This window comes from Peromyscus eremicus, chromosome 1, assembly GCF_949786415.1.
Source record: "Peromyscus eremicus chromosome 1, PerEre_H2_v1, whole genome shotgun sequence".
In the NCBI taxonomy this organism is placed as follows: Eukaryota; Metazoa; Chordata; class Mammalia; order Rodentia; family Cricetidae; genus Peromyscus; species Peromyscus eremicus.
The window spans coordinates 173,004,339-173,076,427 of record NC_081416.1 but is presented as its reverse complement, the minus strand read 5'-3'; the positions used below and the strand labels follow the sequence as shown (position 1 = coordinate 173,076,427).

Sequence of the window (72,089 nt, the reverse complement as noted above, 5' to 3'; positions counted from 1 at the left end):
AAAGAAATAACAGTAATAGGAGAGGTGATTGATCAAGATTACCAAGGTGAAATTGGATTGCTGCTCCACAATGGAAATAAGAACGGTTATGGCTGCTGGGCAGGAAATCCTTTAGGACCATTCTAGATTCCACCTTGTTTTATAATTAAAGACAATGGGAGAATGCAACATTTTAATAAGGCAGATAACAAAAGACACAGACCCACCAGAATGAAGATATAGGTCACACGTCCATGAAAAGAGCCAAGGATGGGTCGTTTCATTCTCACTGAATGAGAGTAAAGGCCATGTATTCAAAATTTAGTCAAATTCTGTAATTTTCAATTTCTGCCATAATAGGTTTTTCCCTAAAACCAGGTTTGAGAGAAGACCCAGGAAAAAAGGAGAAATGTGGTTTTTATATCCTCCCAAAATAGGGGAAAGGCTTTCCAGGGCTCGTGAGTTCCAGAGAAACTTTGATGATGTAGGTACTTGGCAGAACAACATCTTAGCTTCTGAGGGTAGCCGTCTGGGTATAGGGCATGGAACATGTTCAGTTCCAGATCTTAAGTTTTATAGTAATTAGAAACAAACTTCTTTTGACTCCATAAAAAGATGATTTCTGATATTAAGATGGAGTCAGGCTGGTCCATCAGTCATAGAAGAAGGTAATTACAAATACTAGCTAAGGCATGTGAACAATTTAGAAAGGAGAATTAGAGTTGACATGAGTTATTGTGTTGTATTTTGTTAAGAATGTGTTCATAGAGATATTTGTGTTTTCTTCTTATTTCTTTATCATATGATGTAACATCAATCAAGAGAATACCAATGATTATTATATTTCAGTTTGAGATACTGAAAGAATATCTCTCAAGGAATCTTGTTCCCTATTCTAAATTAATAATGACTTTGTGGTTGTATGGAGACAGTTATAGCATGTTTGGTAAAATTGTAACCTGGTTAAATATATATTGCATTTGCAATTGTATGTGTGATAAATAAATGAAGTTTAGTTATAAGCAAGTTATTGTTTTCATTTAGAAATTAATCACAGCATAAGGACATATGATTGAGCATCAAGTTGACCAGAGGTAGACTCATAAAGGCTGTTTTTGGTTATCAACTTGACTATATGTGAGATGAACTAAAATCTGAAAATGAAATGCATACTTACTTATTAGGGTTTTTTTTTTATTAATTTGAAGTAGGAAGAACCACTTCTAATCTGGATCTTGAGGCAAGAAGACTCACTCCTTTATTCTGGGTGTTGATGCAGGAAGACACACTTTTAATTGGGCCATACTTTCTGTTGACAACCTATAAAGAGACACTGCAGATAAAGTCTTTGTGCTTTGCCTTCTTGCTCTTGCCTTCCTAGCATGTTTGCCTGCTTGTTTCCCTTCACTGGCATTAGAGCCTACTCCATTTGGATTCCAGAATCTACTGAAGACCAGCTGAGACATCCAGCCTCATGGACTGAGCATCTTTGGGATTTATTGAACTTCTGTTCATAGCCATCCATTGTTGGATTAGCAGGACTACAGCCTGTACGACATTCTGATAATTACACACACACACACACACACACACACACACACACACACACACACACACATTCAGAGAGAGTCTCATTCCCTTTGTCTATTCTGGTGTGGGAATGTGTGGTAAACACCTCTGGTTGTCTTTATAGTGTCTCCCTCTCTATGTCTCTCAGTGTTGCTCAGTCTTTGTCTCTCATTCTCATTCTTCCTGAGTCTCACTCTCTCTCTATCTCTATGTCTCTCCCTATGTGTCTTTGTAGATGAATTTCAAAATGATCTTATTATATAAAATCACAGAGCCGAATATAGGGGTGAAAGCCTTAGATCAGGAAAATAGGGAAAGCCACCAGCCAACCTTACCTCACCAACTCTGTAGCTTCCAAATGCAAGTTACTTCCTGTCTGCCCATGCCTTTATTGCTTTGCTTTTTTGCCCTCTCATTGGCTCTCTTAGCCCAGCTCCCTCACTTCCAATTCCTACAGAGCTCAGTCACTCTGTCTGTCTGTAGAGACCTCCAGGCCTCTATGGTTGGTACTGGGAATAATGGCATGTGTCACCATGCTTGGCTCTGTTCCCTACCTTGAACACACAGAGACTCTGCCTGCTAAGTGATAGGATTAAGGATGTCTGCTGTCTGACTTTTGTGTTGACTATAGTGGCTGGCTTTCCTCTGATCTCTAGGCAAACTTTATTAAAGCATAAATAAAATATCACCACATTTCCCCCTTTTTGTCTAATAAAAATTAAAAAATTAAAAAAATTTATAAGTAATATGAGAAAAACTATATATAATAAGTACAATAACTATATACAATATATACAAGCAAAATATACATCAACAATGTCTAGTCCATTTGCATTTGACAAATTCACAGAAATTGCTTCTTTATCTATCTTATTTTGCCGAGTCCAAAATGTACCTAATTCACTTTCTATCCTATCTTGTATTGCCAACAGAAAAGTATCTTATGGTGTCTTTGAAATCTGTACATTTACCCCTCCTTAGTGAAATTATTTTCTCAAATTTCTTAACAAGGAAAACACTAACCATAACTATCTCATCTTTAACTCTCTCAGAGACCCGAGAAGGAAATAATATTAACTAGTAAAACAGAAAGTGGAAACAAGCGACTTCTAAAAAATGAGTTATGACAAAGACAGCCAACTGCCTGGACAGTCACCTGAGGTTTGTCTGCACCTTGGGGCATCATCTTTGGCCTACAGGTTTGGCGTATCTGACAGACTCATTTGTGAAGTAGATATAAACAAGACCAGCAGCACGACCTCACACTCAGTGCGAGTATTCCATGTACCAGATAAACTTGAATTCCAACAGTGTCCTGTCATGATTCAGGATTTTAAATTCTGGAAATTGCTGGTGTATTTGGAATTCAGCTTCCCATTCTTCTTGGCTTGTGGGTGACTTCATCTCCTTTATTAAATGCCAGTCTACCATTGAGAGGTTGGACTCCATCAGCCTAGTTCCTCTTTCAAGAATAAATGTTTCAGCTACTGTTCCACTACACACCAGAAGCCATCGGTCCACTGCATGATCAGATGCCTTCAAAAAAAGGGGCACTGTACCTTTTCGGGATTGCAAAGCCCCTTCAGTGATGGTGCCATATTGTCCTGGCCTCAGGGGACACCGGGTGCCAAAGCTGCAACCACTCTTGTCTTGGCACGGATTGGTCATCCTTTGTTTTGTTTACTTTTTGTCCATTTTGGATAGCATACTGTCAGCAGTCAATGCAAGGACACTTTCTTGCACACTGGCTAACTTTTGCAACAGTGAATGTTAACTCCATATGCATTTTCTTCAATGGCCATATCTTCTCTGAAGTAGAGTAGTGCTGCCAGGAGCAGAAATGTCTATAGTCATTATAAAAGAAATAAAATCTGTGTTACTAAAACATTTTAAATGCCATATTCTGTAGAACTCTAAAGTGTTTGAAGATGATCTATCTATCTAAAATTTATCACTGCTTGACCTTGAAAACATACCTAATATGAATACAAGTTTGACTGTAATGTCTAACTACTAACTTTCATTTCTTTATATCCTGATAGTTGGTAATAATAACATCCAAGGATTAGCAAACTGCATTCCATTGTTAAATGAAGTGTATAGCTATAATATTCTGACAAGATTAGAACTATATGTACAGCATTTTCTAATACTTTATATCTCAATATATATATATATAATTTATATACAATATATAAAATCCAACCTAATGTAAAATATTTAAGGCTAGTAGTCACCTTTTAAAAGTAGATTCAATAATATACCTTTTTATCTATATCATATCTATATCCTCTCTTTTTATCTTTTCAGAGTGTATTCAATAATCTACCCTTTATTCTATCATTTCTATATCTTTTTTTCAGAGTAGATTCAGTAATCTACCTCTTATCTATGTCCTTTTTTCTTTTTTTTTTCAAATAAGAACCTAAAACCTAATCTCCTTTGTTTAACCTCTTTCCTGACCATTAACAATAACAACTTATAACCAACCATCCTAAACATTGACAGCTGTCCCAAACCCAAAACATGTTGAAAAGCCAAAAACCACCCTCCCACCTCTTGGGTATATGGGTGTTGTGTTCTTAAAATTACATTCTGCTGTCTTTGGCGAAGGCATCTTTAGAGGATGATGAAAAGACAAATTTGGGGTTAATTGTCAAGTTCTGGAGTGGTAGCTGTATCATTTGTGGTCCAGTCTCTGCATAATGCAAAAGTGCAGGGCTTATCTCAAGTCCTTGCTCAAATAGTCTGTGAGGCTGGATCATCTCAGTAGCCATCTTGAAACTGTCCTGAGCAGTTTGTAGTCCAAAGCTGATCTTTTGGTGATGTTTGTCAGCTTAGTGGTGTTATTATTGTCCATGTGGAACATTCATAGTAGGGTTCCATCATCTTTTTGGAGACTTCAAATTCGCTGTTAGGCCTGGTCATGATTCCCTACAGAAAACTGATAGAAACTTCAACACAAAAATCATGTATAGGCCTCTAAATGAAGCCTTTTTTTCTAGAATTAGTTAGTACACTATATGACCATTAATATCATAACAACGGTTTAATATATATATTAATCTTATAAATTTTGTTGTAAAATTCATACATTAATAAAAGTTTAAAGAACTGAAATGGAACCAAAGAATTGAGAATAATGGCAATAAAATAGTTCCTTAAGTTTTTGGTTTTCTTCTGTCCCACATCAGATGGCTCTTTTTTCTGACACGATACAGAGATTTTGTATTTTCCTTTTACCAACATGCTTGGGTTTAGAGAAGGAGAGAACCATTCTCCAACTCCAAAATCAGCTTTAATTTTCAGTTGAACTGGGACTACATAAAGAGCATTTGTGTTAAATGTTTGTAGAGAAAAGCAGAAATAATCATTTAGACTTATGAAATTTTATATGTGATATACCAATAGGCCAATTTACTCCTTTTCTTGGAACATTTTTTTCTAGAGCATATGTCTTATTTGTCCAGTGTTCTTCAGAATCCTCAGCCTTCATTCTCCTGAAAGACAAAAACAAAACCCCTGTTGGACACATAGGAGAAGCTTGCCATTGCCAGTTTCTTCACTGTGCAAATTATGTGTGAGATAACACCAGATCCCATGGGGAAGTACTGCTCAGACTACAGAATCCATCACTTCCACAGCACCAGCTGCCGAAATTAAAACAACAACATAAGAAATCAATGTTCATAGTGTTAGGGAAACTGTAAATGTTCTCCCCTTACTGTTTTGCTTGCTTTATTCTGGTTCTGGCTAACTCTTCTTTTTAACAGAATTGTACGAATTCAGAATATGCAATCTGTGCTTGAGAGCTACCCCAGAAAGGCTCCATGGTACAGTGGGTCCCCTAACACCCAGGGAAATTGAAAGCCTGCCAATACAGACTTTCTATTGGATTAAATCCCTGTCTTAGCAGTGTTCTCTGGTGGCTACCCTACATTTAGGAAGGTTCCACTGAGTTCCCAGAGACCAGAAATAGATACAGTGGGGGACTCAGAGACCCTTGATGTAGGGATGGGTATGGAGTACAAGGCTATCTTAGGATGTGTTCCTCCTGGGTTCCAGGCTCTCAAGACTCCCTTTGATCAATTGCTGCATTACACTTCAGAGAAATCTGGCATTCCCCCACACAAAGGAAACAGCTTAGGAGTTGTTTGGCCTCTCAAGTGTGGAGGAAGATGGTAAAGGCTCTTTCTCTGTGGTCAAACAGGAGTTGTGTGCATGGGGCTACTATCCATGGTTAAGAATTTGTGTGAGACTTCACCTGATTCTCCTTGTCTGTTCATGTGTATGAACGTGTGTTGGGTAGTCCTTTGGTCTTCTCTCTGTGTGTGTTTGTGTGTGTGTTTCAGTGTGGTTCTGTCAATTTTGTTTTCCTTTAATGAACAGATTCTCTCTCAGGTAGGAGGACAACCCCACCAGGATTAATATATGAGCCACTTCCTGTTGGGGATATGAATACTGTAGCAGGAATCTTAAATGGTTCTTATTAATAAAAACAAACTTGGAGCTGGGTATTGAGGTGATTGCTGGAAGATCAGAGAAGCAGAACAAGACACAGCCACCTCACCTCGCCAGTTCCTCAGCTGATCCTGTTTCCTCAGACTGGAAGCCTCTGAGTCCTCATCCAGAATGAATCTCAGCTGAACTAAGCTGCTCAAACCTGAAAGCTTAAGCAGCCAAATGCTTCTAGTTTCTGGTCCTTATGCCTTATATATCTTTCTGCTTTCTGCCATCACTCCCTGGGATTAAAGGCATGAGTCACCATACCAGGCTGTTTCCAATGTGGCCTTGAACTCACAGAGATCCAGAGGGATTACTGCCTCTGGAATGCTAGGATTAAAGGTGTATGCTATCACTGTCTATCCTCTATGTTTAATATGTGGCTGTTCCTTCTCTGACCCCAGATAAGTTTATTAGTGTGCACAATATTTTGGGGAACACAATATCACCACAGAATATTCTTGTCAAAATCAGGTCGCCTCATGAAGCCTCCACCAATGGGAACAAAGAAAAGCTCCACCTGTGCCTCTCCATTAATGAGAAACTTTATGAGCCAAGACTAAGCTTAGTGCCCCAAGGGTTCTCAGTTCCTCTGTGACAAGTCCCACTCCCCTGGAGGAGCATGCTCATTGGAGCCTAGGACTCACAGTTTAGAGCACCATTTTTGGAAACAATGGGTGTTGAAGTGATCACATACAAACCCTTCAAATGACAGATTTGAGGGAGGGGTACCTAATACCCTGACCCTGAACTTGCCTGATAAAGACTCACCCCTGCTACAAAGTAGCCATTTGCATGGAGTCTGCCAGATGAATCAAAATCAAGGGACCAAAACAAACAACTGATTGATTTTTTTTCCTGTATTGACAGTTAAGTAGTGTTGGAGCCAGACTACAGAATAGCCGCACTGAGAATGGCTGAGCTGATTGAGTCTGTACTTATTTGTGTCGTCTAGTCTTAGAGAGTCTCTGCAAGACAGGCCTAACTTGAGAGAGACGAGATGTAGGTATTGTGCCCGAATCTCGAGACCCCAGAGCAAGACCACCACAGAGCTGATATCTAATGTGAAACACACAGGGGTTTATGAATTACAAGCAAGCCTGGCCTTGGTCTGTGTCCAACTCTCTGACACAGGGGCTCAAAGGAGGAAACACATGAACTGTGAACCAAGGGCTGAGGAGCCCCCATGGAACTGGACCAGGCCCTCTGGATAAGTGAGAGAGTTAATGAGCCTGAACTGTTTGGGAGACCCCCAGGCAGTGGAGCCAGGACCTGTCCTTGTTACTGTTAGTTTTGTTTTGCTGTGTTGACTGTTGGCTTTCTCTGTTGCACGGACACCTCTGCTGCTGAAGACTTTGACTTCTCCAGTTGGGAATCGGAGTCCCTTTGTCTGTGCCCTGTCCTCCAGAGAACCACCTACCTGAAATATAAGGTACACTTGTTCCATTCCTGGAATGAGAACCTCTATGTAAAGATCTTGTACTTGAGACCCAGGCAGGAGTCAGTTCCCCGTTCAGAGAAGTGCTCTCACTCTGCAGGAGCATGCTCATGGAAGTTCAGGAATTACAGGTGGAGCTCATTTCTTACAAATGAGGGGTCTTGCAGGAATTGTCTACCTTCATTACAAATAGCATATTTGAGAGAAAGGGTACCAGCAACCCTGGCCCTAAACACATACAGAGAATTCACAGAGGCTACTAAATGGGGAACCCAAAATTCAGAGATCAAAACCAATTGATTGATTTATCCTGGATTGAGGGATGAGCAGTATTAGAGCCAGATTTTCAGGAGAGCTAGGCTGGGAATTGCTGAGCTGATTGAATCACTGAAGGTATTTCCCAGTCCTCTAGGCTTAGTGGGTCCCTCTAGACATGATGAACTAGAGAGAGATGATAGATGTGGGGAGCATTTCAAAACTCTTTTTCAGTAACTGTTGAATATATTCTGCAGCCTTTGAAAACCAGAACACTGTCTTGCTTTTAAGGATCATCAGAGTAAGCATGGAAGTTCAAAGTTTAAAGAGGACTGAACTCACCAGTGGAGGATGAAAATTATGAGGTATTGAGAAGCTGAATCATGGCAGTCATCATGATGGAATTGAGAACTTAGGATCATCTCATAGCACACCCTTAGTGGATATAGAAGAGTTTTTCCAAGGAGGATTATCTGAAGGGGAGGGGCAGGATCACCAGTGAAAGTTTGTGGAGCCATCCCAGGGAATGTGAGTCTGGATGAAAGAAGACTGCCACTTTCAGATTTGCTGCCTGGCTCTGCTTCTTGACCACCATATATGAATTCTTCCACCCTGACCTCCATGTTGTGAACACTGTGATCCCTGACAGAGTAAGGACCACTTCTTTCCTGATCATGTTAGTGGCAGGATTTAGTGTAAAACCCTGAGAAGAAGAAATTACAGCTGTGTAGAAATGGACACCATCCCCATTTTATTTAAGATGAACCACAATAAGGAAAATACACTTGTGGTGGTTTTTGTGGGTTCCCAACTTAACAAGACATGGAATTAACTAAAACCCTACAATGGAGGTCACGACAGAGAGAAGTGTTTTGCTTCATTTGATGTAGATAGATCCATTTCAAGGACAGATTTTGGTAGTAAAAAGACACAAACATTTAATCTGGATCTCAGGGCCTGAAGACACACACCTTTAATCCAGATCTTGAGTCTGGAAGACACACCCTAAATTGGGCCACACCCTCTGCTGGAAGCATAGAAAATGACATGGAAGCAGGAAGCTCTTGCTATTTGCCTGCTTGCCCTCACCTTGCAGCAAGTCCATCCCTTCCCTGGTGTTAGAGACTATTTGGAACACCAGCATATACTGAAGACCAGTGGACACTTCCAACGTCCTGGACTGAGTCAGTACTGGAATCTTGGTCTTTCCCTTCATAGGTAATGTGGGATTAGCAGGACTGCAGCCCAAAGTCATTCTAATAAATCTCCTTTGGTCATACATAGAGAGATTCCTTGTATATATTCTGTTCCTCTAGAGAACACTAGTGCACATTTTTTATATGAATTAATAGAATAAATGATCAAAACTATCCAAAAGCTGTGTATAATTGTCAGACCTAGTTACCTATTGACCTACGATTCAATCTAGGAAATAATGGAGTGATGTAAGAGTATCTAGTTGCCTAGACTGTGTTCTCTGAAATTAGTATTGAAATCTGGATAGAAAATTTCAGAGACCCAAGTTTCCAGCCTCATAAAAGAGAAAACAGATGATGAACAAAAACTAAAAATCAAAATCTTGTCTGTTATGGCATCTCACAGGATGAAGAGAAAACAATTGCTAGTTCTTCATTTTGGATCCAGTTGAAACTTCAAACTACCTGCAGGAGAAATGGCAGGAGATGAGATAGCCCAGAGATGGGACCACACACAGATCAGCGTTCAGGATTTCTCCTACAGGTGGACCATCATCAACTTCCCTTTCATTGTTGAGGAAATACTAGAAAGCTTTATCAGCCCATGTTTCTCAAAAGGAGCCAATGACAAATGGTGTTTGAGAGTACACCCTAACGGAGTTGATGAAGAAAGTACAGACTACCTATCAGTTTACCTAGTGTTGCTCAGCTGTCTAAAGAGCCATGTTTGGGCAAAGTTCCAGTTCTGGATCACCAGTGCCGAAGGAGAGAAAATAAAAGTCACGAGGAGCCCAAGAGCCTTTAGGTTCATGCCAGGTGGCAGCTGAGGTTACAAAAAGTTTATTCTTCAAGACTTGCTCTTGTCTCATGCATTTTGGCTACTGCCAGATGACCACCTCACCCTTGTCTGCAAAGTGAGCATGGTCTAGGTCTCTTGCAGCAACTCTGACCAGAACCGGAAGCCAGGAATTCAGGTTCATAACTTCACTTTGGCAGAGCTGTGGGAGAATTCCCAATTCACAGACTGCTGCCTAGTGGTAGCTGGTCAGGAATTCCGGGCTCACAAGGCCATCTTAGCAGCTCGCTCTCCAGTTTTCAGAGCCATGTTTCAACATGACATGGAGGAGAGCAGAAAGAACCGCGTTGAGATCCCTGACCTGGAGCCACAAGTCTTCAAGAAAATGATGGGCTTCATTTACACCGGGAAGGCACCAGACCTGGACAGCATGGCAGATACATTGCTGGCAGCTGCTGACAAGTATGGCCTGGGACGTTTGAAGGTCATGTGTGAGGATGCCCTCTGCAGGGACCTCTCTGTGGAGAATGCTGCCCACACTCTCTTCCTGGCTGACCTCCACAGCTCAGGGCAGCTGAAAACCCAGGCACTGGATTTCATTACAGCTCATGCTTCTGAGGTCTCTGAGACCTCAGGCTGGAAGAAAATGGTGGGCTCCTATCCCCATTTAGTGGCTGAAGCATACCGTTCCTTGGCTTCTGCTCTCTCTTTCTTGGAGCCCCCTTTCAAACGTTTGGAGCTATCCTAGGACCTGGTCAGCCTTGTCCTACACTTGTCTCCCAGAAGCAGCAGCCGGTGTTTTTACCAATGTCACCTGGGTAGATTCTGGGATGTGTTGAACATTTCCAGTGAAACTAGGGAAAAACAGCATGGTGGCTGAGGCTTAATACAGATGTAAAGCAATCAATGTCAGGTGGAGGGAAGGGGAGGCACGAACTCTGGTCCAATCTACCCAGCCTCTTGCCTATTGGTATCCTGGTTTGATTTTTGTCCAAGGAGTTAGAATCTGGAATTCATTTTAGTTTCTGGCCCCAAGCACATTACAACAGGGTTTCTTTGGAAAAACCTATCTGGATTGACTGAGCAGAAGATATGGTCAAGGACTCAGAAACGAGAAAACAAATCATGAATGTTTGCCTACAAGAGAAGGGGTAGAGGAAGAAGACATTTTTTTCTCCTAACCCTGTGTGTGGGACTAAAGAGATGACTCAGTTTCAATACCAATTTTTGCTCTTGCAGAGGAGCCTTTGTTCAGTCCTCCTCTTGTCTCCATGGGCACATCCATCTCTGTAGACAATACCTACCTAAATAAAATATCAAATGAATAAAAATTTTAAAATCAGTTTGTGGATTCCAGTGGTGTTTCTGTTTGAGGAATCCCATTTTTTACCATCCAACTCTGCTCAGCTTTGGAAGTTTGTGCCATCTTCACACACACACACACACACACACACACACACACACACACACACGTCAATGAGACAATGCCTACAAAAATTCTGTTACACTCACAGATGGGTGCCTTGCCCAATTGCCATCAGTTAGGCTTTGTCTAGCAGCTGATGGGAGCAGACACTGAGATCCACAGCCAAACATTAGGCAGAGCTCAGGGAATCTCAAAGACCAGAGGAAGGCAGGATTGTAGGAGGATTCAAAGACACTAGGTGAACAGAGCCCACAGATTCATCTAAACAGAGCTCATTGGGGCTCCCAGAGACCTAAGAGGCAATCACACAGCCTGCATGGGTCTGTACTATGTCCTCTGTATGCTGTGGTTGTTTAGCTCTGTGGTGGTATTGTGTTCCCCAAAATATTGTGTACCGTAATAAACTTATCTGGGGTCAGAGAACAGAAAAGCCAGTAGATACTTAGGATAGGCAGTGGTAGCACATGCTTTTAATCCTAAAATTCCAGAGTCAGAAATCCATGTGTTCAAGGATACAGCCAAGCATGGTGACTCACACTTTTAATCGCAGAAAGTGAGCCTTTAATCCCAGGGAGTGGTGGTAGAGTATAGAAAGGTATATAAGGCATGAGGACCAGAAACTAGAAGCATTTGGCTGGTTAAGCTTTTAGATTTTGAGCATCACAGTTCAGCTGAGAGTCATTTGGATCTGAGGACACGGAGGCTTCCAGTCTGTCGAAACAGGGTCAGCTGAAAATTGGACGAGGTGAGGTAGCTGTGGCCTGTTCTGTCTGTGTGATCTTCCATTTTCACCCCAATAACTGGCCTCAGGTTTGATTTTGTTGATAAGAATTTTTAAGATTCATACTAAGTAGCTCAGTAATTAGTGGGACTCCTAAGAAGGTGAGTATTAGGAGTCTCTTACATATTTGTCTGATCTCAGGAGCATTTCTTCCTTCTTCATATTGCCCCATGGGCCCATGATCACAGTAGCCATTGTAGCTGAGATGGGGGTTGTGCATGAGATCAACAACATAGCTATTCACTCATCAAGACTGAATTGGTTACACCTGCTGCTGACTGCCAGATCTGCCAAAAGCAAAGACCAACACAGAGACCCAGAGATGTCACATTCCCCAGGCTAACCATCCAACAAAGTCATGACAGGATGACTACATTGGACCTCTTTCTCTATGGAATGGACAATGCTTCATCCTTACTGGAGCAGATTGTTATTCTAGATATAGATTTGCATTTCCCACCTGTAATGATTTTACCAAAACTACCACACAGGAACTAACAGAATGTCTTTTCAACCATCATGTTATTCCACATGGTATTGCTTCTGACCAAGATTAAATTCACAGACAGATAGGTGAACCTGTGGCACACCATCATGGAGTCCACTGGTTGGAGCAGGTTCACCAACACCCTGAAAGCAGCTCTCAGGATGTTTTGAAGACACAGTTATGTAGCCAATGAAGTAACAGCAACCAGGAGGGCTGGAGTAGTATTCTCCAGGAGGCAGATTTCTCCAAAACCCAGATCCATGGGTCCAAGCACCAGGTGTTAGAAAAGGGAATAGTACCACTCATTATTACCCCTATTGAACTGTTGGAAAAAATTTGCTTTGTTTCTATGACTTTAATTTTTTGCTTGGAAATTTTGATTCTGGTGTGATTTGTGGGCAGTGCTCCTGACTGGAGCTCCAACAAACAGATCATTGAACTGGAAGCTCAGACTTCTCCCAAGCCACATTGAGCTTCTGATATTGTTAATCCAATAGGCCAAAAAGAAAATAACAGTGTTAGGAGGGTTGAATGACCAAGATAAACATTAGGAAATTGCGAGGCTTCTCCACAATGAAGGTAAGAAAGAAAATGACTTGCAAGCAGGAAATCCTTTAGCACTCCTCATGGTGCCACATTTTCCAATGAATAAAGAGGATTGGAGACTGTAACAGACTGATGCAGGCAGATGAAAAAAAATACAGACACACCAGGACTGACGAAACATATCACAACTCCCGTAAAGTTACTAAGATGGATAGTGATATTCCCACTGAAAGAAAGTAAACCACCAATCAATATATTTTGAGTCAAATTAAATAAGCTTTATATTCTGCCATAACAGGTTTTCTCCCACATCTCAGGCTTGAGAAGATAGTCAGGAATATTGGAGAAGTGAGGTTTTTATAACCCCAAAAGTGAAAGAGTTAGGTTTTCCTATGGTTGGAGGGTTCCAGAGGAATTTTGGTGATGTACGAAATTGGCTGGACTTTCTCACAAGGAGCCAATGACAAATAGAAATGTTGTTTGAGAGTATACCTGACCGAGTCGATGAAGAAAGCAAAGATTACCTGTCAGTTTACTTAGAGTTGCTCAGCTGTCCAAAGATCCAAGTTTGAGCAGAGGCTCTGTTTTTAGTGTGGCCCTGGACCCAAACATAGTCTCAGCATCAGTCAGGGCTCAGATGTCATCATTGACCTGGGTGGCAGCACAGGCCTCTTTCAATGGCTTGGCCCCTCTATGTAGATTTATGTCTGTGTCTTCCATTCAATTCATGCCAATGCCATGCTCTTTTTACCATAGCTTTGAAGCACAATATGAAATCAGGAGTGGTGAGACCTCCAGCAGTTCTGTTATTATTCAGGGATGTTTTTGTTCTCCATTGATTTTTGTATTTCCATATGAGACTGAGAAGGGTCTCTAAAAGGTATGGAAAAAATTATGTTGAAATTTTGATGCAGATTGCTTTGGATCTGTATATTCCTTTTTGTAGAATGTCTGTTTTCAGATGTTAATTCTACTGACCAACAAGCATGGGTGATTTTTCCATTTTCTTATATCTTCTTCACTTTCTTCCTCAAAGACTTGAAGTTTTGATCATACAAGTCTTTCACTTGCTTTGTTAGAGTTACCCACAAGATATTTTATATTATTTGAGGCAACTTTGAAATTTTTTTAGCTGTGTTTCTTTCTCTGATTTCTTTCTGGTTCCTCTTAGGAAGCTTTGGCGAGTGGCTAACTAGTAATATCAGTGACTATTCTCTATGTGGGTTTGCAGTCAGAATTTTAGGTACTCCTTCCCTCAAACTCTTGTTCCTGGACTTTTTTGGTGAGGAGACTTTTATTGATTATGCTCTTTTACTAGGATTTAATGATCTGTTTAAAATACATATCTAATCTTGATTTCATTTTGCTAAATGGGACCTATTTTTTCTGATTTGTTTATCTTAGTGTCCTTGGATGGATGTGGAAAAGTGTTTCCAGGTAGCATTATGTGAGATGCAAGGGAAAGACTACCACTATCATTTGCTGAGTCATCCTGATACTGTGGGTCTGGATGGAATAATCGGCAGAAAGCAGAGTCACATTCAAGAGCTCCGGGCTCTGCTTCCTGCTCATCTTGTATGAGCTCTTTACCTGTGATCTATATTGTAAAAACTAAGACCACTGACAAGTTAAGGAAAACAAGGAAGAGTGACTAGTGAATTCTGCCAAGATAGGGTAAGATGGTCTTCAAAAATTCCTGCTTCTGAAAATGGTCCTACAGGTATTCTAGGTCTGTAGAGAAATTGGTTGCTCCAATGATGCTGAGAAACTTTAGGTGACTGTCCAGGCTGCCAGCTGTCTCTGTCTATTGTCACAAGAATTTCAGAAATGGCTTGCTTGCATTTTTCATTTTCTCCACTATTATTATATCCTTCTCTGGTCTTTGATGGAGTTGTAGACTAGATCGTTACAGTTGCAATCTTCTTGTATTTTAGCTAGAACATATTAGTACTAGAGTTAGAATCTTCAAGACAGGACAGCTATTAGAGTAATCTCATTAATGTACCATTTACCCATGTTTTGGACATCATTACCCTTTGTTTTTCCTGAACATACACTTGATGATCATTCTTGTTGTATATAGTTTGCATTAAGATTAGAACCTTTTTATTTAGAGTAAATGGGAAAATGTAGTGGTATTTGCTCCACCCATGACCTTGGATTATATGGCCCCAAGGAGGCAGTGCTTCTTGCCATTGTATTTGACCTCTTATAAGGAGTTAGAGAAAGGTCAAAAGCCCCTTCTCCCTGGTTCTGCTTGTAAGTTAGATTTGCTCTTGGTTAGATCACAGGACGACTTTCTCTGTCAATTTCATTCTGTAATCTGAGTGTATTTCCTCAATTTATATCTTAATAAATTGTTACCCATTTAATAGACTCATGTGGATTGATAATAACAGTAGAGGAAGAAGGGGAGGTCAGTATGTATTGTAAGAGAAAAGAAAAAAATAAAAACTAAAGAGCAAAAAATAATGAAAAACTGGAGAGAAAGACATTTGAGGAAGAAATATTTGTACTGAACTACAGAGCAAAGAATGTGAAAAGCCATGTGTCCCATGTAAATGCCCATCAAAAGGTGACTTAACCATAGAGGACTTCAGTAATTAAGTACATAGGATGATTCATTCTCTGGACTGTCAGCCTCTTTCCCAAGCCTTCCTTGTATTGATCCATAGGCCATGATCAAAGTAGCTATGGTAGCTGAGATGGAGAATCAGCATGGGATTAACAACATGGACATCTACTCATCAAAACTGACCTGGTTACAGCATGTGGTGATGTTTTATTTATGCTGAAATGTAGTGATATTTTATTTGTGCTTTATTAATAAAGCTTGCCTGGAGATCTCGGAAAAAAACCAGTCACAACACAAAAGTCATGTAATGTTAGCACATGCCTTTAATCCCATCACTTGGCAGGCAGGATCTCTGTGAGTTCAAGGCCACATTGGAAACAGAGCCAGGTGTGGTGGCACATACCTTAATTTCAACACTAGTTAACCATGGAGGTCTGGAAGTCTATACAGTTGGACAAGATGTGACAGAGCTTGGAAGGAAAAGGAAGTGATGTAGCTGAACAGAGAGAGCAAACCAGATGGCAGAACAGCAAGGCATGTAGGCATGGGTAGAAAGGAAGTAGCTCATAATTGGAAGCTGCAGAGTTGGTGAGGTAAGTTTGGCCCGTCAATTTCCCTTTTTCCCTCATCTTTCTAAGGTTTTCTTCCCTATATTTGGCCCTGTGATTTTTATTTAATAAGACCATTCACAGCCAGAGAGGTTCAACAGTGGCCTACAACCTTGAAATCCATGGGTCTTACCATGTTCACCATTTCCTGAAGCAGCTGGCATGTTACAAAGACAGAATGTCATTTGAAGACACAGTTACAGAGCCAATGAGGTGGCATCAGTCTGGAAGGCTGGGGCAGGATTCTCCAGGAGGCAGTATATGCTTTGAACCAGCATCCCATATATGATATGGTTTCTCCATGGGCAAGATCCATGGGTCCAGGCACCAGGTGGTAGAAAAGGGAATAGTTTCACTCACTAACACCCCTAATGATCCTCTGGGAAAAATTAACTGCCTGTTCCCATGACTTTATGTTCTGTTGGCCTAGACATTTTGGTTCCAGCCTTTTAATCATTATGCTATGCAGGGTCATTCATCCCAAAGTCTCTCCCTCTAGCTTTCTGCTGAATCTATTCTACATTTCATGGAAACAAGAATAATCTCTCACTTTTAAGAACCAGCAGAATAAGAAGGACAGTTCTAGGGTTGAAGAGAACAGAACCTACCAAAGGAAGAACAAGAATATGAGTTAATAGGAAGCTGAATCTGGTCATTCTAAGATATTGACTTGGGAAAGATTGAGAATATTTATAAACCACACCCTAAGATGGACCTGAAAGTCTGTTTCCAAGTAGGATTATCTGAGGGGCAGGGGAAAGATCTCCACTAAAATTTGTTGGAGTCATCCCGGGACTGTGGGTCTGGATGGAATAAAAGGCAGGAAAGAAGAGAGCCACATTTAGAAGTTCCTGGCTCTGCTTCCCGCTGCTCAGCATGTATGAGCTCTTCACCTGCCATCCATCTTGTGCAAACTAAGTCCATTGACAAGTGAAGGAAAACACTCCTTTCCTAAAAATTATGCTCAACTTTTGTGTTTTTTGTTTCATTTAATTTTTAAATCCAAACAAAAATAAAATGAAAAAAGAAAAACAAAAAAGAGCATCATTCTTAAAACAAAAGTTGAGCATACACATCTTCATTAAAGAGAATATATAAATGATGAATGATATGTCATGATTAATAAAATAAAGTGGCCCTATTAAAGGTGCATCCCCTTCAGCCTAGGGTGTGGATTAAAGGTGTGTGTCTTCCTTCCTCAAAAGTCCCTATTTGATGTAGATTTCCCTACTTTCAACTGAAGCAAAAATTTCTCACAGTTGTGCTCTCCATTTTGTAGATTTGTGAATTCCAGATAGAGTCAAGTTGAGAACCAAGATTAGCCATCACAAGTGTGTTTTATTTTCTATGGTTAGTCTTCCATCAATGAGGGATCATGTCAGCATTTTCACAGCTACTATTTACTCTTGTATGTGGTTACAATACTTGCTGCTATAAACACCATCAAGGAAGGAGTGTTTTACTTAACTTGTCAGAGGTCTTAGTTTTCACAAGATGGATGGCAGGTGAAGAGCTCATACATGGTGAGTGGGAAGCAGAACCAGGAACCTCTGAAGGTGGCTCTCTTCTTCCCTGCTTTTGATTCCATCCAGACCCACAGTTCCAGGATGACTCCAACAAACTTTAGTGGTGGTCTTTCCCTGCATCTCAGATAATCCTACTTGGAAACACTCTTTCAGATCCTTATAACCAAAATGAAATCAAGATCAGACATGAAATTTAAATAGATCATTAAACACTAATAAAAGAGCATAATCACTAAAAGGCTCCCCACTAAAAAAATCCCAGGACCAGAGAGTTTGAGGGAAGCAGTATTTGAAACTTTGACCTCAAACCCATATAGAGAATGGTCACTGATATTACTAGTTAGCCACTGCCAAAACTTCTTGAGAGGAACCAGAAAGAAATCAGAAAAAGAAAGAAATACAGAAAAAAACTTTCATAGTAGCCTCAAATAGTATAAAATATTTTATGGGTAACAATAACAAAGCAAGTGAAAGGCTTGTATAATCAAAACTTCAAGTGATTGAGGAAGAAAGTGAAGAAGATATCATAAAATGGAAAAATCTCCCATGGTCATTGATCAGTAGGATTAACATCTAAAAACAGCCATTCTAACACAGCAATCTACAGATTCAAAGCAATCTGCTTCAAAATTTCAACACAATTTTTTAAAGACCATTCTTAGCTTCATATGAAAATACAAAAAGCCATTTGAGTCATAACATTGTTTAAGTCCCTTATTTCTCTGTTAAGATTTGATTTGGCAGATCTGTCCAGTGGTGAGAGTGGGGTGTTGACGTCTCCCACTATTAATGTGTGGGCTTTTATGTGTGATTTAAACTTTAGTAATTTTTTTTTAACATATGGGGGTGTCCTTGTGTTTGGGGCAAAAATGTTCAAAATTGAAACTTCATCTTGGTGGATCTCTCCTGTGATGAGTATGTAATGTCCTTAATATGTCTTTTGGCTGATTTTAGTTTGAAGTCTATTTTGGTGAACATTAGGATAGCTACACCAGCTTGCTTCTTAAGACCGTTGGATTAGTAAGACTTCTAGCCAGATCTGGTAGAATTCTACCAGATCTTCAAAGAACAGATAATACCAATACCCTTTAAATTGTTCCAGACAATAGAAACAGAAGGAATGTTTCCAAACTCCTTCTATGAGGCTACAATTACTGTGATCCCAAGCCAACCAAAGATGCACTACAGACAAAGAGAACTACAGAGCAATCTCCCTCATGAACATTGATGCAAAAATACTCAATAAAATATTGGCAAACAGACTCCAAGAACACATCAAAACAATTATCCACCATGGTCAAGTAGGCTTCATCCCAGAGATGCAAGGGTGGTTCAACATACAAAAGTCTGTCAATGTAATATACCATATAAATAAACTGAAAGAAAAAAACCACATAATCATCTTACTAGATGATGAAAAGGCCTTTGACAAAATCCAACACCCCTTCATGATAAAGGTCTTGGAGCGATCAGGAATACAGGGAACATACCTAAACATATAAAACACAATTTACAGCAAGCCAACAGCCAACCTCAAAGAAAATGGAGAGAAACTCAAAGCAATTCCACTAAAATCAAAAACGAGGCAAGGCTGTCCACTCTCCCCATACTTATTCAATATAGTATTTGAAGTTCTAGCCAGAGCAATAAGACAACAAAAGGAGATCAAGGGTATACAAATTGGAAAGGAAGAAGTCAAGCTTTCATTATTTGCAGATGACATGATAGCATACGTAAGTGACCCCAATAATTTGACCAAGGAACTCGTACAGCTTATAAACACCTTCAGTTATGTGGCAGGATACAAGATTAACTCAAAAAAATTCATAGCCCTCCTATATACAAATGACAAATGGGCTGAGAAAGAAATCAGAGAAACATCATCCTTTACAATAGCCACAAATGATATAAAATACCTTGGGGTAACTCTAAGCAAGTGAAGGACCTGTATGATAAGAACTTTAAGTCCCTGAGGAAAAAAATTGAAGATGTCAGAAAATAAAAATATCTCACATGCTTATGGATAGGTAGAGGATTAATATAGTAAAAACGGCAATCTTACCAACAGCAATTTAAAGATTCAATGCAATCCCCATCAAAATCCCAACACAATTCTTGACAGACCTGGAAAGAACAATACTCAACTTCATATGGAAAAATGGAAACCTCAGGATAGCCAAAAGAATCCTGTACAATAAAACAACCTCTGGAGGCATCACAGTCCGTGACCTCAAGCTCTACTATAGAGCTACAGTAAGAAAAACAGCTTGGTACTGGCATAAAGACAGACAAGTGGACCAATGGAACCAAACTGAAGACCCTGACATTAATTCCCCACCTATAAACATATGATTTTCAACAAAGAAGTCAAAACTGTACAATGAAAAAAAGAAATCTTCAACAAATGGTGCTGGCATAACTGGATGTCAACATGTAGAAGACTACAAATAGATCCCTATCTGTCACCGTGCAAAAACTTAAGTCAAGTGGATCAAAGACCTCAACATAAATCCAAGTTACTCTGAACCTTATAGAAGAGAAAGTAGGAAGTAGTCTTGAACGCATTGGCACCAGAGATCACTTCCTAAATATAACACCAGTAGCACAGACACTGAGAGAAACAATTAATAAATGGGACCTCTTGAAACTGAGAAGCTTTTGTAGGGCAAAGGACATGGTCAACAAGACAAAAGGACAGCCTACAGAATGGGAAAATGTCTTCACCAACCCACTACTGACAGAGGGCTGATAGCCAGAATATATAAAGAACTCAAGAAATTAGACAGCAAAATACCCAATAGTTCAATTAAAAAATGGGCTATAGTGCTAAACAGAGAATTAACAAATGAAGAATCTCAAATGGTGAAAGACATTTAAGGAATTGCTCAACATCCTTAATCATCAGAGAAATGCAAATCAAATCGACTCTGAGATACCATCTTACACCTGTCAGAATGGCTAAGATCAAAAACACTGAATACAGCTTATATGGAGCAAGGGGAACACTCCTACACTGTTGGTGGGAATGCAAACTTGTACAGTTACTTTGTAAATCAATACGGTGCTTTCTTAGAAAATTGGGAATCAACCTACCTCAAGATCCAGCTACACCATTCTTGGGTATATACCCAAGGGATGCTCAATCATACCACAAGAACATATAGTCAACTATGTTCATAGCAGCATTATTTGTAATAGCCTGAACCTGGAAACAACCTAGAAGCCTTTCAACTGAAGAATGGATAAATAGAATGTGGTACATATACACAATGGAGTACTACTCAGCAGAGAAAAACAATGACATCATGAGGTTTGTAGGCAAATGGATGGAACTAGAAAAATTCATCCTGAGTGAGGTAACCCAGACTCAGAAAGACAAACATGGTATGTACTCACTCATAAGTGGATACTAGATGTAAAACAAAGCATAACCAGACTGCAACTCACAACTCCAGGGAGGCTACCTAGTGAAGATGACCCTAAGAAAGATGCTGGGATCGACAGAGAAATGGATGAGATCTACATGAGCAAACTGGGGTGTGTGTGTGTGTGTGTGTGTGTGGGGGGTAATGCAGGGCAAGAGTCGGGGGGGGGGGGAAGGGAGCTTAGGTGAGTGGGAGGTCCCAGCTGGATCAGAAACAGAGTGGGAGAATAAGGAAAGAGATACCATGATAAATGAAGACCCCATGGGAATGGGAGGAGGCAGAGTGCTAGAGAGGTCCCCAGAAATCCACAAAGATACCTCCACTATAGACTACTGGCAATGGTCAAGAGAGTGCTTGAGCTGACCTACTCTGTTGATCCTTGGGCCAAACACCCTAACTGTCATGATAGAACTCTCATCTAGTGACTGGTGGAAGCAGATGTAGAGATCCACGGCCAAACCCCAGGTGGACCTCCAGGAGTCCAATCGGCGAGAGAAAGGAGGGATTATATGAGCAAAAGATATTGAGAACATGATTGGAAAAAGCACAGGGACAAATAGCCAAACTAGCAGAAACACATGAGCTGTGAATCAATGGCTGAGGAGCCCCGATGGAACTGGATCAGGACCTCTGGATAAGTGAGACAGTTGATGAGCTTGAACTGTTTGGGAGACCCCTGGTTAGTGTGACTGGGGCCTATCCTTGGTGCATGAGCTGGCTTTTTGGAACCTAGGGCCTATGCTGAGACACTTTGCTCAGCCTTGGTGTATGGAGGAGGGGACTGGACCTTGTAGCATGAATCTTAAATGGTCTTATTAATAAAATCAAACCTGAGGCTAGGTATTGGGGTGAATGCTGGAAGATCAGAGAAGCAGAACAAGCCACAGCCACCTCACCTTGCCAATTCCTCAGCTGATCCTGTTTCCTCAGACTGGAAGCCTCTCAGTCCTCATCCAGAATGAATCTCAGCTGAACTGTGCTGCTCAAAGTCTAAAAGCTTAACCAACCAAATGCTTCTAGTTTCTGGTATTCACGCCTTAAATAACTTTCTGCCTTTGACCTGCCTCAACTTAATCTACCAGGCTGGGCTGACTCCCCAGGGGAAAGCTTGCCTTGGAGGATGATCCAATGGGGGGTTGTGTGGGGCATTTACCCAACCACCCCCACAGTTCCCCAGAGTTTTCTTGAGTGCGAGCAGCAGGAAATATTAGATAGAAGGATTTATTGCGGAGAATATCGCGGAGATAAACAGATAGAAAATAAAGGATAGCCTCGAGAGGGCCTGGAACCTATTCCAACGGGCCCCGACTGTCTCTGCCCTAGGGTTTTTATAGAGACGCCAAGGGGTGGAGCAAAAGACCTCCTCCCCCAGCACAGCCAAGTGCAGACCATCTCAGACACCTGCACTCAGGCCCGTGGTCTAATCATCCTCTATGAGGACCTGCTGGGTAAAGCCACAAGGAACCCGAGAACGGGCTCCCACAGGTCCCCCTTTCTTAATATATAAAAAAATAACTATAATGGCTTACAGCAATCTCCATAGCTGTTACACCTCCCAGTATGGGAGTAGAGGATGATATAGATGGCATTTCTCTTTTGAATTAGGTCCAAGGTGACTACAGCAGTCTTAGCTGCCTCAAGCCCTTTCTAAGCCAAAAACTCTTAAGGCAACTACAAACTTAAAGAATCCCTTAGCTTCATCATTACCATTAACAGGTTAACATAAACATTGCTATACATAGCCACAATTCTCTGTCTTACAACTCAAAGCAAACTCTTAACAGAACCATTTGAATTAGCATATATGGTGCTATATATAGTTAACAATTTTCTCCGTCTTACAACTTTAACTCAATCATTTGAATTTTCTTGTTAACAGAACATAGGAAAAACTTCGATGTATTCACATCAAACTTAAATATTTCCTTAACTCCACAAAACCAGGGTGCATTAATATCAATAGGGTTCTGCAAACATAATTCAATCTCATAGCTCCTCCTTTTCTTCATAATTTTTTAAAGAAAACCTCAAACCTAGTTAGAAGAAACTCATACAATTCCTACAAACCCATATTGAAAAGCAGTCTTCTCAATCTAACCATTAACACTTTGAAAACTTAGCAAAACATCCAAAAGCAGTTTCTTAATAAAACTCTTTATACTTTAAAAGTAGTCTCTTAATATACCCCATTTGCATTTCTTACTAACAATAACATGACATTAATCCACTCAAACAACTTTTGAAATTAGACTAAGGAATATTAACTCTCCCCCTTTTCTTTATAATTTAAGCAAAATCTCACGCCTAGTTAGAAAACCCAAACTTCTGTTTAAACAGTTCCGTTTGTAACACAAACCAGTTCCATAAGTAATTCCATTTTACATAAACAGTTCCACAAAACAATTCATGAATCACCAGTTAATAAAGCATATATGCATACACAAAACTGCATCTTGATTCTAGGTAGAAATAATAAATTTCTTCATTTAAACAGTTCCATTTTTAACCCAATTCCAGAAAACAGTTCCTAGGTCATTACTATAAGTAAACTCAAAATTGTCCCATTGCAATGAAATCTCTACTGTTCATTTCATTTCTTAAGTCCCCAAATTCAAATGATAAATTCCGGTACGAGTCTTCCAAATATGAAGAAATCCATAACCAAAATCTTTTTGTAGTTTTATCTCATTTTAAGTTCAAAAAGTTCAAACAAGAAATAAATTCTGGTATTAGGCTTTCACTTCAAAATATGAAGAGACGTTTTTCAACCAAAACTTTTTGCAGTTAACAATTTTTGTTCAAACAAGCGTCTCTGAACTTATTCTCAAGCCAGAGACCTTTTTAGGTACAGTAGTATTCTAAACCGCACCGTTTTTGATGTTAGCTCAGGTTTTTCTGTGTTGCGTCGATTTTCCACGGATCTCAGCTGCAGATACCTTGTGCTGGTTCTGGCGTCCGCCATTCTTAGCTTCTTAGCGGCTTCTGGAGCTTTTGAAAAACCGCTCAGACTGCCTGCTTTGCAGTCTGCTGGGACACTAACTTCTGTGTCTCGGGTTCTTTCACCATATACATTAGGAATAGATTCATATTTAACATTTACACTTTTTTACAAATTCACATATAACATTAACATCTACTTATTTATACTCTTTAACATTTTTTGCATTTAGATTCACATTCAACATTTACGTGTTTTTACAAACTCACATATAACACATTAACATCTACTTATTTATACTCCTTAAGGAAACTATAGAACTACTTTAGCAAATATATTTCTTCTTATATACTTATCATATTTCTTATTTAAACTTACATTTACAATTAGTATCTTTACTTCTTACAAGCTTATTACTACACGTCTTAGACTACCTTAGATATTTCTTGCAAGCTTATTTTCTTAAAGGAACTCTATAGATCTATTTTACAAACTTATACAGGGCTACCATTAGCATATATTTAACTTAGCAAACACCTAAAGATTTTTTAACACAGATCTAACAAGAGAATTTTTATAAACTTACATATCTTATTTTCATCTTTTTCTATTTCTTACTCTTAATTATTATCACTATCTCTATTAGAAAGATTCTTAACTAGACAGGAAGTACGTACATCATTGCTAACGTTTAGAGTTTATAGTCAGCTTTGTTATAAAACACTGGGATTTAGTGAGTGTTGTTATAGAATTGTGATAGTTGTTGCTAGGGGACTGTAACCTTCCCAGGATGATGCCACACTCCAAAGTTGCCAGTTCTCTCAGCAGTTCCGGACCCAGCAGAGATGCACTGTCAGCGGTAGACGGTGTTTAACTAGAGGCTGTCCCTTCACCCAAATTCATAATAGTTCCCCTAAGTGCTTCAATTCAGACAAATGTTTCTATTACAGCAGTACTCTTGGTTTGTTCTACCGAAAAACTTCCCTTCACGCTGACGGTGAAATTACCGTATTTAGCTGCTGTAAGCTCTTTGCCAAATATCGCACAGTTATTAGGTGATATAAAGTATTTTTCCAAAGGAGCTAGTAAAGCCAAAAGCGGCACAGCTCCGAACTCTATTTCCTCACTGTTTGCATTAACCAGTGACAAAACCTCAGAAACACTAATTGAGCCACTTTCATTCTGGTTCCATTGTAGGAACATCATTGGAGCTGACCTTTCTTAGTTCCAAGCTCCTTACGAAACGCTCCGGTAATCACCGAGCTTCATTCTCCTCTTGTGAAAAAACACAAACATGTCCTCGACCCCATATTAACACAGGATCGGGACCCTTCCACAATCCCGAGCAGGGATCTTTCCATTTCGCATTACCCTCAGCTAAAGGACCAGGAAGATTGGAGTGAACTCTAATATGGCCCACAAAGCATGGCAGCTTTCTTTTGTGAATAGCATCTTGAATTTATTGAAACATTTTGACTGGATTGTTGTTAGTTCCAGTATTTTAACCAAAACTGTTACTATTCAAAGGAGTCAAGAACATAAATGTTCTTTCATGAAACATATCCTTCATTAGCTTACTTTGAGAAAAAGCATTTCCAGGATTTAGTATTTTCATTTCATTAGCTTTAACTCCTGATGTTATTAGCAGCTGTGATATTTAGCATTGATTTCTTATAAGGAACTTTCAGGGGAAGCAACTCTTGCAAGACAGCTTTTCTGAAGTTTGTTTCCCATCTATAAAGCAGTCATTTTTTTGAATGCCTGTTTCTTATCCCCTTAATTAGATTTGCAAAGGAATCACTCATTGCAGGCTCTTTGTTCAAGAGGTAAATAACTTTTAATTTCACATAAGTTTTTTCATATCTAAGACAACGTTCAGTGTATAAACTGCTCTCTTGCTGTCTTAAGGATTTTAAAGTGGCTTGTTTGCTCTTAAAGGTAGCCTTTTGTCATCCAACTACCGTAAAAACTTTGCACAGCTATTAGGGTAAATAAGGCATTTTACCAAGGAGCCCCAAACCGCGAAGCACCTAGTTCTGTATCCTTTCAATTTTTCATTGGAACTGACACTTAAACTCTTAGATGATTTTCCTCCTTATTCTTTTAAAAGCTGTATTTTCAGTTTACCATGAACGTATTTTTGAGCTGACAAACGTGTTTCAGGGCAATGTCGCTATCTTTAGTGGAAAAACTACCTTTCCCAGAATGCATTTTCCTTATATCAGTCCATAATAATATCAGTCCCATATCAGTCCCTTATATATTTTCCCATCAGTCATTTCCCATAGTTCTTTTCGGGTCTGAGAGTCAACTGGTTCTCTTTTACCAGACTTGCTTACAAATTCTTGCCCGGGAGGTTTGAACAAAGTTTTTTGCTTTTGCAACGGGAGATTTGAACAAGCATTTTACATTTTCAGTTATGGCACATTGGGAGATTTCTATTCTCGCCTCAACTGGCTTTACAGGTGTTTCTCCTTCATCCGACACTGGCCCCAAATCAGAACCACACCTGCCTCGTTAGCCGGCATTGAGGCTGGCATTTCTGATAGCAACTTTCCTAGGGGCTTGTGTTTTAGCCAGTCAGTGAAAAACAAGATCACGTACAACAGCTTTTCCATAGCTCCTTCAGAGAGATTTTCTCCCACTGATCTCATTTTGCTTGTTCCTTTCCCCCCAGATGCAGAGTTTCAGGTATCTATCTGCAGCTCTGTACCTCTGCTAGCTACCCTTGGAAGTAGGGGCTTTTTTTCTCTCCCCGAATCTGCCTCAAATTCTAGCAGCTTTTCACAGGTCATGTATTTTCTGGGGAGGAATATGTCCCTTCTGTTTCTTCGGAGTCTTTTTCCCAGAGAGTTCCCAGTTTGGTCTCAGTTTATCCCCTCTACCCCAGAAACAGTTTCCAACACTACAGTGGCGGCTTTCCCTGCTACTGAAGGTAGGGGCTTTTTGTCCGTTTCTGTTTTTGGGGTCTGTGTGGTTTGCGTACAGACTGAAAATCTAACAAGGGAGGTTTTTGCCATTTCTAAACTCCCATTAGGATAGGTGTTTTGCCTTATCAGACCTTCACCTGGCCCAGTCCCCCAGTGGGTTGCATTTGCTTGTCTGGGTGCTCAAGGACAGAGCTTATTCCAGAGGCAATCACCCCTCAGGGCTACACTCCCTCATCTCAGGGGAGTCAGTTGAAACAAAGCTTTTCTCAAAGAGGTGTTTTCTCTGACAAAAAAGAAAGCTTTACTCCTGGATAGTTCTGTTCTGCCCTAGCTGGGCTCTTTCCCCAGACAGCGTTCTGACTCAGCAGCACAACTGCTTCAGACACAGTTCAGCTTTACTGTTTTCTCAGAAAGGTCCTTACTGATAGGAAAGCTTTTTTCAGATGTCTTTTTGCAGCAGTGGACCTACCAACCCGAGACTTGTAGGAAAGTAGACAACTGTGCTGTTCCCACTGGCTTTAGCTTTGGTTGTTCATTAGCAACCTTCCCCTGGGTCCTGCACCTTCCTGCCTCAGCTCTGTGCTCCAGGAAGTTTGCAACTGCAGGAACCCTAGTATCCCTGAAATGCACTCCAACTCAGAGAAGCTGGCCAGTCCCTCTGGGTTTTTGCTCAGAAGAGAGGATGCAAAGCTAACAGTTTGCATTGCTTCAGGGGATCTTTGCATTAGGACGATTAGGAGCACCTTTTCATTCTGAAACGCTCACTCAGAAACAAAACCCTTGATGCCTCAGCTCGGCTGTAACTGAGAAGCTTGACTTTTTTGCTTTTCTCAGGTAAAGTTTCCTGCCCTTTTGGGCTCTCTGTAGCTCTTTACCCACACTCTCCCAGCATTTCCCTCAGGGTACTCTGACCCACTGTCTTTTACTAGTTTAAAGAGAGAGCTTAGAAGAGGATTTTGTTTAGGAACTTGTCCCTGCCTCCTGCATTGCAGGGAGGATTTTTAAAGCTTGAAAGAGAACTTAGAGGTTTTGCTGTCTTAAGTTTGTTGTTTTCCCTTTGAGCTAATCACAGGTGGTCCCCATATTAATATCTTCAGGTGATTCTAATTTTTGTCCTTTTGAGAAAGTTAAAGGCTTCAGTTTTTAAGTTTAAGAGAGCTTTTGAGAAAGATTAAGGCTTTTTAGAGAGTTCCCAAGTTTTCCAAGAAAAGCTTTTAGTTTAAGAGAAAGATTTTTTTCCCCAGGAGAAAGACCAACTTTTCCCAAAACTTCCAAACTTTAAACACAAGGAACCCGAGAACGGGCTCCCACAGGTCCCCCTTTCTTAATATATAAAAAATAACTATAATGGCTTACAGCAATCTCCACAGGGTTGGTTGGGGGTAAGTCTGGGGCGTGGGAGGAGGGAGGACAGGGGAATCCCTGGATGATATTTAAAATTAAATTATAAAATAAAAATATTTATAATGAAAAAAAAAGAAAATACAAAAAGCATTGGATAGCTAAAACATTCCTGAACAATAAAAGAACTGCTGTAGGTCTCACCATTCCTGATTTCATATTGTACTTCAAAGCAATAGTAATAAAAGAGCGTGGTATTGGCATGAACCGAATGGAAGAAATAGACATAAATCTACATACAGGGGCTGCCACCCAGGTCCATGGGGACATCTGAGCCCTGACTGCTGCTGAAGGCTGTCTAGGTCCATGGCCCCTCTGAAGCCAGAGTCTTTGTTCAAACATGGATCATTGGACAGCTGAGCTACACTAAGTAAACTGACAGGTAATCTCTGCTTTCTTCATGGACCTGGTCTGTAGCACAAATCTTAAATAATCTTATTAATGAATCAAACCTGAGGCCAGTTATTGGGGGAATGCTGGAAGATCAGAGAAGCAGAACAAGCCACAGCCACCTCGCCTTGCTAGTTCCTCAGCTGATCCTTTTTCCTCAAACTGGATGCCACTTAGCTGAACTGTGCTGCTCAAAAACCAAAAGCTTAACCAGCTGAAAGCTGGTGTTTCTGGTCATCTCGCTTTATATATCTTTCGGTCTTCTGCCATCACTCCCGGGGATTAAAGGCTCACTCTCTGGGGTTAAAGGCGTGAGTCACCATGCCTGGCTGTTTCTAGTGTAGCCTTGAACTCACAGAGATGCCAGATGGATTTCTGCCTCTGGAATGCAAGGATTAAAGGCGTGTGCTACCACTGCCTATCCTCTATGTTTAATATTGTGGCTGTCCTGTTCTCTGATCCCAGATAAGTTTATTAGAGTGCATAATATTTTGAGGAACACAATACCACCACACTGGTCAGGTCTTCTCAAACAACATTTCTATTTGTCATTAGCTCCTGGTGAGAAAGTTCAGCCAAGTTCCTACATTACCAAATTCCTCTGGAACCCCCAAACTTTAGAAAACCCTTACTCCTGCATTTTTTGGGTTATACAAATCCCACTTCTCCTATATTCCTGGCTATCCTCTCAAACCTGAGATTAGGGAGAAAATCTATTATAGCAGAAAATAAAGCTTATTTAATTTGACTCAAAATATATTGATTGGTGGTTTACTTTCATTAAGTGGGAATATCACTACACATCTTGACCACTTTTATGGATTTTGGATATATTTCCTCATTCTTGGTGTTTCTGTACTTTTTTTGTCATCTGTCTGCATTAGGTTGTGACAGTCTCCCATCATCTTTAATCATAGGAAATGTGGCACCATGAGGACCCCTAAAGGATTTCTTTTCTAAAAGCCATAATCTCTCTTACCTCTATTGTGGAGAAGCCATGCAATTTCCTAATGTTTATCTTGGTCATTCACCACTCCTAACACTGTTATTTCCTTCTTGGCCTTGGATTAAGGACATCTGAAGCTCAATGTGGCTGGGGAGAAGTCTGAGCTTCCAGTTCAATGATCTGTTTGTTGTATCTCCAGTCAGGAGCACTGCCCCAAACTACCAATTACAGTGGAATCAAAATTTCCAAGCAAAAACTTAAGGTCATGTAAAAAGAAAGCAAACTTTTTCCCCAAGAGGTCAGTAGGGGAGATAGTGAGTGGTCCTATTTCCTTTTCTAACACCTGGTGCCTGGGACCCATGGATCTGGGTTATGGAGAGATGTGCCTCCTGAAGAATATTACTCCAGCCCTCCAGGTTGCTGTTACTTCATTGGCAACATAACAGTGTCTTCTAAACCTCAGGAGAGAAGCTTCAGGATGTTGGTGATACTGCACCAACCAGTGGAATCCATGATTATGGGCCACAGGTTCACTTATCTGTCTGTGAATTTAATCTTGGTCAGAAGCTATACCATGTGGAATAACATGATGGTTGAAAAGACATTCTGTTAGTTCCTGTGTAGTAGTTTTGATAAAATCATTACAGGTGGGAAATGCAAATCTATATCTAGAAGAAGAATCTGCTCCAGTAAGGATGAAGTATTGTCCATTCCACAGAGAAAGAGGTGCAATGTAGTCATCCTGTCATGACTCTGTTGGATGGTTAGCCTGGGGAATGTGACATCTCTGGGTCTCTGTGTTGGTCTTTGAGTTGGCAGATCTGACAATCAGCAGCAGCTAAAACCAATTCAATGTTGATGAGTGGATATCTATGTTGTTGATCTCAACATAACTCCAACCTCAGGTAGAAAAGCTACTATGATCATGGTCCTATGGGCTAATACAAAAACTGACTTGGGAAAGAGTCTGACAGTCCATGGTATGGGTCATCATATCTAATTAATTATTGACCTCCTCCTCTGCCTAAAGCATCTTTCATGGGAATTTACAGAGGACAAAGGATCTTCATATTCTTTGCTCCTTTTCAGATCTGTCCAAATACTTCTCCTCCAAATGCCTTTCTAATTTGTCCTTATTTCCTTATTTGTTGTTATGTTTTCTTCCCTCATACAATGCCATCTGTCCATAGTCTCCCCTCCTTACCTCCACAGAGATGTACTACTTCTCTATTTCCCTTCAGAAAAGCACAAGTTTCCTGGGGTTATCAACTGAACACAACATACTAAGATGTAACAATAGTAGTCACAAACCCTCATACCAAGGCTAGAGAAGCCAACCCAGAAGGAAGAAAAAGTTCCCAAATCAGACAAACAGGTCAGAGACTCCTCATACTCCCCGTCTTAGGAGTCCCACTAACCACTGAGCTAAACAACCACAGCCTGGATGCAGAGGACTTAATACAGACCCATGCAGGCTGTGTGATTGCCTCTTCGGTCTCTGGGAGACAAAATGAGCTCTGTTTAGATGAATGTGTGGGCTCTGTTCACCTGATGTCTTTGATCCCTCCTACAATCATGGCTTCCCCTGTTCATGGAGATTCCCTGAGCTCTGCCTAATGTTTGGCTGTGGATCTCAGTATCTGCTCCCATCAGCTGCTAGAGAAAGCCCAACTGATGTCCCTTGGACTAGACAGCAATCTATGAGTGTAATAGAATTTCGGTAGGTATTATCTCACAGTTTTTGTATGAGTGTGTCAGTAAGACCCTGCACAAACTTCCACAGATGAGCAGAGCTGGATGCACTAAAATGGGATTCTTCAAACAGAAACACCACTGGAATCCACAAACTGATTTTAAAATTTTTATTCATTTGATATTTTATTTAGGTAGATATTGTCTACAGAGATGAATGTGCCCATGGAGACAAGAGGAGGACTGAACAAAGTCTCCTCTGCAAGAGCAAAAATTGCTTTTGCAACTGAGTCATCTCTTTAGCCCACACACTGAGTTAGGAGAAAAAATGTCTTCATTCTCTTCCAGTTCTCTTGTAAGCAAACATTCATGTTTGATTTCTCCTTTCCAGAGTCCTTGACCATAAGTTCTGCTCAGTCCAATCCAGACAGGTTTCTCCAAAGAAACCCTGTTGTATCCTGCTTGGGGCCAGCAACTAAAATGAATTCCAGTTTCCAACTCATTGACAAAAATCAAATGAGGACAGTAACAGGGTAGTGTACAACATAGTTCAGCACTTCTCCTCCCTTAACCTGACAATCAACTCATTTACAGCTGTATTATAATACCCTGAGACACCATGCTGTCTTTCCCCAGTTCCACTAGATGCACCACACATTCCATAGTCTACCCAGGTGTCATTGGTAACAACACTGGATGCTGCTTCTGGGAGACAAGTATAGGACAAGGCTGACCAGGTCCTAGGATTGCTTCAAGCGTTTGAAAGGGGGCTCCAAGAAAGGGAGATGAGCAGAAGCCAAGGAACGGTATGCTTCAGCCACTAAATGGGGATAGGAGCCCACCATTGTCTTCCAGCCTGAGGTCTCAGAGACCTCAGAAGCATGAGCTGTAATGAAATCCAGTGCCTGGGTTTTCAGCTGCCCTGAGCTGTGGAGGTCAGCCAGGAAGAGAGTGTGGGCAGCATTCTCCACAGAGAGGTCCCTGCAAAGGGCATCCTCACACATGACCTTCAAACGCTCTAGGCCATACTTGTCAGCAGCTGCCAACACTGCATCTGCCATGCTGTCCAGGTCTGGTGCCTTCCCGGTGTAAATGAAGCCCATCATTGCCTTGAAGACTTGTGGCTCCAGGTCAGGGATCTCAACGCGGTTCTTTCTGCTCTCCTCCATGTCATGTTGAAACATGGCTCTGAAAACTGGAGAGCGAGCTGCTAAGATGGCCTTGTGAGCCCGGAATTCCTGACCAGCTACCACCAGGGAGCAGTCTGTGAACTGGGAATTCTCCCACAGCTCTCCTAGCTCATCTGCCAATGTGCATCTGGGAACTTGAATCTCTGGCTTCCTGTTCTGGTGAGAGATTCTAAAGGATTCCTCGAAAACCCTCACAGTGCAGAGCAGGCTGAGCTTGTCATCTGGGAGAAGATGAGGCGCATTGGAAAAGAGGAAATCTCGAAGGATGTACTTTTTGAATCCACAGCTACGGCCTGGCACGAACTTAATGGCTCTTGGGCTCCTCATAGTTTGTGTTTTGTCTCCTTCGGCGCTTATGATCCAGAACTGGAACTTTGCCCAAACATGACACTTTAGACAGCTGAGCAAAACTAGGGTAACTGACAGATAATCTGCACTTACTTCATCGAATCCGTTCGGGTTTACTGTCAAACACCATTTGTCATTGGCTTCTGTTGAGAAAGTTGGGCTTCTAATGATTTCGGTCCTTTCCTCCACAAAAAACCGGAAGTTGTTGATGTTCCACATGTAGGAGAAATTCTGAAGGCTGATATGTGTGTGGTCCCATCTCTGGGCTGTCCCCTCTCTTGCCATTTCTTCTCCAGGTAATTTGAAGGTTCAACTGGATTCAAAATGAAGAACTAGCAATTGTTTTCTCTTCACCTTGTGAGATGCAATAATAGACATGAATTAGATGTTAAGTTTTTGTTTTTTGTCTATTCCCTTTTTGATGGGCCTGGGAACTTGGATCTCTGAAATTTTCTATACATATTTCAGTACTAGTTTCAGAGAAGACAGTCTAGGCTTACTTGGGACTCTTACATCACTCCTTTTTTGGTCTAGATTGAATCTTAGGTCAATAGGTCATTGGTTTTGACAATTATACACAGCTGTTTAAAAATTTGGAGAATTCTATACACTCATATCAAAAAATGTTGTACTGTGGTTCTCCAGAGGAACAGAACATATACAAGGAATCTCTCTGTGTATGAAGGAAGGGGATTTATTAGAATGACTTAGGGCTGCAATCCTGCTAATCTCACATTGGCTAGCTGTGAAGGGAAAGTCCAAGATTCCAGTACTTACTCAGTCTAGGAGGTTGGAAGTGTCCACTGGTCTTCAGTATGTGCTAGTGTTCCAAATAGTCTCTAACACCAGGGAAGGGATGGACTTGCTGCAAGGTGAGGGCAAGCAGGCAAATAGCAAGAGCTTCCTGCTTCCATGTCCTTTTATAGGCTTCCAGCAGAGGGTGTGGCCCAATTTAGGGTGTGTCTTCTAGCCTGAAGATCTGGATTAAAGGTATGTGTCTTCAGGCCCTGAGATCCAGATTAAATGTTTGTGTCTTTCTACATTCAAAGTCTGTCTTTGAAGTGGATCTACCGACATCAACTGTAGCATAACACTTCTCACTGTTGTGCCCTCCATGTTAGGGTTTTAGTTAATTCTATGTCTCGTTAAATTGGGAACAAAGAATAATCACCACAAGTGTATTTTGCTTATTGTGATTCATCTTAAATAAAATTCACAAGAATTTCAGAAATAGCTTGCTTGCATTTTTCATTTTCTCCACTATTATTATATCCTTCTCTGGTCTTTGATGGAGTTGTAGACTAGATAGTTACAGTTGCAATCTTCTTGTATTTTAGCTAGAACATATTAGTACTAGAGTTAGAATCTTCAAGACAGGACAGCTATTAGGGTAATCTCATTAATGTACCATTTACCCATGTTTTCGACATCATTACCCTTTGTTTTTATTGAATATACACTTGATGATCATCCTTGTTGTATATAGTTTGCATTAAGATTAGAACCTTTTTATTTAGAGTAAATGGAGAAATATAGTGGTATTTGCTCCACCCATGACCTTGGATTATAGGGCCCCAAGGATGCAGTGCTTCCTGCCATTGTATTTGACCTCTTATAAGGAGTTAGAGAAAGGTCACAGACCCCTTCTTCCTGGTCCAGCTTGTAAGGTAGATTTGCTCTTGGTTAGATCACAGGACGACTTTCTCTGTCAACTCCATTCTGTAATCGTGAGTGTATTTCCTCAATTTATATCTTAATAAATTGTTACCCATTTAATAGACTCATGTGGATTGATAATAACAGTAGAGGAGGAAGGGGAGGTCAGTATGTATTGTAAGAGAAAAGAAAAAAATAAAAACTAAAGAGCAAAAAATAATGAAAAACTGGAGAGAAAGATATTTGAGGAAGAAATATTTGTACTGATGTGCAGAGCAAAGAATGTGAAAAGCCATGTCTCCCATGCAAATGCCCATCAAAAGGTGACTTAACCATAAAGAGGACTTCAGTAATCAAGTACATAGGATGATTCATTCTCTGGCCTGTCAGCCTCTTTCCCAAGCCTTCCTTGGGCCTCGATCCTTGATCCTTGTCCTATGGTCCATGATCAAAGTAGCCATGGTAGCTGAGATGGAGAATCAGCATAGGATTAACAACATGGACATCTACTCATCAAGACTGATCTGGTTACAGCATGAGGTGATATTTTATTTGTGCTGAAATTGGTGATACTTTATTTGTGCTTTATAAATAAAGCTTGCCTGGAGATCACCGGAAAAAGCCAGTCACAACACAGAAGTCGTGCAATGTTAGCACATGCCTTTAATCCCATCACTTGGCAGGCAGGATCTCTGTGAGTTCCAGGCCACATTGGAAACAGAGCCAGGTGTGGGGGCACACACGTTAATTCCAACACTAGTTAACCATGGAGGTCTGGAAGTCTATACAGATAGACAGGAAGTGACAGAACTTGGAAGGCAAAGGAAGTGGTGTAGCTGAACAGAGAGAGCAAGCCAGATGGCAGAACAGCAAGGCATGTAGGCATGGGTAGACAGGAAGTAGCTCATAATTGGAAGCTGCAGAGTTGGTGAGGTAAGTTTGGCTGGTCGATTTCCCTATTTCCCTCATCTCTCTAAGGTTTTCACCCCCTACATTTGGCCCTGTGATTTTTTATTTAATAAGACCATTCACAGCCAGAGAGGTTCAACAGTGGCCTACAACCTTGAAATCCATGGGTCTTACTGTGTTCACCATTTCCTGAAGCAGCTGGCATGTTACAAAGATAGAATGTCATTTGAAGACACAGTTATAGAGCCAATGAGGTGGTATCAGTCTGGAAGGCTGGGGCAGGATTCTCCGGGAGGCAGTATATACTTTGAACCAGCATCCCATATATGATATGGTTTCTCCATGGGCAAGACCCATGGGTCCAGGCACCAGGTGGTAGAAAAGGGAATAGTTTCACTCACTAACACCCATAATGACCCTCTGGACAACATTTCCTGCCTGTTCCCATGACTTTAAGTTCTGCTGGCCTAGACATCTTGGTTCCAGGGTGATAGTGTGGAGCTCTGCTCCTAACTGGTGCCACAACAAACATTCCATTGAACTGGAAGCTCAGACTTCTCCCAGAACTCTTTGGGCTTCTCATGTCCTTAAGCCAACAAGCTAAAAAAGAAATAACAGTAATAGGAGAGGTGATTGATCAAGATTACCAAGGTGAAATTGGATTGCTGCTCCACAATGGAAGTAAGAAAGGTTATGGCTGCTGGGCAGGAAATCCTTTAGGACCACTCTAGATTCCACCTTGTTTTATAATTAAAGACAATGGGAGAATGCAACATTTTAATAAGGCAGATAACAAAAGACACAGACCCACCAGAATGAAGATATAGGTCACACGTCCATGAAAAGAGCCAAGGATGGGTCGTTTCATTCTCACTGAATGAGAGTAAAGGCCATGTATTCAAAATTTAGTCAAATTCTGTAATTTTCAATTTCTGCCATAATAGGTTCTTCCCTAAAACCAGGTTTGAGAGAAGACCCAGGAAAAAAGGAGAAATGGGGTTTTTATATCCTCCCAAAATAGGGGAAAGGCTTTCCAGGGCTCGTGAGTTCCAGAGAAACTTTGATGATGTAGGTACTTGGCAGAACAACATCTTAGCTTCTGAGGGTAGAGGTCTGGGTATAGGGCATGGAACATGTTCAGTTCCAGATCTTAAGTTTTATAGTAATTAGAAACAAACTTCTTTTGACTCCATAAAAAGATGATTTCTGATATTAAGATGGAGTCAGGCTGGTCCATCAGTCATAGAAGAAGGTAATTACAAATATTAGCTAAGGCATGTGAACAATTTAGAAAGGAGAATTAGAGTTGACATGAGTTATTGTGTTGTATTTTGTTAAGAATGTGTTCATAGAGATATTTGTGTTTTCTTCTTATTTCTTTATCATATGATGTAACATCAATCAAGAGAATACCAATGATTATTATATTTCAGTTTGAGATACTGAAAGAATATCTCTCAAGGAATCTTGTTCCCTATTCTAAATTAATAATGATTTTGTGGTTGTATGGAGACAGTTATAGCATGTTTGGTAAAATTGTAACCTGGTTAAATATATATTGCATTTGCAATTGTATGTGTGATAAATAAATGAAGTTTAGTTATAAGCAAGTTATTGTTTTCATTTAGAAATTAATCACAGCATAAGGACATATGATTGAGCATCAAGTTGACCAGAGGTAGACTCATAAAGGCTGTTTTTGGTTATCAACTTGACTATATTTGAGATGAACTAAAATCTGAAAATGAAATGCATACTTACTTATTAGCGTTTTTTTTTTTTTATTAATTTGAAGTAGGAAGAACCACTTCTAATCTGGATCTTGAGGCAAGAAGACTCACTCCTTTATTCTGGGTGTTGAGGCAGGAAGACACACTTTTAATTGGGCCATACTTTCTGTTGACAACCTATAAAGAGACATTGCAGATAAAGTCTTTGTGCTTTGCCTTCTTGCTCTTGCCTTCCTAGCATGTTTGCCTGCTTGTTTCCCTTCACTGGCATTAGAGCCTACTCCATTTGGATTCCAGAATCTACTGAAGACCAGCTGAGACATCCAGCCTCATGGACTGAGCATCTTTGAGATTTATTGAACTTCTGTTCATAGCCATCCATTGTTGGATTAGCAGGACTACAGCCTGTACGACATTCTGATAATTACACACACACACACACACACACACACACACACACACACACACACACACACATTCAGAGAGAGTCTCATTCCCTTTGTTCATTCTGGTGTGGGAATGTGTGGTAACCACCTCTGGTTGTCTTTATAGTGTCTCCCTCTCTGTGTCTCTCAGTGTTGCTCAGTCTTTGTCTCTCATTCTCATTCTTCCTGAGTCTCACTCTCTCTCTATCTCTTTCTATGTCTCTCCCTATGTGTCTGTGTAGATGAATTTCAAAATGATCTTATTATATAAAATCACAGAGCCGAATATAGGGGTGAAAGCCTTAGATCAGGAAAATAGGGAAAGCCACCAGCCAACCTTACCTCACCAACTCTGTAGCTTCCAAATGCAAGTTACTTCCTGTCTGCCCATGCCTTTATTGCTTTGCTTTTTTGCCCTCTCATTGGCTCTCTTAGCCCAGCTCCCTCACTTCCAATTCCTACAGAGCTCAGTCACTCTGTCTGTCTGTAGAGACCTCCAGGCCTCTATGGTTGGTACTGGGAATAATGGCATGTGTCACCATGCTTGGCTCTGTTCCCTACCTTGAACACACAGAGACTCTGCCTGCTAAGTGATAGGATTAAGGATGTCTGCTGTCTGACTTTTGTGTTGACTATAGTGGCTGGCTTTCCTCTGATCTCTAGGCAAACTTTATTAAAGCATAAATAAAATATCACCACATTTCCCCCTTTTTGTCTAATAAAAATTAAAAAATTAAAAAAATTTATAAGTAATATGAGAAAATCTATATACAATAAGAACAATAACTATATACAATATATACAATCAAAATATACATCAACAATGTCTAGTCCATTTGCATTTGACAAATTCACAGAAATTGCTTCTTTATCTATCTTATTTTGCCGAGTCCAAAATGTACCTAATTCACTTTCTATCCTATCTTGTATTGCCAACAGAAAAGTATCTTATGGTGTCTTTGAAATCTATACACTTAGCCCTCCTTAGTGAAATTATTTTCTGAAATTTCTTAACAAGGAAAACACTAACCATAACTATCTCATCTTTAACTCTCTCAGAGACCCAAGAAGGAAATAATATTAACTAGTAAAACAGAAAGTGGGAACAAGCGACTTCTAAAAAATGAGTTATGACAAAAACAGCCAACTGCCTGGACAGTCACCTGAGGTTTGTCTGCACCTTGGGGCATCATCTTTGGCCTACAGGTTTGGCGTATCTGACAGACTCATTTGTGAAGTAGATATAAACAAGGCCAGCAGCACGACCTCACATTCACCTCAGTATTCCATGTACCAGATAAACTTGAATTCCAACAGTGTCCTGTCATGATTCAGGATTTTAAATTCTGGAAATTGCTTGTGTATTTGGAATTCAGCTTCCCATTCTTCTTGGCTTGTGGGTGACTTCATCGCCTTTATTAAATGCCAGTCTACCTTTGAGAGGTTGGACGCCATCAGCCTAGTTTCTCTTTCAAGAATAAATGTTTCAGCTACTGTTCCACTACACACCAGAAGCCATTGGTCCACTGCATGATCAGATGCCTTCAAAAAAAGGGGCACTGTACCTTTTCGGGATTGCAAAGCCCCTTCAGTGATGGTGCCATATTGTCCTGGCCTCAGGGGACACCGGGTGCCAAAGCTGCAACCACTCTTGTCTTGGCACGGATTGGTCATCCTTTGTTTTGTTTACTTTTTGTCCATTCTGGATAGCATACTGTCAGCAGTCAATGCAAGGACACTTTCTTGCACACTGGCTAACTTTTGCAACAGTGAATGTTAACTCTGTATGCATTTTCTTCAATGGCCATATCTTCTCTGAAGTAGACTGGTGCTGCCAGGAGCAGAAATGTCTATAGTCATTATAAAAGAAATAAAATCTGTGTTACTAAAACATTTTAAATGCCATATTCTGTAGATCTCTAAAGTGTTTGAAGATGATCTATCTATCTAAAATTTATCACTGCTTGACCTTGAAAACATACCTAATATGAATACAAGTTTGACTGTAATGTCTAACTACTAACTTTCATTTCTTTATATCCTGATAGTTGGTAATAATAACATCCAAGGATTAGCAAACTGCATTACATTGTTAAATGAAGTGTATAGCTATAATATCCTGACAAGATTAGAACTATATGTACAGCATTTTCTAATACCTTATATCTCAATATATATATATATATATATAAATTATATACAATATATAAAATCCAACCTAATGTAAAATATTTAAGGCTAGTAGTCACCTTTTAAAAGTAGATTCAATAATATACCTTTTTATCTATATCATATCTATATCCTCTCTTTTTATCTTTTCAGAGTGTATTCAATAATCTACCCTTTATTCTATCATTTCTATATCTTTTTTTCAGAGTAGATTCAATAATCTACCTCTTATCTATGTCCTCTTTTTTCTTTTTTTTTTCAAATAAGACCCTAAAACCTAATCTCCTTTGTTTAACCTCTTTCCTGACCATTAACAATAACAACTTATAACCAACCATCCTAAACAATGACAGCTGTCCCAAACCCAAAACATGTTGAAAAGCCAAAAACCACCCTCCCAAACCTCTTGGGTATATGGGTGTTGTGTTCTTAAAATTACATTCTGCTGTCTTTGGCGAAGGCATCTTTAGAGGATGATGAAAAGACAAATTTGGGGTTAATTGTCAAGTTCTGGAGTGGTAGCTGTATCATTTGTGGTCCAGTCTCTGCATAATGCAAAAGTGCAGGGCTTATCTCAAGTCCTTGCTCAAATAGTCTGTGAGGCTGGACCATCTCAGCTAGCCATCTTGAAACTGTCCTGAGCAGTTTGTAGTCCAAAGCTGATCTTTTGGTGATGTTTGTCAGCTTAGTGGTGTTATTATCGTCCATGTGGAACCTTCATAGTAGGGCTCCATCATCTATTTGGAGACTTCAAATTCGCTGTTAGGCCTGGTCATGATTCCCTACAGAAAACTGATAGAAACTTCAACACAAAAATCATGTATAGGCCTCTAAATGAAGCCTTTTTTTTTCTAGAATTAGTTAGTACACTATATGACCATTAATATCATAACAAAGGTATAATATATATATTAATCTTATAAATTTTGTTGTAAAATTCATACATTAATAAAAGTTTAAAGAATCGAAATGGAACCAAAGAATTGAGAATAATGGCAATAAAATAGTTCCTTAATTTTTTGGTTTTCTTCTGTCCCACATCAGATGGCTCTTTTTTCTGACACGATACAGAGATTTTGTATTTTCCTTTTACCAACATGCTTGGGTTTAGAGAAGGAAAGAACCATTCTCCAACTCCAAAATCAGCTTTAATTTTCAGTTGAACTGGGACTACATAAAGAGCATTTGTGTTAAGTGTTTGTAGAGAAAAGCAGAAATAATCATTTAGACTTATGAAATTTTATATGTGATATACCAATAGGCCAATTTACTCCTTTTCTTGGAACATTTTTTTTTCTAGAGGATATGTCTTATTTGTCCAGTGTTCTTCAGAATCCTCAGCCTTCATTCTCCTGAAAGACAAAAACAAAACCCCTGTTGGACACATAGGAGAAGCTTGCCATTGTCAGTTCCTTCACTGTCCAAACTATGTGTGAGATAACACCAGATCCCATGGGGAAGTACTGCTCAGACTACAGAATCCATCACTTCCACAGCACCAGCTGCCAAAATTAAAACAACAACATAAGAAATCAATGTTCATAGTGTTAGGGAAACTGTAAATGTTCTCCCCCTACTGTATTGCTTGCTTTATTCTGGTTCTGGCTAACTCTTCTTTTTAACAGAATTGTACGAATTCAGAATATGCAATCTGTGCTTGAGAGCTACCTCAGAAAGGCTCCATGGTACAGTGGGTCCCCTAACACCCAGGGAAATTGAAAGCCTGCCAATACAAACTTTCTATTGGATTAAATCCCTGTCTTAGCAGTGTTCTCTGGTGGCTACCCTACATTTAGGAAGGTTCCACTGAGTTCCCAGAGACCAGAAATAGATACAGTGGGGGACTCAGAGACCCTTGATGTAGGGATGGGTATGGAGTACAAGGCTATCTTAGGATGTGTTCCTCCTGGGTTCCAGGCTCTCAAGACTCCCTTTGATCAATTGCTGCATTACACTTCAGAGGAATCTGGCATTCCCCCACACAAAGGAAACAGCTTAGGAGTTGTTTGGCCTCTCAAGTGTGGAGGAAGATATGGTAAAGGCTCTTTCTGTGTGGTCAAACAGGAGTTTTGTGCATGGGGCTACTATCCATGGTTAAGAATTTGTGTGAGACTTCACCTGATTCTCCTTGTCTGTTCATGTGTATGAACTGTGTTGGGTAGTCCTTTGGTCTTCTGTGTGTGTGTGTTTGTGTGTGTGTTTCAGTGTGGTTCTGTCAATTTTGTTTTCCTTTAATGAACAGATTCTCTCTCAGGTAGGAGGACAACCCCACCAGGATTAATATATGTGCCACTTTCTGTTGGGGATCTGAATACTGTAGCAGGAATCTTAAATGGTTCTTATTAATAAAAAGTAACCTGGAGCTGGGTATTGGGGTGATTGCTGGAAGATCAGAGAAGCAGAACAAGACACAGCCACCTCACCTCACCAGTTCCTCAGCTGATCCTGTTTCCTCAGACTGGAAGCCTTTGAGTCCTCATCCAGAATGAATCTCAGCTGAACTAAGCTGCTCAAACCTGAAAGCTTAAGCAGCCAAATGCTTCTAGTTTCTGGTCCTTATGCCTTATATATCTTTCTGCTTTCTGCCATCACTCCCTGGGATTAAAGGCTCACTTTCTGGGATTAAAGGCATGAGTCACCATACCAGGCTGTTTCCAATGTGGCCTTGAACTCACAGAGATCCAGAGGGATTACTGCCTCTGGAATGCTAGGATTAAAGGTGTATGCTACCACTGTCTATCCTCTATGTTTAATATGTGGCTGTTACTTCTCTGACCCCAGATAAGTTTATTAGTGTGCACAATATTTTGGGGAACACAATATCACCACAGAATATTCTTGTCAAAATCAGGTCGCCTCATGAAGCCTCCACCAATGGGAACAAAGAAAAGCTCCACCTGTGCCTCTCCATTAATGAGAAACTTTATGAGCCTAGACTAAGCTTAGTGCCCCAAGGGTTCTCAGTTCCTCTGTGACAAGTCCCACTCCCCTGGAGGAGCACGCTCATTGGAGCCTAGGACTCACAGTTTAGAGCACCATTTTTGGAAACAATGGGTGTTGAAGTGATCACATACAAACCCTTCAAATGACAGATTTGAGGGAGGGGTACCTAATACCCTGACCCTGAGCTTGCCTGATAAAGACTCACCCATGCTACAAAGTAGCCATTTGCATAGAGTCTGCCAGATGAATCAAAATCAAGGGACCAAAACAAACAACTGATTGATTTTTTTTTCCTGTATTGACAGTTAAGTAGTGTTGGAGCCAGACTACAGAAGAGCCGCACTGAGAATGGCTGAGCTGATTGAATCTGTACTTATTTGTGTCGTCTAGTCTTAGAGAGTCTCTGCAAGACAGGCCTAACTTGAGAGAGATGAGATGTAGGTATTGTGCCCTAATCTCGAGACCCCAGAGCAAGACCACCACAGAGCTGATATCTAATGTGAAACACACAGGGGTTTATGAATTACAAGCAAGCCTGGCCTTGGTCTGTGTCCAACTCTCTGACACAGGGGCTCAAAGGAGGAAACACATGAACTGTGAACCAAGGGCTGAGGAGCCCCCATGGAACTGGACCAGGCCCTCTGGATAAGTGAGAGAGTTAATGAGCTTGAACTGTTTGGGAGGCCCACAGGCAGTGGAGCCAGGACCTGTTTTTGTTACTGTTAGTTTTGTTTTGCTGTGTTGACTGTTGGCTTTCTCTGTTGCATGGACACCTCTGCTGCTGAAGACTTTGACTTCTCCAGTTGGGAATCGGAGTCCCTTTGTCTGTGCCCTGTTCTCCAGAGAACCACCTACCTGAAATATAAGGTACACTTGTTCCATTCCTGGAATGAGAACCTCTATGTAAAGATCTTGTACTTGAGACCCAGGCAGGAGTCAGTTCCCCGTTCAGAGAAGTGCTCTCACTCTGCAGGAGTGTGCTCATGGAAGTTCAGGAATTAAAGGTGGAGCTCATTTCTTACAAATGAGGGGTCTTGCAGGAATTGTCTACCTTCATTACAAATAGCATATTTGAGAGAAAGGGTACCAGCAACCCTGGCCCTAAACACATACAGAGAATTCACAGAGGCTACTAAATGGGGAACCCAAAATTCAGAGATCAAAACCAATTGATTGATTTATCCTGGATTGAGGGATGAGCACTATTAGAGCCAGATTTTCAGGAGAGCTAGGCTGGGAATTGCTGAGCTGATTGAATCACTGAAGGTATTTCCCAGTCCTCTAGGCTTAGTGAGTCCCTCTAGACATGATGAACTAGAGAGAGATGATAGATGTGGGGAGCATTTCAAAACTCTTTTTCAGTAACTGTTGAATATATTCTGCAGCCTTTGAAAACCAGAACACTGTCTTGCTTTTAAGGATCATCAGACTAAGCATGGAAGTTCAAAGTTTAAAGAGGACCGAACTCACCAGTGGAGGATGAAAATTATGAGGTAATGAGAAGCTGAATCATGGCAGTCATCATGATGGAATTGAGAACTTAGGATCATCTCATAGCACACCCTTAGTGGATATAGAAGAGTTTTCCAAGGAGGATTATCTGAGGGGGAGGGGCAGGATAACCAGTGAAAGTTTGTGGAGCCATCCCAGGGAATGTGAGTCTGGATGAAAGAAGACTGCCACTTTCAGATTTGCTGCCTGGCTCTGCTTCTTGACCACCATATATGAATTCTTCCACCCTGACCTCCATGTTGTGAACACTGTGATCCCTGACAGAGTAAGGACCACTTCTTTCCTGATCATGTTAGTGGCAGGATTTAGTGTAAAACCCTGAGAAGAAGAAATTACAGCTGTGTAGAAATGGACACCATCCCCATTTTATTTAAGATGAACCACAATAAGGAAAATACACTTGTGGTGATTTTTGTGGGTTCCCAACTTAACAAGACATGGAATTAACTAAAACCCTACAATGGAGGTCACAAAATAGAGAAGTGTTTTGCTTCATTTGATGTAGATAGATCCATTTCAAGGACAGATTTTGGTAGTAAAAAGACACAAACATTTAATCTGGATCTCAGGGCCTGAAGACACACACCTTTAATCCAGATCTTGAGTCTGGAAGACACACCCTAAATTGGGCCACACCCTCTGCTGGAAGCATAGAAAATGACATGGAAGCAGGAAGCTCTTGCTATTTGCCTGCTTGCCCTCACCTTGCAGCAAGTCCATCCCTTCCCTGGTGTTAGAGACTATTTGGAACACCAGCATATACTGAAGTCCAGTGGACACATCCAACGTCCTGGACTGAGTCAGTACTGGAATCTTGGTCTTTCCCTTCATAGGTAATGTGGGATTAGCAGGACTGCAGCCCAAAGTCATTCTAATAAATCTCCTTTGGTCATACATAGAGAGATTCCTTGTATATATTCTGTTCCTCTAGAGAACACTAGTGCACATTTTTTATATGAATTAATAGAATAAATGATCAAAACTATCCAAAAGCTGTGTATAATTGTCAGACCTAGTTACCTATTGACCTACGATTCAATCTAGGAAATAATGGAGTGATGTAAGAGTATCTAGTTGCCTAGACTGTGTTCTCTGAAATTAGTATTGAAATCTGGATAGAAAATTTCAGAGACCCAAGTTTCCAGCCTCATAAAAGAGAAAACAGATGATGAACAAAAACTAAAAATCAAAATCTTGTCTGTTATGGCATCTCACAGGATGAAGAGAAAACAATTGCTAGTTCTTCATTTTGGATCCAGTTGAAACTTCAAACTACCTGCAGGAGAAATGGCAGGAGATGAGATAGCCCAGAGATGGGACCACACACAGATCAGCGTTCAGGATTTCTCCTACAGGTGGACCATCATCAACTTCCCTTTCATTGTTGAGGAAATACTAGAAAGCTTTATCAGCCCATGTTTCTCAAAAGGAGCCAATGACAAATGGTGTTTGAGAGTACACCCTAACGGAGTTGATGAAGAAAGTACAGACTACCTATCAGTTTACCTAGTGTTGCTCAGCTGTCTAAAGAGCCATGTTTGGGCAAAGTTCCAGTTCTGGATCACCAGTGCCGAAGGAGAGAAAATAAAAGTCACGAGGAGCCCAAGAGCCTTTAGGTTCATGCCAGGTGGCAGCTGAGGTTACAAAAAGTTTATTCTTCAAGACTTGCTCTTGTCTCATGCATTTTGGCTACTGCCAGATGACCACCTCACCCTTGTCTGCAAAGTGAGCATGGTCTAGGTCTCTTGCAGCAACTCTGACCAGAACCGGAAGCCAGGAATTCAGGTTCATAACTTCACTTTGGCAGAGCTGTGGGAGAATTCCCAATTCACAGACTGCTGCCTAGTGGTAGCTGGTCAGGAATTCCGGGCTCACAAGGCCATCTTAGCAGCTCGCTCTCCAGTTTTCAGAGCCATGTTTCAACATGACATGGAGGAGAGCAGAAAGAACCGCGTTGAGATCCCTGACCTGGAGCCACAAGTCTTCAAGAAAATGATGGGCTTCATTTACACCGGGAAGGCACCAGACCTGGACAGCATGGCAGATACATTGCTGGCAGCTGCTGACAAGTATGGCCTGGGACGTTTGAAGGTCATGTGTGAGGATGCCCTCTGCAGGGACCTCTCTGTGGAGAATGCTGCCCACACTCTCTTCCTGGCTGACCTCCACAGCTCAGGGCAGCTGAAAACCCAGGCACTGGATTTCATTACAGCTCATGCTTCTGAGGTCTCTGAGACCTCAGGCTGGAAGACAATGGTGGGCTCCTATCCCCATTTAGTGGCTGAAGCATACCGTTCCTTGGCTTCTGCTCTCTCTTTCTTGGAGCCCCCTTTCAAACGTTTGGAGCTATCCTAGGACCTGGTCAGCCTTGTCCTACACTTGTCTCCCAGAAGCAGCAGCCGGTGTTTTTACCAATGTCACCTGGGTAGATTCTGGGATGTGTTGAACATTTCCAGTGAAACTAGGGAAAAACAGCATGGTGGCTGAGGCTTAATACAGATGTAAAGCAATCAATGTCAGGTGGAGGGAAGGGGAGGCACGAACTCTGGTCCAATCTACCCAGCCTCTTGCCTATTGGTATCCTGGTTTGATTTTTGTCCAAGGAGTTAGAATCTGGAATTCATTTTAGTTTCTGGCCCCAAGCACATTACAACAGGGTTTCTTTGGAAAAACCTATCTGGATTGACTGAGCAGAAGATATGGTCAAGGACTCAGAAACGAGAAAACAAATCATGAATGTTTGCCTACAAGAGAAGGGGTAGAGGAAGAAGACATTTTTTTCTCCTAACCCTGTGTGTGGGACTAAAGAGATGACTCAGTTTCAATACCAATTTTTGCTCTTGCAGAGGAGCCTTTGTTCAGTCCTCCTCTTGTCTCCATGGGCACATCCATCTCTGTAGACAATACCTACCTAAATAAAATATCAAATGAATAAAAATTTTAAAATCAGTTTGTGGATTCCAGTGGTGTTTCTGTTTGAGGAATCCCATTTTTTACCATCCAACTCTGCTCAGCTTTGGAAGTTTGTGCCATCTTCACACACACACACACACACACACACACACACACACACACACGTCAATGAGACAATGCCTACAAAAATTCTGTTACACTCACAGATGGGTGCCTTGCCCAATTGCCATCAGTTAGGCTTTGTCTAGCAGCTGATGGGAGCAGACACTGAGATCCACAGCCAAACATTAGGCAGAGCTCAGGGAATCTCAAAGACCAGAGGAAGGCAGGATTGTAGGAGGATTCAAAGACACTAGGTGAACAGAGCCCACAGATTCATCTAAACAGAGCTCATTGGGGCTCCCAGAGACCTAAGAGGCAATCACACAGCCTGCATGGGTCTGTACTATGTCCTCTGTATGCTGTGGTTGTTTAGCTCTGTGGTGGTATTGTGTTCCCCAAAATATTGTGTACCGTAATAAACTTATCTGGGGTCAGAGAACAGAAAAGCCAGTAGATACTTAGGATAGGCAGTGGTAGCACATGCTTTTAATCCTAAAATTCCAGAGTCAGAAATCCATGTGTTCAAGGATACAGCCAAGCATGGTGACTCACACTTTTAATCGCAGAAAGTGAGCCTTTAATCCCAGGGAGTGGTGGTAGAGTATAGAAAGGTATATAAGGCATGAGGACCAGAAACTAGAAGCATTTGGCTGGTTAAGCTTTTAGATTTTGAGCATCACAGTTCAGCTGAGAGTCATTTGGATCTGAGGACACGGAGGCTTCCAGTCTGTCGAAACAGGGTCAGCTGAAAATTGGACGAGGTGAGGTAGCTGTGGCCTGTTCTGTCTGTGTGATCTTCCATTTTCACCCCAATAACTGGCCTCAGGTTTGATTTTGTTGATAAGAATTTTTAAGATTCATACTAAGTAGCTCAGTAATTAGTGGGACTCCTAAGAAGGTGAGTATTAGGAGTCTCTTACATATTTGTCTGATCTCAGGAGCATTTCTTCCTTCTTCATATTGCCCCATGGGCCCATGATCACAGTAGCCATTGTAGCTGAGATGGGGGTTGTGCATGAGATCAACAACATAGCTATTCACTCATCAAGACTGAATTGGTTACACCTGCTGCTGACTGCCAGATCTGCCAAAAGCAAAGACCAACACAGAGACCCAGAGATGTCACATTCCCCAGGCTAACCATCCAACAAAGTCATGACAGGATGACTACATTGGACCTCTTTCTCTATGGAATGGACAATGCTTCATCCTTACTGGAGCAGATTGTTATTCTAGATATAGATTTGCATTTCCCACCTGTAATGATTTTACCAAAACTACCACACAGGAACTAACAGAATGTCTTTTCAACCATCATGTTATTCCACATGGTATTGCTTCTGACCAAGATTAAATTCACAGACAGATAGGTGAACCTGTGGCACACCATCATGGAGTCCACTGGTTGGAGCAGGTTCACCAACACCCTGAAAGCAGCTCTCAGGATGTTTTGAAGACACAGTTATGTAGCCAATGAAGTAACAGCAACCAGGAGGGCTGGAGTAGTATTCTCCAGGAGGCAGATTTCTCCAAAACCCAGATCCATGGGTCCAAGCACCAGGTGTTAGAAAAGGGAATAGTACCACTCATTATTACCCCTATTGAACTGTTGGAAAAAATTTGCTTTGTTTCTATGACTTTAATTTTTTGCTTGGAAATTTTGATTCTGGTGTGATTTGTGGGCAGTGCTCCTGACTGGAGCTCCAACAAACAGATCATTGAACTGGAAGCTCAGACTTCTCCCAAGCCACATTGAGCTTCTGATATTGTTAATCCAATAGGCCAAAAAGAAAATAACAGTGTTAGGAGGGTTGAATGACCAAGATAAACATTAGGAAATTGCGAGGCTTCTCCACAATGAAGGTAAGAAAGAAAATGACTTGCAAGCAGGAAATCCTTTAGCACTCCTCATGGTGCCACATTTTCCAATGAATAAAGAGGATTGGAGACTGTAACAGACTGATGCAGGCAGATGAAAAAAAATACAGACACACCAGGACTGACGAAACATATCACAACTCCCGTAAAGTTACTAAGATGGATAGTGATATTCCCACTGAAAGAAAGTAAACCACCAATCAATATATTTTGAGTCAAATTAAATAAGCTTTATATTCTGCCATAACAGGTTTTCTCCCACATCTCAGGCTTGAGAAGATAGTCAGGAATATTGGAGAAGTGAGGTTTTTATAACCCCAAAAGTGAAAGAGTTAGGTTTTCCTATGGTTGGAGGGTTCCAGAGGAATTTTGGTGATGTACGAAATTGGCTGGACTTTCTCACAAGGAGCCAATGACAAATAGAAATGTTGTTTGAGAGTATACCTGACCGAGTCGATGAAGAAAGCAAAGATTACCTGTCAGTTTACTTAGAGTTGCTCAGCTGTCCAAAGATCCAAGTTTGAGCAGAGGCTCTGTTTTTAGTGTGGCCCTGGACCCAAACATAGTCTCAGCATCAGTCAGGGCTCAGATGTCATCATTGACCTGGGTGGCAGCACAGGCCTCTTTCAATGGCTTGGCCCCTCTATGTAGATTTATGTCTGTGTCTTCCATTCAATTCATGCCAATGCCATGCTCTTTTTACCATAGCTTTGAAGCACAATATGAAATCAGGAGTGGTGAGACCTCCAGCAGTTCTGTTATTATTCAGGGATGTTTTTGTTCTCCATTGATTTTTGTATTTCCATATGAGACTGAGAAGGGTCTCTAAAAGGTATGGAAAAAATTATGTTGAAATTTTGATGCAGATTGCTTTGGATCTGTATATTCCTTTTTGTAGAATGTCTGTTTTCAGATGTTAATTCTACTGACCAACAAGCATGGGTGATTTTTCCATTTTCTTATATCTTCTTCACTTTCTTCCTCAAAGACTTGAAGTTTTGATCATACAAGTCTTTCACTTGCTTTGTTAGAGTTACCCACAAGATATTTTATATTATTTGAGGCAACTTTGAAATTTTTTTAGCTGTGTTTCTTTCTCTGATTTCTTTCTGGTTCCTCTTAGGAAGCTTTGGCGAGTGGCTAACTAGTAATATCAGTGACTATTCTCTATGTGGGTTTGCAGTCAGAATTTTAGGTACTCCTTCCCTCAAACTCTTGTTCCTGGACTTTTTTGGTGAGGAGACTTTTATTGATTATGCTCTTTTACTAGGATTTAATGATCTGTTTAAAATACATATCTAATCTTGATTTCATTTTGCTAAATGGGACCTATTTTTTCTGATTTGTTTATCTTAGTGTCCTTGGATGGATGTGGAAAAGTGTTTCCAGGTAGCATTATGTGAGATGCAAGGGAAAGACTACCACTATCGTTTGCTGAGTCATCCTGATACTGTGGGTCTGGATGGAATAATCGGCAGAAAGCAGAGTCACATTCAAGAGCTCCGGGCTCTGCTTCCTGCTCATCTTGTATGAGCTCTTTACCTGTGATCTATATTGTAAAAACTAAGACCACTGACAAGTTAAGGAAAACAAGGAAGAGTGACTAGTGAATTCTGCCAAGATAGGGTAAGATGGTCTTCAAAAATTCCTGCTTCTGAAAATGGTCCTACAGGTATTCTAGGTCTGTAGAGAAATTGGTTGCTCCAATGATGCTGAGAAACTTTAGGTGACTGTCCAGGCTGCCAGCTGTCTCTGTCTATTGTCACAAGAATTTCAGAAATGGCTTGCTTGCATTTTTCATTTTCTCCACTATTATTATATCCTTCTCTGGTCTTTGATGGAGTTGTAGACTAGATCGTTACAGTTGCAATCTTCTTGTATTTTAGCTAGAACATATTAGTACTAGAGTTAGAATCTTCAAGACAGGACAGCTATTAGAGTAATCTCATTAATGTACCATTTACCCATGTTTTGGACATCATTACCCTTTGTTTTTCCTGAACATACACTTGATGATCATTCTTGTTGTATATAGTTTGCATTAAGATTAGAACCTTTTTATTTAGAGTAAATGGGAAAATGTAGTGGTATTTGCTCCACCCATGACCTTGGATTATATGGCCCCAAGGAGGCAGTGCTTCTTGCCATTGTATTTGACCTCTTATAAGGAGTTAGAGAAAGGTCAAAAGCCCCTTCTCCCTGGTTCTGCTTGTAAGTTAGATTTGCTCTTGGTTAGATCACAGGACGACTTTCTCTGTCAATTTCATTCTGTAATCTGAGTGTATTTCCTCAATTTATATCTTAATAAATTGTTACCCATTTAATAGACTCATGTGGATTGATAATAACAGTAGAGGAAGAAGGGGAGGTCAGTATGTATTGTAAGAGAAAAGAAAAAAATAAAAACTAAAGAGCAAAAAATAATGAAAAACTGGAGAGAAAGACATTTGAGGAAGAAATATTTGTACTGAACTACAGAGCAAAGAATGTGAAAAGCCATGTGTCCCATGTAAATGCCCATCAAAAGGTGACTTAACCATAGAGGACTTCAGTAATTAAGTACATAGGATGATTCATTCTCTGGACTGTCAGCCTCTTTCCCAAGCCTTCCTTGTATTGATCCATAGGCCATGATCAAAGTAGCTATGGTAGCTGAGATGGAGAATCAGCATGGGATTAACAACATGGACATCTACTCATCAAAACTGACCTGGTTACAGCATGTGGTGATGTTTTATTTATGCTGAAATGTAGTGATATTTTATTTGTGCTTTATTAATAAAGCTTGCCTGGAGATCTCGGAAAAAAACCAGTCACAACACAAAAGTCATGTAATGTTAGCACATGCCTTTAATCCCATCACTTGGCAGGCAGGATCTCTGTGAGTTCAAGGCCACATTGGAAACAGAGCCAGGTGTGGTGGCACATACCTTAATTTCAACACTAGTTAACCATGGAGGTCTGGAAGTCTATACAGTTGGACAAGATGTGACAGAGCTTGGAAGGAAAAGGAAGTGATGTAGCTGAACAGAGAGAGCAAACCAGATGGCAGAACAGCAAGGCATGTAGGCATGGGTAGAAAGGAAGTAGCTCATAATTGGAAGCTGCAGAGTTGGTGAGGTAAGTTTGGCCCGTCAATTTCCCTTTTTCCCTCATCTTTCTAAGGTTTTCTTCCCTATATTTGGCCCTGTGATTTTTATTTAATAAGACCATTCACAGCCAGAGAGGTTCAACAGTGGCCTACAACCTTGAAATCCATGGGTCTTACCATGTTCACCATTTCCTGAAGCAGCTGGCATGTTACAAAGACAGAATGTCATTTGAAGACACAGTTACAGAGCCAATGAGGTGGCATCAGTCTGGAAGGCTGGGGCAGGATTCTCCAGGAGGCAGTATATGCTTTGAACCAGCATCCCATATATGATATGGTTTCTCCATGGGCAAGATCCATGGGTCCAGGCACCAGGTGGTAGAAAAGGGAATAGTTTCACTCACTAACACCCCTAATGATCCTCTGGGAAAAATTAACTGCCTGTTCCCATGACTTTATGTTCTGTTGGCCTAGACATTTTGGTTCCAGCCTTTTAATCATTATGCTATGCAGGGTCATTCATCCCAAAGTCTCTCCCTCTAGCTTTCTGCTGAATCTATTCTACATTTCATGGAAACAAGAATAATCTCTCACTTTTAAGAACCAGCAGAATAAGAAGGACAGTTCTAGGGTTGAAGAGAACAGAACCTACCAAAGGAAGAACAAGAATATGAGTTAATAGGAAGCTGAATCTGGTCATTCTAAGATATTGACTTGGGAAAGATTGAGAATATTTATAAACCACACCCTAAGATGGACCTGAAAGTCTGTTTCCAAGTAGGATTATCTGAGGGGCAGGGGAAAGATCTCCACTAAAATTTGTTGGAGTCATCCCGGGACTGTGGGTCTGGATGGAATAAAAGGCAGGAAAGAAGAGAGCCACATTTAGAAGTTCCTGGCTCTGCTTCCCGCTGCTCAGCATGTATGAGCTCTTCACCTGCCATCCATCTTGTGCAAACTAAGTCCATTGACAAGTGAAGGAAAACACTCCTTTCCTAAAAATTATGCTCAACTTTTGTGTTTTTTGTTTCATTTAATTTTTAAATCCAAACAAAAATAAAATGAAAAAAGAAAAACAAAAAAGAGCATCATTCTTAAAACAAAAGTTGAGCATACACATCTTCATTAAAGAGAATATATAAATGATGAATGATATGTCATGATTAATAAAATAAAGTGGCCCTATTAAAGGTGCATCCCCTTCAGCCTAGGGTGTGGATTAAAGGTGTGTGTCTTCCTTCCTCAAAAGTCCCTATTTGATGTAGATTTCCCTACTTTCAACTGAAGCAAAAATTTCTCACAGTTGTGCTCTCCATTTTGTAGATTTGTGAATTCCAGATAGAGTCAAGTTGAGAACCAAGATTAGCCATCACAAGTGTGTTTTATTTTCTATGGTTAGTCTTCCATCAATGAGGGATCATGTCAGCATTTTCACAGCTACTATTTACTCTTGTATGTGGTTACAATACTTGCTGCTATAAACACCATCAAGGAAGGAGTGTTTTACTTAACTTGTCAGAGGTCTTAGTTTTCACAAGATGGATGGCAGGTGAAGAGCTCATACATGGTGAGTGGGAAGCAGAACCAGGAACCTCTGAAGGTGGCTCTCTTCTTCCCTGCTTTTGATTCCATCCAGACCCACAGTTCCAGGATGACTCCAACAAACTTTAGTGGTGGTCTTTCCCTGCATCTCAGATAATCCTACTTGGAAACACTCTTTCAGATCCTTATAACCAAAATGAAATCAAGATCAGACATGAAATTTAAATAGATCATTAAACACTAATAAAAGAGCATAATCACTAAAAGGCTCCCCACTAAAAAAATCCCAGGACCAGAGAGTTTGAGGGAAGCAGTATTTGAAACTTTGACCTCAAACCCATATAGAGAATGGTCACTGATATTACTAGTTAGCCACTGCCAAAACTTCTTGAGAGGAACCAGAAAGAAATCAGAAAAAGAAAGAAATACAGAAAAAAACTTTCATAGTAGCCTCAAATAGTATAAAATATTTTATGGGTAACAATAACAAAGCAAGTGAAAGGCTTGTATAATCAAAACTTCAAGTGATTGAGGAAGAAAGTGAAGAAGATATCATAAAATGGAAAAATCTCCCATGGTCATTGATCAGTAGGATTAACATCTAAAAACAGCCATTCTAACACAGCAATCTACAGATTCAAAGCAATCTGCTTCAAAATTTCAACACAATTTTTTAAAGACCATTCTTAGCTTCATATGAAAATACAAAAAGCCATTTGAGTCATAACATTGTTTAAGTCCCTTATTTCTCTGTTAAGATTTGATTTGGCAGATCTGTCCAGTGGTGAGAGTGGGGTGTTGACGTCTCCCACTATTAATGTGTGGGCTTTTATGTGTGATTTAAACTTTAGTAATTTTTTTTTAACATATGGGGGTGTCCTTGTGTTTGGGGCAAAAATGTTCAAAATTGAAACTTCATCTTGGTGGATCTCTCCTGTGATGAGTATGTAATGTCCTTAATATGTCTTTTGGCTGATTTTAGTTTGAAGTCTATTTTGGTGAACATTAGGATAGCTACACCAGCTTGCTTCTTAAGACCGTTGGATTAGTAAGACTTCTAGCCAGATCTGGTAGAATTCTACCAGATCTTCAAAGAACAGATAATACCAATACCCTTTAAATTGTTCCAGACAATAGAAACAGAAGGAATGTTTCCAAACTCCTTCTATGAGGCTACAATTACTGTGATCCCAAGCCAACCAAAGATGCACTACAGACAAAGAGAACTACAGAGCAATCTCCCTCATGAACATTGATGCAAAAATACTCAATAAAATATTGGCAAACAGACTCCAAGAACACATCAAAACAATTATCCACCATGGTCAAGTAGGCTTCATCCCAGAGATGCAAGGGTGGTTCAACATACAAAAGTCTGTCAATGTAATATACCATATAAATAAACTGAAAGAAAAAAACCACATAATCATCTTACTAGATGATGAAAAGGCCTTTGACAAAATCCAACACCCCTTCATGATAAAGGTCTTGGAGCGATCAGGAATACAGGGAACATACCTAAACATATAAAACACAATTTACAGCAAGCCAACAGCCAACCTCAAAGAAAATGGAGAGAAACTCAAAGCAATTCCACTAAAATCAAAAACGAGGCAAGGCTGTCCACTCTCCCCATACTTATTCAATATAGTATTTGAAGTTCTAGCCAGAGCAATAAGACAACAAAAGGAGATCAAGGGTATACAAATTGGAAAGGAAGAAGTCAAGCTTTCATTATTTGCAGATGACATGATAGCATACGTAAGTGACCCCAATAATTTGACCAAGGAACTCGTACAGCTTATAAACACCTTCAGTTATGTGGCAGGATACAAGATTAACTCAAAAAAATTCATAGCCCTCCTATATACAAATGACAAATGGGCTGAGAAAGAAATCAGAGAAACATCATCCTTTACAATAGCCACAAATGATATAAAATACCTTGGGGTAACTCTAAGCAAGTGAAGGACCTGTATGATAAGAACTTTAAGTCCCTGAGGAAAAAAATTGAAGATGTCAGAAAATAAAAATATCTCACATGCTTATGGATAGGTAGAGGATTAATATAGTAAAAACGGCAATCTTACCAACAGCAATTTAAAGATTCAATGCAATCCCCATCAAAATCCCAACACAATTCTTGACAGACCTGGAAAGAACAATACTCAACTTCATATGGAAAAATGGAAACCTCAGGATAGCCAAAAGAATCCTGTACAATAAAACAACCTCTGGAGGCATCACAGTCCGTGACCTCAAGCTCTACTATAGAGCTACAGTAAGAAAAACAGCTTGGTACTGGCATAAAGACAGACAAGTGGACCAATGGAACCAAACTGAAGACCCTGACATTAATTCCCCACCTATAAACATATGATTTTCAACAAAGAAGTCAAAACTGTACAATGAAAAAAAGAAATCTTCAACAAATGGTGCTGGCATAACTGGATGTCAACATGTAGAAGACTACAAATAGATCCCTATCTGTCACCGTGCAAAAACTTAAGTCAAGTGGATCAAAGACCTCAACATAAATCCAAGTTACTCTGAACCTTATAGAAGAGAAAGTAGGAAGTAGTCTTGAACGCATTGGCACCAGAGATCACTTCCTAAATATAACACCAGTAGCACAGACACTGAGAGAAACAATTAATAAATGGGACCTCTTGAAACTGAGAAGCTTTTGTAGGGCAAAGGACATGGTCAACAAGACAAAAGGACAGCCTACAGAATGGGAAAATGTCTTCACCAACCCACTACTGACAGAGGGCTGATAGCCAGAATATATAAAGAACTCAAGAAATTAGACAGCAAAATACCCAATAGTTCAATTAAAAAATGGGCTATAGTGCTAAACAGAGAATTAACAAATGAAGAATCTCAAATGGTGAAAGACATTTAAGGAATTGCTCAACATCCTTAATCATCAGAGAAATGCAAATCAAATCGACTCTGAGATACCATCTTACACCTGTCAGAATGGCTAAGATCAAAAACACTGAATACAGCTTATATGGAGCAAGGGGAACACTCCTACACTGTTGGTGGGAATGCAAACTTGTACAGTTACTTTGTAAATCAATACGGTGCTTTCTTAGAAAATTGGGAATCAACCTACCTCAAGATCCAGCTACACCATTCTTGGGTATATACCCAAGGGATGCTCAATCATACCACAAGAACATATAGTCAACTATGTTCATAGCAGCATTATTTGTAATAGCCTGAACCTGGAAACAACCTAGAAGCCTTTCAACTGAAGAATGGATAAATAGAATGTGGTACATATACACAATGGAGTACTACTCAGCAGAGAAAAACAATGACATCATGAGGTTTGTAGGCAAATGGATGGAACTAGAAAAATTCATCCTGAGTGAGGTAACCCAGACTCAGAAAGACAAACATGGTATGTACTCACTCATAAGTGGATACTAGATGTAAAACAAAGCATAACCAGACTGCAACTCACAACTCCAGGGAGGCTACCTAGTGAAGATGACCCTAAGAAAGATGCTGGGATCGACAGAGAAATGGATGAGATCTACATGAGCAAACTGGGGTGTGTGTGTGTGTGTGTGTGTGTGGGGGGTAATGCAGGGCAAGAGTCGGGGGGGGGGGGAAGGGAGCTTAGGTGAGTGGGAGGTCCCAGCTGGATCAGAAACAGAGTGGGAGAATAAGGAAAGAGATACCATGATAAATGAAGACCCCATGGGAATGGGAGGAGGCAGAGTGCTAGAGAGGTCCCCAGAAATCCACAAAGATACCTCCACTATAGACTACTGGCAATGGTCAAGAGAGTGCTTGAGCTGACCTACTCTGTTGATCCTTGGGCCAAACACCCTAACTGTCATGATAGAACTCTCATCTAGTGACTGGTGGAAGCAGATGTAGAGATCCACGGCCAAACCCCAGGTGGACCTCCAGGAGTCCAATCGGCGAGAGAAAGGAGGGATTATATGAGCAAAAGATATTGAGAACATGATTGGAAAAAGCACAGGGACAAATAGCCAAACTAGCAGAAACACATGAGCTGTGAATCAATGGCTGAGGAGCCCCGATGGAACTGGATCAGGACCTCTGGATAAGTGAGACAGTTGATGAGCTTGAACTGTTTGGGAGACCCCTGGTTAGTGTGACTGGGGCCTATCCTTGGTGCATGAGCTGGCTTTTTGGAACCTAGGGCCTATGCTGAGACACTTTGCTCAGCCTTGGTGTATGGAGGAGGGGACTGGACCTTGTAGCATGAATCTTAAATGGTCTTATTAATAAAATCAAACCTGAGGCTAGGTATTGGGGTGAATGCTGGAAGATCAGAGAAGCAGAACAAGCCACAGCCACCTCACCTTGCCAATTCCTCAGCTGATCCTGTTTCCTCAGACTGGAAGCCTCTCAGTCCTCATCCAGAATGAATCTCAGCTGAACTGTGCTGCTCAAAGTCTAAAAGCTTAACCAACCAAATGCTTCTAGTTTCTGGTATTCACGCCTTAAATAACTTTCTGCCTTTGACCTGCCTCAACTTAATCTACCAGGCTGGGCTGACTCCCCAGGGGAAAGCTTGCCTTGGAGGATGATCCAATGGGGGGTTGTGTGGGGCATTTACCCAACCACCCCCACAGTTCCCCAGAGTTTTCTTGAGTGCGAGCAGCAGGAAATATTAGATAGAAGGATTTATTGCGGAGAATATCGCGGAGATAAACAGATAGAAAATAAAGGATAGCCTCGAGAGGGCCTGGAACCTATTCCAACGGGCCCCGACTGTCTCTGCCCTAGGGTTTTTATAGAGACGCCAAGGGGTGGAGCAAAAGACCTCCTCCCCCAGCACAGCCAAGTGCAGACCATCTCAGACACCTGCACTCAGGCCCGTGGTCTAATCATCCTCTATGAGGACCTGCTGGGTAAAGCCACAAGGAACCCGAGAACGGGCTCCCACAGGTCCCCCTTTCTTAATATATAAAAAAATAACTATAATGGCTTACAGCAATCTCCATAGCTGTTACACCTCCCAGTATGGGAGTAGAGGATGATATAGATGGCATTTCTCTTTTGAATTAGGTCCAAGGTGACTACAGCAGTCTTAGCTGCCTCAAGCCCTTTCTAAGCCAAAAACTCTTAAGGCAACTACAAACTTAAAGAATCCCTTAGCTTCATCATTACCATTAACAGGTTAACATAAACATTGCTATACATAGCCACAATTCTCTGTCTTACAACTCAAAGCAAACTCTTAACAGAACCATTTGAATTAGCATATATGGTGCTATATATAGTTAACAATTTTCTCCGTCTTACAACTTTAACTCAATCATTTGAATTTTCTTGTTAACAGAACATAGGAAAAACTTCGATGTATTCACATCAAACTTAAATATTTCCTTAACTCCACAAAACCAGGGTGCATTAATATCAATAGGGTTCTGCAAACATAATTCAATCTCATAGCTCCTCCTTTTCTTCATAATTTTTTAAAGAAAACCTCAAACCTAGTTAGAAGAAACTCATACAATTCCTACAAACCCATATTGAAAAGCAGTCTTCTCAATCTAACCATTAACACTTTGAAAACTTAGCAAAACATCCAAAAGCAGTTTCTTAATAAAACTCTTTATACTTTAAAAGTAGTCTCTTAATATACCCCATTTGCATTTCTTACTAACAATAACATGACATTAATCCACTCAAACAACTTTTGAAATTAGACTAAGGAATATTAACTCTCCCCCTTTTCTTTATAATTTAAGCAAAATCTCACGCCTAGTTAGAAAACCCAAACTTCTGTTTAAACAGTTCCGTTTGTAACACAAACCAGTTCCATAAGTAATTCCATTTTACATAAACAGTTCCACAAAACAATTCATGAATCACCAGTTAATAAAGCATATATGCATACACAAAACTGCATCTTGATTCTAGGTAGAAATAATAAATTTCTTCATTTAAACAGTTCCATTTTTAACCCAATTCCAGAAAACAGTTCCTAGGTCATTACTATAAGTAAACTCAAAATTGTCCCATTGCAATGAAATCTCTACTGTTCATTTCATTTCTTAAGTCCCCAAATTCAAATGATAAATTCCGGTACGAGTCTTCCAAATATGAAGAAATCCATAACCAAAATCTTTTTGTAGTTTTATCTCATTTTAAGTTCAAAAAGTTCAAACAAGAAATAAATTCTGGTATTAGGCTTTCACTTCAAAATATGAAGAGACGTTTTTCAACCAAAACTTTTTGCAGTTAACAATTTTTGTTCAAACAAGCGTCTCTGAACTTATTCTCAAGCCAGAGACCTTTTTAGGTACAGTAGTATTCTAAACCGCACCGTTTTTGATGTTAGCTCAGGTTTTTCTGTGTTGCGTCGATTTTCCACGGATCTCAGCTGCAGATACCTTGTGCTGGTTCTGGCGTCCGCCATTCTTAGCTTCTTAGCGGCTTCTGGAGCTTTTGAAAAACCGCTCAGACTGCCTGCTTTGCAGTCTGCTGGGACACTAACTTCTGTGTCTCGGGTTCTTTCACCATATACATTAGGAATAGATTCATATTTAACATTTACACTTTTTTACAAATTCACATATAACATTAACATCTACTTATTTATACTCTTTAACATTTTTTGCATTTAGATTCACATTCAACATTTACGTGTTTTTACAAACTCACATATAACACATTAACATCTACTTATTTATACTCCTTAAGGAAACTATAGAACTACTTTAGCAAATATATTTCTTCTTATATACTTATCATATTTCTTATTTAAACTTACATTTACAATTAGTATCTTTACTTCTTACAAGCTTATTACTACACGTCTTAGACTACCTTAGATATTTCTTGCAAGCTTATTTTCTTAAAGGAACTCTATAGATCTATTTTACAAACTTATACAGGGCTACCATTAGCATATATTTAACTTAGCAAACACCTAAAGATTTTTTAACACAGATCTAACAAGAGAATTTTTATAAACTTACATATCTTATTTTCATCTTTTTCTATTTCTTACTCTTAATTATTATCACTATCTCTATTAGAAAGATTCTTAACTAGACAGGAAGTACGTACATCATTGCTAACGTTTAGAGTTTATAGTCAGCTTTGTTATAAAACACTGGGATTTAGTGAGTGTTGTTATAGAATTGTGATAGTTGTTGCTAGGGGACTGTAACCTTCCCAGGATGATGCCACACTCCAAAGTTGCCAGTTCTCTCAGCAGTTCCGGACCCAGCAGAGATGCACTGTCAGCGGTAGACGGTGTTTAACTAGAGGCTGTCCCTTCACCCAAATTCATAATAGTTCCCCTAAGTGCTTCAATTCAGACAAATGTTTCTATTACAGCAGTACTCTTGGTTTGTTCTACCGAAAAACTTCCCTTCACGCTGACGGTGAAATTACCGTATTTAGCTGCTGTAAGCTCTTTGCCAAATATCGCACAGTTATTAGGTGATATAAAGTATTTTTCCAAAGGAGCTAGTAAAGCCAAAAGCGGCACAGCTCCGAACTCTATTTCCTCACTGTTTGCATTAACCAGTGACAAAACCTCAGAAACACTAATTGAGCCACTTTCATTCTGGTTCCATTGTAGGAACATCATTGGAGCTGACCTTTCTTAGTTCCAAGCTCCTTACGAAACGCTCCGGTAATCACCGAGCTTCATTCTCCTCTTGTGAAAAAACACAAACATGTCCTCGACCCCATATTAACACAGGATCGGGACCCTTCCACAATCCCGAGCAGGGATCTTTCCATTTCGCATTACCCTCAGCTAAAGGACCAGGAAGATTGGAGTGAACTCTAATATGGCCCACAAAGCATGGCAGCTTTCTTTTGTGAATAGCATCTTGAATTTATTGAAACATTTTGACTGGATTGTTGTTAGTTCCAGTATTTTAACCAAAACTGTTACTATTCAAAGGAGTCAAGAACATAAATGTTCTTTCATGAAACATATCCTTCATTAGCTTACTTTGAGAAAAAGCATTTCCAGGATTTAGTATTTTCATTTCATTAGCTTTAACTCCTGATGTTATTAGCAGCTGTGATATTTAGCATTGATTTCTTATAAGGAACTTTCAGGGGAAGCAACTCTTGCAAGACAGCTTTTCTGAAGTTTGTTTCCCATCTATAAAGCAGTCATTTTTTTGAATGCCTGTTTCTTATCCCCTTAATTAGATTTGCAAAGGAATCACTCATTGCAGGCTCTTTGTTCAAGAGGTAAATAACTTTTAATTTCACATAAGTTTTTTCATATCTAAGACAACGTTCAGTGTATAAACTGCTCTCTTGCTGTCTTAAGGATTTTAAAGTGGCTTGTTTGCTCTTAAAGGTAGCCTTTTGTCATCCAACTACCGTAAAAACTTTGCACAGCTATTAGGGTAAATAAGGCATTTTACCAAGGAGCCCCAAACCGCGAAGCACCTAGTTCTGTATCCTTTCAATTTTTCATTGGAACTGACACTTAAACTCTTAGATGATTTTCCTCCTTATTCTTTTAAAAGCTGTATTTTCAGTTTACCATGAACGTATTTTTGAGCTGACAAACGTGTTTCAGGGCAATGTCGCTATCTTTAGTGGAAAAACTACCTTTCCCAGAATGCATTTTCCTTATATCAGTCCATAATAATATCAGTCCCATATCAGTCCCTTATATATTTTCCCATCAGTCATTTCCCATAGTTCTTTTCGGGTCTGAGAGTCAACTGGTTCTCTTTTACCAGACTTGCTTACAAATTCTTGCCCGGGAGGTTTGAACAAAGTTTTTTGCTTTTGCAACGGGAGATTTGAACAAGCATTTTACATTTTCAGTTATGGCACATTGGGAGATTTCTATTCTCGCCTCAACTGGCTTTACAGGTGTTTCTCCTTCATCCGACACTGGCCCCAAATCAGAACCACACCTGCCTCGTTAGCCGGCATTGAGGCTGGCATTTCTGATAGCAACTTTCCTAGGGGCTTGTGTTTTAGCCAGTCAGTGAAAAACAAGATCACGTACAACAGCTTTTCCATAGCTCCTTCAGAGAGATTTTCTCCCACTGATCTCATTTTGCTTGTTCCTTTCCCCCCAGATGCAGAGTTTCAGGTATCTATCTGCAGCTCTGTACCTCTGCTAGCTGCCCTTGGAAGTAGGGGCTTTTTTTCTCTCCCCGAATCTGCCTCAAATTCTAGCAGCTTTTCACAGGTCATGTATTTTCTGGGGAGGAATATGTCCCTTCTGTTTCTTCGGAGTCTTTTTCCCAGAGAGTTCCCAGTTTGGTCTCAGTTTATCCCCTCTACCCCAGAAACAGTTTCCAACACTACAGTGGCGGCTTTCCCTGCTACTGAAGGTAGGGGCTTTTTGTCCGTTTCTGTTTTTGGGGTCTGTGTGGTTTGCGTACAGACTGAAAATCTAACAAGGGAGGTTTTTGCCATTTCTAAACTCCCATTAGGATAGGTGTTTTGCCTTATCAGACCTTCACCTGGCCCAGTCCCCCAGTGGGTTGCATTTGCTTGTCTGGGTGCTCAAGGACAGAGCTTATTCCAGAGGCAATCACCCCTCAGGGCTACACTCCCTCATCTCAGGGGAGTCAGTTGAAACAAAGCTTTTCTCAAAGAGGTGTTTTCTCTGACAAAAAAGAAAGCTTTACTCCTGGATAGTTCTGTTCTGCCCTAGCTGGGCTCTTTCCCCAGACAGCGTTCTGACTCAGCAGCACAACTGCTTCAGACACAGTTCAGCTTTACTGTTTTCTCAGAAAGGTCCTTACTGATAGGAAAGCTTTTTTCAGATGTCTTTTTGCAGCAGTGGACCTACCAACCCGAGACTTGTAGGAAAGTAGACAACTGTGCTGTTCCCACTGGCTTTAGCTTTGGTTGTTCATTAGCAACCTTCCCCTGGGTCCTGCACCTTCCTGCCTCAGCTCTGTGCTCCAGGAAGTTTGCAACTGCAGGAACCCTAGTATCCCTGAAATGCACTCCAACTCAGAGAAGCTGGCCAGTCCCTCTGGGTTTTTGCTCAGAAGAGAGGATGCAAAGCTAACAGTTTGCATTGCTTCAGGGGATCTTTGCATTAGGACGATTAGGAGCACCTTTTCATTCTGAAACGCTCACTCAGAAACAAAACCCTTGATGCCTCAGCTCGGCTGTAACTGAGAAGCTTGACTTTTTTGCTTTTCTCAGGTAAAGTTTCCTGCCCTTTTGGGCTCTCTGTAGCTCTTTACCCACACTCTCCCAGCATTTCCCTCAGGGTACTCTGACCCACTGTCTTTTACTAGTTTAAAGAGAGAGCTTAGAAGAGGATTTTGTTTAGGAACTTGTCCCTGCCTCCTGCATTGCAGGGAGGATTTTTAAAGCTTGAAAGAGAACTTAGAGGTTTTGCTGTCTTAAGTTTGTTGTTTTCCCTTTGAGCTAATCACAGGTGGTCCCCATATTAATATCTTCAGGTGATTCTAATTTTTGTCCTTTTGAGAAAGTTAAAGGCTTCAGTTTTTAAGTTTAAGAGAGCTTTTGAGAAAGATTAAGGCTTTTTAGAGAGTTCCCAAGTTTTCCAAGAAAAGCTTTTAGTTTAAGAGAAAGATTTTTTTCCCCAGGAGAAAGACCAACTTTTCCCAAAACTTCCAAACTTTAAACACAAGGAACCCGAGAACGGGCTCCCACAGGTCCCCCTTTCTTAATATATAAAAAATAACTATAATGGCTTACAGCAATCTCCACAGGGTTGGTTGGGGGTAAGTCTGGGGCGTGGGAGGAGGGAGGACAGGGGAATCCCTGGATGATATTTAAAATTAAATTATAAAATAAAAATATTTATAATGAAAAAAAAAGAAAATACAAAAAGCATTGGATAGCTAAAACATTCCTGAACAATAAAAGAACTGCTGTAGGTCTCACCATTCCTGATTTCATATTGTACTTCAAAGCAATAGTAATAAAAGAGCGTGGTATTGGCATGAACCGAATGGAAGAAATAGACATAAATCTACATACAGGGGCTGCCACCCAGGTCCATGGGGACATCTGAGCCCTGACTGCTGCTGAAGGCTGTCTAGGTCCATGGCCCCTCTGAAGCCAGAGTCTTTGTTCAAACATGGATCATTGGACAGCTGAGCTACACTAAGTAAACTGACAGGTAATCTCTGCTTTCTTCATGGACCTGGTCTGTAGCACAAATCTTAAATAATCTTATTAATGAATCAAACCTGAGGCCAGTTATTGGGGGAATGCTGGAAGATCAGAGAAGCAGAACAAGCCACAGCCACCTCGCCTTGCTAGTTCCTCAGCTGATCCTTTTTCCTCAAACTGGATGCCACTTAGCTGAACTGTGCTGCTCAAAAACCAAAAGCTTAACCAGCTGAAAGCTGGTGTTTCTGGTCATCTCGCTTTATATATCTTTCGGTCTTCTGCCATCACTCCCGGGGATTAAAGGCTCACTCTCTGGGGTTAAAGGCGTGAGTCACCATGCCTGGCTGTTTCTAGTGTAGCCTTGAACTCACAGAGATGCCAGATGGATTTCTGCCTCTGGAATGCAAGGATTAAAGGCGTGTGCTACCACTGCCTATCCTCTATGTTTAATATTGTGGCTGTCCTGTTCTCTGATCCCAGATAAGTTTATTAGAGTGCATAATATTTTGAGGAACACAATACCACCACACTGGTCAGGTCTTCTCAAACAACATTTCTATTTGTCATTAGCTCCTGGTGAGAAAGTTCAGCCAAGTTCCTACATTACCAAATTCCTCTGGAACCCCCAAACTTTAGAAAACCCTTACTCCTGCATTTTTTGGGTTATACAAATCCCACTTCTCCTATATTCCTGGCTATCCTCTCAAACCTGAGATTAGGGAGAAAATCTATTATAGCAGAAAATAAAGCTTATTTAATTTGACTCAAAATATATTGATTGGTGGTTTACTTTCATTAAGTGGGAATATCACTACACATCTTGACCACTTTTATGGATTTTGGATATATTTCCTCATTCTTGGTGTTTCTGTACTTTTTTTGTCATCTGTCTGCATTAGGTTGTGACAGTCTCCCATCATCTTTAATCATAGGAAATGTGGCACCATGAGGACCCCTAAAGGATTTCTTTTCTAAAAGCCATAATCTCTCTTACCTCTATTGTGGAGAAGCCATGCAATTTCCTAATGTTTATCTTGGTCATTCACCACTCCTAACACTGTTATTTCCTTCTTGGCCTTGGATTAAGGACATCTGAAGCTCAATGTGGCTGGGGAGAAGTCTGAGCTTCCAGTTCAATGATCTGTTTGTTGTATCTCCAGTCAGGAGCACTGCCCCAAACTACCAATTACAGTGGAATCAAAATTTCCAAGCAAAAACTTAAGGTCATGTAAAAAGAAAGCAAACTTTTTCCCCAAGAGGTCAGTAGGGGAGATAGTGAGTGGTCCTATTTCCTTTTCTAACACCTGGTGCCTGGGACCCATGGATCTGGGTTATGGAGAGATGTGCCTCCTGAAGAATATTACTCCAGCCCTCCAGGTTGCTGTTACTTCATTGGCAACATAACAGTGTCTTCTAAACCTCAGGAGAGAAGCTTCAGGATGTTGGTGATACTGCACCAACCAGTGGAATCCATGATTATGGGCCACAGGTTCACTTATCTGTCTGTGAATTTAATCTTGGTCAGAAGCTATACCATGTGGAATAACATGATGGTTGAAAAGACATTCTGTTAGTTCCTGTGTAGTAGTTTTGATAAAATCATTACAGGTGGGAAATGCAAATCTATATCTAGAAGAAGAATCTGCTCCAGTAAGGATGAAGTATTGTCCATTCCACAGAGAAAGAGGTGCAATGTAGTCATCCTGTCATGACTCTGTTGGATGGTTAGCCTGGGGAATGTGACATCTCTGGGTCTCTGTGTTGGTCTTTGAGTTGGCAGATCTGACAATCAGCAGCAGCTAAAACCAATTCAATGTTGATGAGTGGATATCTATGTTGTTGATCTCAACATAACTCCAACCTCAGGTAGAAAAGCTACTATGATCATGGTCCTATGGGCTAATACAAAAACTGACTTGGGAAAGAGTCTGACAGTCCATGGTATGGGTCATCATATCTAATTAATTATTGACCTCCTCCTCTGCCTAAAGCATCTTTCATGGGAATTTACAGAGGACAAAGGATCTTCATATTCTTTGCTCCTTTTCAGATCTGTCCAAATACTTCTCCTCCAAATGCCTTTCTAATTTGTCCTTATTTCCTTATTTGTTGTTATGTTTTCTTCCCTCATACAATGCCATCTGTCCATAGTCTCCCCTCCTTACCTCCACAGAGATGTACTACTTCTCTATTTCCCTTCAGAAAAGCACAAGTTTCCTGGGGTTATCAACTGAACACAACATACTAAGATGTAACAATAGTAGTCACAAACCCTCATACCAAGGCTAGAGAAGCCAACCCAGAAGGAAGAAAAAGTTCCCAAATCAGACAAACAGGTCAGAGACTCCTCATACTCCCCGTCTTAGGAGTCCCACTAACCACTGAGCTAAACAACCACAGCCTGGATGCAGAGGACTTAATACAGACCCATGCAGGCTGTGTGATTGCCTCTTCGGTCTCTGGGAGACAAAATGAGCTCTGTTTAGATGAATGTGTGGGCTCTGTTCACCTGATGTCTTTGATCCCTCCTACAATCATGGCTTCCCCTGTTCATGGAGATTCCCTGAGCTCTGCCTAATGTTTGGCTGTGGATCTCAGTATCTGCTCCCATCAGCTGCTAGAGAAAGCCCAACTGATGTCCCTTGGACTAGACAGCAATCTATGAGTGTAATAGAATTTCGGTAGGTATTATCTCACAGTTTTTGTATGAGTGTGTCAGTAAGACCCTGCACAAACTTCCACAGATGAGCAGAGCTGGATGCACTAAAATGGGATTCTTCAAACAGAAACACCACTGGAATCCACAAACTGATTTTAAAATTTTTATTCATTTGATATTTTATTTAGGTAGATATTGTCTACAGAGATGAATGTGCCCATGGAGACAAGAGGAGGACTGAACAAAGTCTCCTCTGCAAGAGCAAAAATTGCTTTTGCAACTGAGTCATCTCTTTAGCCCACACACTGAGTTAGGAGAAAAAATGTCTTCATTCTCTTCCAGTTCTCTTGTAAGCAAACATTCATGTTTGATTTCTCCTTTCCAGAGTCCTTGACCATAAGTTCTGCTCAGTCCAATCCAGACAGGTTTCTCCAAAGAAACCCTGTTGTATCCTGCTTGGGGCCAGCAACTAAAATGAATTCCAGTTTCCAACTCATTGACAAAAATCAAATGAGGACAGTAACAGGGTAGTGTACAACATAGTTCAGCACTTCTCCTCCCTTAACCTGACAATCAACTCATTTACAGCTGTATTATAATACCCTGAGACACCATGCTGTCTTTCCCCAGTTCCACTAGATGCACCACACATTCCATAGTCTACCCAGGTGTCATTGGTAACAACACTGGATGCTGCTTCTGGGAGACAAGTATAGGACAAGGCTGACCAGGTCCTAGGATTGCTTCAAGCGTTTGAAAGGGGGCTCCAAGAAAGGGAGATGAGCAGAAGCCAAGGAACGGTATGCTTCAGCCACTAAATGGGGATAGGAGCCCACCATTGTCTTCCAGCCTGAGGTCTCAGAGACCTCAGAAGCATGAGCTGTAATGAAATCCAGTGCCTGGGTTTTCAGCTGCCCTGAGCTGTGGAGGTCAGCCAGGAAGAGAGTGTGGGCAGCATTCTCCACAGAGAGGTCCCTGCAAAGGGCATCCTCACACATGACCTTCAAACGCTCTAGGCCATACTTGTCAGCAGCTGCCAACACTGCATCTGCCATGCTGTCCAGGTCTGGTGCCTTCCCGGTGTAAATGAAGCCCATCATTGCCTTGAAGACTTGTGGCTCCAGGTCAGGGATCTCAACGCGGTTCTTTCTGCTCTCCTCCATGTCATGTTGAAACATGGCTCTGAAAACTGGAGAGCGAGCTGCTAAGATGGCCTTGTGAGCCCGGAATTCCTGACCAGCTACCACCAGGGAGCAGTCTGTGAACTGGGAATTCTCCCACAGCTCTCCTAGCTCATCTGCCAATGTGCATCTGGGAACTTGAATCTCTGGCTTCCTGTTCTGGTGAGAGATTCTAAAGGATTCCTCGAAAACCCTCACAGTGCAGAGCAGGCTGAGCTTGTCATCTGGGAGAAGATGAGGCGCATTGGAAAAGAGGAAATCTCGAAGGATGTACTTTTTGAATCCACAGCTACGGCCTGGCACGAACTTAATGGCTCTTGGGCTCCTCATAGTTTGTGTTTTGTCTCCTTCGGCGCTTATGATCCAGAACTGGAACTTTGCCCAAACATGACACTTTAGACAGCTGAGCAAAACTAGGGTAACTGACAGATAATCTGCACTTACTTCATCGAATCCGTTCGGGTTTACTGTCAAACACCATTTGTCATTGGCTTCTGTTGAGAAAGTTGGGCTTCTAATGATTTCGGTCCTTTCCTCCACAAAAAACCGGAAGTTGTTGATGTTCCACATGTAGGAGAAATTCTGAAGGCTGATATGTGTGTGGTCCCATCTCTGGGCTGTCCCCTCTCTTGCCATTTCTTCTCCAGGTAATTTGAAGGTTCAACTGGATTCAAAATGAAGAACTAGCAATTGTTTTCTCTTCACCTTGTGAGATGCAATAATAGACATGAATTAGATGTTAAGTTTTTGTTTTTTGTCTATTCCCTTTTTGATGGGCCTGGGAACTTGGATCTCTGAAATTTTCTATACATATTTCAGTACTAGTTTCAGAGAAGACAGTCTAGGCTTACTTGGGACTCTTACATCACTCCTTTTTTGGTCTAGATTGAATCTTAGGTCAATAGGTCATTGGTTTTGACAATTATACACAGCTGTTTAAAAATTTGGAGAATTCTATACACTCATATCAAAAAATGTTGTACTGTGGTTCTCCAGAGGAACAGAACATATACAAGGAATCTCTCTGTGTATGAAGGAAGGGGATTTATTAGAATGACTTAGGGCTGCAATCCTGCTAATCTCACATTGGCTAGCTGTGAAGGGAAAGTCCAAGATTCCAGTACTTACTCAGTCTAGGAGGTTGGAAGTGTCCACTGGTCTTCAGTATGTGCTAGTGTTCCAAATAGTCTCTAACACCAGGGAAGGGATGGACTTGCTGCAAGGTGAGGGCAAGCAGGCAAATAGCAAGAGCTTCCTGCTTCCATGTCCTTTTATAGGCTTCCAGCAGAGGGTGTGGCCCAATTTAGGGTGTGTCTTCTAGCCTGAAGATCTGGATTAAAGGTATGTGTCTTCAGGCCCTGAGATCCAGATTAAATGTTTGTGTCTTTCTACATTCAAAGTCTGTCTTTGAAGTGGATCTACCGACATCAACTGTAGCATAACACTTCTCACTGTTGTGCCCTCCATGTTAGGGTTTTAGTTAATTCTATGTCTCGTTAAATTGGGAACAAAGAATAATCACCACAAGTGTATTTTGCTTATTGTGATTCATCTTAAATAAAATTCACAAGAATTTCAGAAATAGCTTGCTTGCATTTTTCATTTTCTCCACTATTATTATATCCTTCTCTGGTCTTTGATGGAGTTGTAGACTAGATAGTTACAGTTGCAATCTTCTTGTATTTTAGCTAGAACATATTAGTACTAGAGTTAGAATCTTCAAGACAGGACAGCTATTAGGGTAATCTCATTAATGTACCATTTACCCATGTTTTCGACATCATTACCCTTTGTTTTTATTGAATATACACTTGATGATCATCCTTGTTGTATATAGTTTGCATTAAGATTAGAACCTTTTTATTTAGAGTAAATGGAGAAATATAGTGGTATTTGCTCCACCCATGACCTTGGATTATAGGGCCCCAAGGATGCAGTGCTTCCTGCCATTGTATTTGACCTCTTATAAGGAGTTAGAGAAAGGTCACAGACCCCTTCTTCCTGGTCCAGCTTGTAAGGTAGATTTGCTCTTGGTTAGATCACAGGACGACTTTCTCTGTCAACTCCATTCTGTAATCGTGAGTGTATTTCCTCAATTTATATCTTAATAAATTGTTACCCATTTAATAGACTCATGTGGATTGATAATAACAGTAGAGGAGGAAGGGGAGGTCAGTATGTATTGTAAGAGAAAAGAAAAAAATAAAAACTAAAGAGCAAAAAATAATGAAAAACTGGAGAGAAAGATATTTGAGGAAGAAATATTTGTACTGATGTGCAGAGCAAAGAATGTGAAAAGCCATGTCTCCCATGCAAATGCCCATCAAAAGGTGACTTAACCATAAAGAGGACTTCAGTAATCAAGTACATAGGATGATTCATTCTCTGGCCTGTCAGCCTCTTTCCCAAGCCTTCCTTGGGCCTCGATCCTTGATCCTTGTCCTATGGTCCATGATCAAAGTAGCCATGGTAGCTGAGATGGAGAATCAGCATAGGATTAACAACATGGACATCTACTCATCAAGACTGATCTGGTTACAGCATGAGGTGATATTTTATTTGTGCTGAAATTGGTGATACTTTATTTGTGCTTTATAAATAAAGCTTGCCTGGAGATCACCGGAAAAAGCCAGTCACAACACAGAAGTCGTGCAATGTTAGCACATGCCTTTAATCCCATCACTTGGCAGGCAGGATCTCTGTGAGTTCCAGGCCACATTGGAAACAGAGCCAGGTGTGGGGGCACACACGTTAATTCCAACACTAGTTAACCATGGAGGTCTGGAAGTCTATACAGATAGACAGGAAGTGACAGAACTTGGAAGGCAAAGGAAGTGGTGTAGCTGAACAGAGAGAGCAAGCCAGATGGCAGAACAGCAAGGCATGTAGGCATGGGTAGACAGGAAGTAGCTCATAATTGGAAGCTGCAGAGTTGGTGAGGTAAGTTTGGCTGGTCGATTTCCCTATTTCCCTCATCTCTCTAAGGTTTTCACCCCCTACATTTGGCCCTGTGATTTTTTATTTAATAAGACCATTCACAGCCAGAGAGGTTCAACAGTGGCCTACAACCTTGAAATCCATGGGTCTTACTGTGTTCACCATTTCCTGAAGCAGCTGGCATGTTACAAAGATAGAATGTCATTTGAAGACACAGTTATAGAGCCAATGAGGTGGTATCAGTCTGGAAGGCTGGGGCAGGATTCTCCGGGAGGCAGTATATACTTTGAACCAGCATCCCATATATGATATGGTTTCTCCATGGGCAAGACCCATGGGTCCAGGCACCAGGTGGTAGAAAAGGGAATAGTTTCACTCACTAACACCCATAATGACCCTC

The 72,089-nt window shown here is 40.7% G+C and overlaps 2 protein-coding genes and 2 pseudogenes across 2 annotated transcripts; 2 read left to right on the top strand and 2 right to left on the bottom strand.

Moving 5' to 3' along the window:
* The first annotated feature begins 9,416 nt into the window (after positions 1-9,416).
* Positions 9,417-10,484, top strand: LOC131902538 (speckle-type POZ protein-like; annotated as a pseudogene).
* Positions 10,485-32,078: 21,594 nt separating this feature from the next.
* On the bottom strand, positions 32,079-33,230 carry LOC131902537 (speckle-type POZ protein-like). The gene has a single exon (XM_059253563.1). The coding sequence runs from the start codon at positions 33,228-33,230 to the stop codon at positions 32,148-32,150; it is 1,083 nt and encodes a 360-aa protein (XP_059109546.1). The 3' UTR covers positions 32,079-32,147.
* A 12,346-nt stretch (positions 33,231-45,576) lies between these two features.
* On the top strand, positions 45,577-46,644 carry LOC131902536 (speckle-type POZ protein-like; annotated as a pseudogene).
* Positions 46,645-68,236: 21,592 nt separating this feature from the next.
* LOC131902535 (speckle-type POZ protein-like) lies at positions 68,237-69,388 on the bottom strand. Its single transcript, XM_059253562.1, has one exon. The coding sequence runs from the start codon at positions 69,386-69,388 to the stop codon at positions 68,306-68,308; it is 1,083 nt and encodes a 360-aa protein (XP_059109545.1). The 3' UTR covers positions 68,237-68,305.
* Positions 69,389-72,089: the final 2,701 nt, after the last annotated feature.

Coding starts and splice junctions, on each gene's coding strand:
- LOC131902535 (XM_059253562.1), bottom strand. CDS start 69,388: ATGGCAAGAGAGGGGACAGCCCAGAGATGGGACCACACACATATCAGC.
- LOC131902537 (XM_059253563.1), bottom strand. CDS start 33,230: ATGGCAAGAGAGGGGACAGCCCAGAGATGGGACCACACACATATCAGC.